A 69,056-nucleotide genomic window follows, 5' to 3' on the forward strand; every position below is an offset into this window, starting at 1 on the left:
AGTAACAGTGAAATTCTCCTCCTGAGATCCTCCCCATTCCGCTTTAGCCTCGCCCACCGTCGCGGGCACTGTCGCCCCCTGTTCCGGACGTCCAGGAGTGGGTCGATCCGCACCACCGGACACAGTAAGGACGTGCAACCCGAATCGGTGGAGAGGTTCTGTCAAAGAATCCTCCAGCCGAGTTCATCTGGAGGATCTGGTGTCTCCGTTCGGATCTGGGCAAGAATGCAGCACCGGAGGATGCGATCGGGAAGAGAGCGATTAAAGCTCCGAGTGCTAAATCAAAACCCACCTCCAGCAGCTTTGGAATTAAGCCTGCCAAATACCCGGGGATTGTCCGTCAAACGCGAGAGCCGCGTGTCCCCCTGGTGCCGCAGCTGTGGGGGGAGACACAGCTGCAGGAACTTTACAGCCAGCACGCACCATACCGGCCTTCCACGTCACAGCCCGGTAACACAAACACCTTTTTAGTTTATCTTTTGTCACAACCCGTTCAGTTAACGTCACCTGCAGGGCCGCGGTGTCACGCCCGCCTCGGCCCTCCGCCGACTCGCCATAAATCTTTAGTGGCGACGCTGTCGAGACGCTGACGTGTTTTTCCTCAGATAGCAAATACCTCCTTTACATGCAGGATATGGGCTTTGCCGTCTATGCCCCCCCCCCCCACACACACACACACACACATGCTTTCCCATGGCCTTGGGAGAGAAAAGCAACTAAGTGTTTACACTGAATCTGTCTAAAATTTAGCCTAAAATTTCAAAAACGGCGGCCGGCGTCGATCTACCGTGCAAGCCAGACAAACCATCGACTCTATATGAGGACTGATTGATGGACATTGGTCTCAGTGGGAGGCATAAATTCACCTCCTTTCCCCACAGCGACAAAGACGCAAGTGCGCACGTGTGTGTGTGTGTGTGTGTGCGTGTGTGAGTTGAAAGGAACCAGATGGGCATTGGCTCCTGGAGGCCTAACCCTCAGCGATGACAGACCCTCTCAGGCAGAGCGCATTACACCAGAGGACAAAGCACCTGTTCCTCCTTCACACCTCCTCTTCCCCACACCCACACACACGCACACACACACACACACACATCTACACACACTCACACACTCACACGAGACTGAGCTTCCTTCAACAGTCCCTGCCTAAAGTGATCATCTGAAATTCTGCCTGCCTCAACCATGCGCTCCCTCCCACGCTGGCGCTCCATATTTACCACATACGCTACACGGAGAACATCTCCACGCACGTGTGTGTGCCGCGATGGCACAGGTGCCTGGCCGGGCGATAAGCTTATCACCGAGGGTCGGGGGGAAGATCAGCTCTGCACAGCTGCTGCGAGTGTGCAGCACGCAGAGGTTGTGTGTGAGTGGAATCCACAGATGTTCCTCACATGTCCGGCCCGGGCCGACCGCCTGCGCCTCCTTCCACGATAGGGCTGCTCAAAGAGCCCGGATGGGGGGGTGGGGCTGGGGCCGGGGGTGGGGGTGGGGGGGCTCCTCAGCTCTTTGTTAGCTGTCACCATATTAACATCATTACCTACTGTTTGTCTGGAAAAGCAGCTTCCTTCTGCTCACAGAAACCCCCCCCCCAAAAAAGTCAAGAAAATGAGGAACGGCAGAACGGCGTCCTGGTTGTGAGCTCACGCAGATGTTGAGCCGGACCAGCTGGACCACCGAATGTGGACGACTTCACAGATCAGAATTTATCATCACAAGAATAGACGAGGCCACAGGCATCAACAGTAAACTCCCACACCACTGCTGAGATGTGGAGCGACTGAGTGCACGTATTTGGTCTGATGTGGAGCAGATTTTCCGTGGGTGGGGGTCACCCTAACCCGAACCCTGGGCGACAACAACGCCACACCGGTCTGGGCAACGATGCACAAGCACAGGACTGAAAATGTGTGTTTACTGTGTGTGTGTGTGTGTGTGTGTGTGTGTGTGTGTGTGTGTGAACTCAGCCGCCAACAGCGCCTCGGTTGTCTCATGTGAAGCTGCTACAGGCGCGTGATGACTGTTACACCGACTTAAGAGTGTCAAATCTATGACGGGATGTTCCCGAGTGTTGAGCGTTGGGTTAAACAAAGAGAACCGGTCCGACTGACAGAGGAACCATTTCTCCTCTTGATGTGATTACAGTCGCAAATGTGCTCTGTGTAGCGCTCAGGCTGTTGAAAGCTTGTTTCAAGTTTGTCAGTGCGCCGAAACCAAAACAAAGGCTTCGGCGCTCGGTGAGACATGCTTGCTCAAATAAACACACACACACACACACACACACGAGTGCTCTTGCGTCACATAAATTGCATTAAAGATGGAAAATCGAGGTAAACATAGATGAGAATCCTTTTGTTCCCCTTTCACAACAAATCCTCAGCATCCTGCCACCATGCGCGTCAGGGTCAGGATGCAGGCGAGGACACGGTCGTGTGAAGACACCTCGGGGTCGTGTCCCATCAGACGATCTTACCTTGTGTCGGGGCGGCGTCGAGGCCGATTCCGGTTCCTTTGCGTCCCCCTCCTGGGCTCCGGGTCTCGCCCTGTCCCTGTCCTGCTGCATGGCTTCTCCCACCTGCACCATTGCCTTACATTCCAAACACGATCCGATGACCAGCTTTCTCCCGTCGTCCACCAGGAGCATGCGTTTATTGCGCGGCGCGTACAGGAAGACGGGCAGCCGGGCCACGGTGACGGCGCACAGCCGGCCTGACCTGCGCTGCTCCTGCCTGCAGAAGAAACACACGAAGGACTCACAGCTGTACTGGCGGGCCCAGGGGGAGCAGGGCGGCTGGGGGTTGGGGCCGGGAAAACCCGAGGTAGATGAGGCCGAAGGAGCGGAGCCCTTGCTCTCATGCTGGGCCCACTGAGTGTGTAAGTCGTGGTAGCAGAGGTTACACGCGGACACCAGGCCTGTGGCGTCCACGGGCTTGGCCCGGGGGGCCGGGGGATGAACGGTGAGAAAGGGGAAAAAGGGCTCCTTCTCCCTGCAGCGTCCCGGTGGGTTGACATGCAGCTGGAACTCCGCACCCGGACGCAGAGCGGCTCCGCACAGGTAGCACACGGACGCAGCGCTGCCGGGCCGGGACGCCGCGGCTGCCTGCGGGTGCACCGCCAGGGAGCCCTCGATGGCCGTGGCGGCGTGGTACCTGACCAGGAAGGAGCTGACGGATGTGATGAGCTCTTCGTCCAAGCTGAGGCGGTACACGCTCCAGATCTCCTCCAGGATGAAATGACACTTGGGGCAACAACGCACGCGTCCATCCCTCAGCGCCTGGGCTTGAGGCGGGCAGGGCAACATGCAGATGAAGGGGAAGTACATCGCGCCGCGAGATTTGCCAACGCCAGCCTGAGCGTGCACGAGCTTCACCTCCCCCCCACACTCCTGACCACAAAGGAAACAGGCCTCCCGGGGAGGCCTGGAGTTGGTTCTGGACTCTGGGGACTTTCCCTCAGGGGGAGTCCTGTGGGAATGCAGGGAACTGGAGTTCTGGTTCAAAGGGACCACATACAGGCGCTGGAGCACCGGAACATCTGCGAGCTGGAAGCTCTGCCACTGCTGCATGAGGGAGGTGTGGCAGTTGCTACACACTGAGGTTGTACCTGCTGGGCTGATGGGCATTGCACCCTGGGGGGGGGAGTGAAGCCACAGAAAGGGGAAAAATGGCTGACCCTGCGCCTTCTCCTGCTTCTGGACACTGACTCTGAAGCGGCTGTCGCGCCTGAGCTCCGCGCCGCAGATGTAGCAAGCGCAGGCATCGCCGCTCCGGCCGCTCGCCCCACCGCCTCCGCTGGGTTTGGGCCTTGCTCTCGGACGGGCTTTGCCATCATACACGTCGTCATCGCTGGTGACGTTAATCTCGTCCCCGTTGCAGTGGTCAGAGTCAAGCTGCGGGACAGCTGTGTTGCATCTGGTGGCAGCGGCGGCGGCGCTGGGCTGAAGCTCGGCCTTTGCTCTGCTCTGAGAGCCTCTGGATGGAGCGCAGCTGCCGTCGGAGGCGCGCACAACCTGACGGGGCTCCGCGTGTCTGTCAGTCCCCTCCTCCAGCCACGGCCTGTTGCGCATAATGACCTCGTTGTCGTGCACAGGTGCGTCAGAGACGGGACTGCCATAGCCCGGCAGAGGGAACCTCTCCTGGGGCTTTAGACTTTCCGATGACTGACAGGCATTATTCATAATTTTAGCACCGCGCCTCAGCGGCAGAGCGCCCTCCGTTTTTGGTGATCCATACACACCCACTGGGTAGCGGACCCCACGCTGGGAATCTGGGCTGTTTTTAACCGCGATGACATTGTTTTTCCTGTTACTGTCCCTTGGCGATTTGCCCGACACTCTCGGGCACTTGTCTTTGCCCGTCACGCTCCTGTTGACCACGTCCATCTCCTGGTCGGAGAGGTTCTCGTTGTCAGAGAAAGACGAGAAGTCAGACTCTGCGCCCCCGTCGTAACTCTGGCCGCCGGCGCCGAGCCTCCTCTCCAGGTCGTAGGAGAGGTTCCACTCCTGCGGGACTCGCCGAGAGTCGCACTGGTAGGGCCGCTTCAGCCAGTACATGCGCTTCTCAATGGGCGTCCTGTTCCGCTCGAAAGAGTTCCACTGCTCCGTCAGGAAGCAGTAACACACGGCGCAGACCAGCGTGTGTCCATCCGGGCTCATTTCACACGCACCCGGCGCTGGCTCCTGGTTTTGCAAAAACGGGAAAAACGGCACATTCTCTCTCTGGTATGTCACTTGCAGCTTAAGTTCCTTCCCCGGCGTTACCCCGCTCCCACAGATGAAACAGTGAAATATCCCCGCTATCCCGTTCCGATCGCTCCTGGACGCGTTAGCGGGCGAAGGGCTGTCCTCGCCGGGCATCGCTGCGGCCATGAGCCGGTGTTTCCGCGACAGCGGCGCCGCTTGCCTTTCGCCGGGCGAGTTCATTGCGTCCGTAACGCCTGGAGCGGGGCTACATGGCACAGTGGGAACGCAGAAGCTGTGGTCCACAGTTGTCAAGTTTAGCCCGAGTTTACTCACTGGACGACGAGACCGCCCGACGGTCCCATTGAGACGCCGGCGGAGACCCTCAACGCTCGCTCGGTGCCAGCGAACAGCGCACAAGTTTTGACGTCCACGCGTTTCCACTAAGAAGAAGAAGAAATCCGTGGATATGATGAGGAGGGGGGGTTTGGGGGGAGAGAGGGGTGGGGGGCCGGTGGGGGGTGTTGTGATGTTCGGTCTCTTCTGCGGCCAACTTTTCTGCCTCCGCTCGAACTTCGGCCGCTAACTCGTGCGCAGCGCCGTGCCCGATTCACGGGACCCCTCCGCCACCCGAGAGGCAACCCCCACCGCTCCTGCCAACACCCCCGCTAATCATTTTACAGATGAACACACACGCGCTCTCTGTCACACGTACACACGCGCGCGTGCAAAGCGTCAGCGTTTTAACCCCGCATGTGCAGCATAACCGCATGCACGGTGGGGGGGAGGGGGGGTTATCTCACCACCAGACTCCCTGGGGCGTCTTTTTTTTTTTGAGTCGCGACACCATTGTTTCACACACTCCTCTGGGGCTCCAACACGAGTGTGCGTGTGTGTGTGTGTGTGTGTGTGTGTGGGGGGGGGGGGGGGGGGTATCTGAACCTTCCTGTCTCGTCACATCTGCCCCATCTTCACCTGGAGGCTCCACCCCCCCACCCCCCCACTTCTACTTCAGGAATGGATTAAACACGCTGCTGGAGCAGTGACGTCCCTCCTAGGTTACAACACTGCCGCGTAGTGTTCGACTGCGGTAGTGCAGCTTCCTTACAGAACAAGGAGATATGATTCCAATCATCGTTTGACTCCTGCTGGGTTTGAGCAGTCACAGACACACAAGTGGGAATGAAAATAACAGAAAATTGCATTTTTGCTACGACTTTTAGGTTCTTGCCAGTCTTCATAATTTGGAAAGAAATCAAAAGCAGACTGTATCGATACTATAGTTGTAAGCTGCAAGAAAGTAGAACAATATCGAATCAAACAAAGCTAGAAAATAAAGTTTAATTTTGGTGGATGCTTTTGAGGGTGGCCTGTATCACGATCGTCCCTGCACGCGTCTACTAGAAAGAAAAATATTGATTTGAGTCAAATCCATAGTGGAGTTTCATAGATCCTTAGAGAGGATTGTGAGTAGGGGGTGTCGACGTGACTACATGTGTTTGTGCTTGTGGCTTGTGATAAACCACAACACGCAATACAGAAAGAATACGTTTTAAAAAAGAACCGCTATACCCTATGGACATTTTAAATAAGTCTAACAGCCCTGTTAAATGTATCTCAGTATTTCTGTATGCATCTGGCCTTTGAAGGCACATCTGGGAGGTATTTTATTGTCACACCATGAGCTTTCTCCAAAGAGACCTCCTGCAACGTGGACGTGTCGGTAAGAGTGTAAGAGAATATTCTGTCGTTAAAGAACGTTCTGCTGCTGCAGAAGGCGACCAAGAGAAAAGATCCCCCATAATCCGGAATCCTTTTCTCCTTTTCCTTTCAGAAAATCACACTTGTGGTGGAGCAATGTAAACACGACCCAGAAGGTGTCTGGAATTACCTGGTCTGCCATCACGGCGCAGAAACCAGACAAATCACTCCAAACGTCTCCCCACACGTGAGCCGACAATCTCCTCGCTCTCTCGGCCGTTCGCACATTCATGACTATATTTGTAAAAAAAAACCCTCCTCGTTCTATCAGAGAGACCGGATACTCGTAAAGAGAGTCCACCCCCACCCCCCCGACGGCCTTTCCAACCTTCCTAATCCTTCCTGAGCAGCTGATTTTGTCACAGCCAAACGGTTCAAGAACACCTAACACAGATGTTTTCTCTCATGTTGCCTGATTAGCCCCCCCCAGGCAGAGAGGAAAAGGGCACGGAGCGCTCACAACTGCCCCTCCTTCGCCCTCACAGTCGCCCGTTTGATCAACACCTTCTGCCGTGTTTTCCTTATAATCCAGAGCTGTTGGGAACGCTGACGTCTTCCTGTTGTTTGCTGTGATTTCCAGACGTGCGTCGATACATCTGGTGCTTGTTGTCCAGGTTAAATCTGGGTTGTGCACGTTAGTGCCAGGAATAATAGCTGCGCTGGGCTGCTCGCCTGGGTTAGCATCCTGTTGCACAGGAAGTCAGGGGTGCACATGCATCACGGGGAGGTGACGCAGGAAGTAAACAAGCACCAGATCATGATGTGACCAACTGGAGCAGAGAACCGGCTCCGTTGGGATCTACATTTAGCACTTTGATTATTTCCTGCTTTTTAGATATCGTTACTTTCTTTTGATAAAAGGAAACTGTTTATCAAAGCAAACCAAAGAGAAAGTGTAAAAGAGAAGAACAGAGAGGGGGGGCTGGACCTTCCCCCTGCTGTTTATTTATTCTTTTATTTCTGCAGGATCTCTCGGCCCTCTCCGGGGTCAGAGGTGTGATGGAGGAATGTGTTTCCTTGGAACATAAAAAAAAAATTACAACATTCAACTCGACCGGGAGACGGTTCATTTAGACTCCAAATAAACATTCCACCAAAATAGGTGTGTGTCCCCCCCACGACGTGGGTGAGGTGCGATGTTCCGTCTTCACCACGTAAAGCTTTTCCACACGTGCGCTGCTGAGGCAGGTCTCCGGGTTTCCAGGGAATATAAAGTGGGAGAAGACGGAGCTGAAACTCCGCTTCTGCTTTTTCCTGCAGCCAACCCATCAAAGCTGGAGTTGACCTTTGTCCTCTTTCCCAGAGTGGCACAGCCTGACTGGAGCCTCCACGTGTGTGTGTGTGTGTGTGTGTGTGCGTGTGTGTGTGTGTGACACGGGTTTGACCTAATCCACTTTCACCTGTACTTGTCAGTCAGTCCTGGAAGTCTCCCCCGCTCCGCCTCGGTTCCGTCTGAGAGCTGGGGAAGTCTGCATCCGATGAATTTCCCTCCCTCCTCGAGTCGCTGAGACCCAGAGGAAGAGGAGGAAACAAGAAGAGGACATTTTGAAAGGGGAGGAAGTGACGAGGAAACAACAAGAAATCAGCTGAGGCTGGAAGAGAGAACTTTCCCTGCAGGATCAGGAGTGAGCCGGAACTGGACATCTGGGATGTTGCTGATTTGTGCGTCTCTCGCTGCCACGACGTGCGATGACACATGCACGTATACGTGCGCACAGCCAGGTGTGATCCTCCTCTCAGGACACTTAATGATAAACATTTGACCTTCAGCTCAGCTATATGGAGCTGAAGAAAGAAACCAGGACGCCCCCACAGTGCTAGGAAAACACAGAAGAGACCTGGGGACAGTGAGACACTCCTGGAATAATGGGAAAGGAATGTAGCGTAAAGACTCCCCCCGGACCCTCCGAGCCTGAGCCCCCGGCTGGGGAACAAGTGGGAACATTGAGAAGCAAAGGGTGCACTCCTGAGGACTTTAGCAGCACCCCTTCCTGACACATAAGCACCACACTAGAGACACACACACACACACACACACACACACACACACACACACACACACACACACATACAGGGACATCCACACAAACACAGTCATACACTCACCCCCCCTCCCCTCCTTCCTGTGCCGACCTACTGGAGTCGGCTGTTTTAGTTGGCTGCCTGCCACCTTGGGAAGAAGCTCACCCTCGGGCTCTCCCTCTCTCCTCCCTCCCTCTCCCTCTCCCTCTCTCTCCCTCTCTCTCCCTCCCTCCTCTCTCTCCCTCCTCTCTCTCCCCTCTCTCTCCTCTCTCTCCCTCCCTCCCTCCTCTCTCTCCCTCCCTCTCTCTCTCTCCCTCTCTCTCTTTCTCTCCCTCCCTCTCTCTCCCTCTTTCTCCCTCTCTCTCCCTTCCTCCCTCTCTCTCCTTCCCTCCCTCTTTCTCCCTCTCTCCCCCTCTCTCCCTCCTCCCTCCCTCTCTCTCCCTCCCCCCGCTCTCTCCCTTCCTCTCTCTCTCTCCCTCTCTCCCTCTCTCCCTCCTCTCTCCCTCTCTCCCTCTCTCTCCCTCCTCTCTCCCTCTCTCCCTCTCCTTCCTCCCTCCCTCTCTCTCCCTCTCTCCTCCCTCCTCCCTCCCTCTCTCTCCCTCCTCCCTCCCTCTTTCTCCCTCTCTCCCCTCTCTCTCCCTCCCTCCCTCTCTCTCCCTCTCTCTCCCTCTCTCTCCCTCTTTCTCCCTCTCTCCCTCTCTCTCCCTTCCTCCCTCTCTCTCCCTCCTCCCTCTCTCTCCCTCCTCCCTCCCTCTCTCTCCCTCTCTCTCCCTCTTTCTCCCTCTCTCCCTCTCTCTCCCTTCCTCCCTCTCTCTCCCCTCCTCCCTCCCTCTCCCTTCCTCCCTCCCTCTCTCTCCCTCCCTCTCTCTTTCTCTCTGCTGCCAGGGAAAGGCTGATGACACAACATGTTTGAGTTCCCTGGAAAAAAGTGCTCACTGCCCTCTTGTCCTGTGAAAGCATCCTCTCCCATCAGTCCATTAGGGTTACCCCCCCCCCCCCCCCCCCTAAACCACACCCCCATAAAGGCAGGTCAACAGAGGTGGATGGATGGAGTCAGGCTGGAGCCATCGTTTCATTCAGGTCTTTGCTCCCGAGAGGAACAAACCGTGAATTCCCGATCACCAGATCACGTCTTGGAAGACAGCGAGGAAACAATTGTGCGTCTTTTAAAACCTCCAAACCTGTGAAACAGTTTTGAAATGTGGGAACGACAGCATCGTGTGTGTGTGTGTGTGTGTGTGTGTGTGTGTGTGTGTGTGTGTTTAGTTCTTAACACAAACGTAGAGTAGTTGTTCATCCCAGTCCTGACTCTGTTCTTCCACTCCTCTCCATGACAACCGCTGTAACACTTTTCCTTCCTGAGCCAGGCCAGAGTGTCGTCTGACTATAAAAACTCTTTCTTCTCTCTCGTTTCACCCAGACACACATTTCTGTCACCCGAGAACCTCATTGATGTTTATGGAAGCAAGAAAACAATCACAGGAATTCTTCACTATTCCTGAGAGAATAGAATCAAGTATTCTTTTTCTTTTTAGATTTACGTATCTAAAATCACTCGGGATCCTTATGTGGTTCCTGGTATCTGATTATGTCACGTTACTCTAATTCTGTCACGCTAATTAGCCCTTTGATTGGTTTGAATGATTTAATTGACGGCTGTTCTTCTTTTCACCACTAGATGTCTCTCACGCGCAAACGTCTCTCACTGTTCTGAGATGAGCTCGTGTCAGAGGTCATTCACAGATCCACTAAACCTGAGGAGTTGACCTTCGCCGCTCCGCGATGGGCTGCTGCTGTGTTTGTGACAGAGCCTGTGTTGGGATTCAGCCACAAGCCAAACAACATCCGGGAATTTCTCTGTTTGAGCGTCTAGTTCTTGTTGCGTCTCTTCATGAATGGATGACTGTGAGACGCGCTCCTCCAGATGTGCAGAGTCGGTGGCTGCGCAGCCTCTGCATCGCTCATGTGCGACCGCGCGTGCGTCACCGAGAACACGACGCCGAGAGAACACGACGTTGCAAACATCCTCTTGTGCGTGAGTCAAGTTTGTCTGCGGGCTCCTGGGCCGCGGAGTGATCCAGCACATGTGCGTTATCGCGACGCCTCACCTCAGCTCTCCCACAGCTTCCACAGATGAAAGCGAGCGGAGCCCCAGACTGGAGGGGCTCCACAGCCAATTAGGATTGTTTATTCAGCCAGCCGAGGCGGCCAAGCAGAACACGAGCGCGCAGCCAGTCGTGCAGGCCTGCGCTGGAGCCTCTGCCCTCCCTCTTTTTCCACTGCTTTGAACCCCTCTGGCTCTCCTACCGCTCTGCCCCCCCCCCCTCCACAGTCAGATAGGACCCTTCCGGGACGTGGCAGGCGGATCAGGCCCATCGATGAATTGCAGTTGCTTTTGCTTTGTTTTCCTCTCTCCTTTCCCTCCAGCTCTGATATCCACCCTGTGCTATCAGGATAATCCAGCTGTGCTGAGGCCCTCCGCGTGCTGCTGCGTTTCCAAGCAGAGCAGCATCACTCCCACCGTCCACTGCTGGTTTCTCCCCGTCTTTCAGGGACTCATCTGAACCTCTAACGGCTGCACACGTTGGTGCGTTGTCGTTGCGTGGGGGGTCCTCGTGATAGTTTGTTTCACACGTTCCCGTGCACACGAAGAATCTGCCTTTTGGGCGCAGCCGTCCACCAGCATCTTCTCCCTCATCCATCACCATAATCGTAGCATTACATCGTCCCCACATCTGTCCCCCTCTTTCTTCGCCCTTTTGCTCTTTTTCCCTCCTCTCATCAGCACAAGCTTCCCATGAAGGATCGACTCACTGACTGATGCCTGGGGCCTGATTTAATGCTGCGTGTGCACAGGGCTGTGTGTTGGGGTTTGTTGGACAGAAGGGGGAAAGCAACAGGATATCCAGAGAGGGCTGTTCTGGGTGGGGGTGGGGGTGGGGTGGGGGGTTATTGTGGAGTCTTGATGCCTTTTTTATGTGCAAACACACACAGGAACCTAACTGGGATGCCGAGGACAGAAAACTGTGAAAAGCTCTGCAGCAGCCAGCTTTGCCAGGATGAGGAAGTCTGTATTCCTGCACACTCAGCAACGGGACGGGTCCAAAAACAGGTCACGGGTCAGAATGCAAACACGTCTTAAGCAGTTCGGTAACACAGGCGGTTCTGGCCGAGCTGGCCATGCTCATATGAAAAGGAGACCTCAGTTTTTAGTGGGTAAATTCTGTCTGAATTTCCCTCACTTACAGATGCACAAACTGTTCTGTGTAATCCTGAATGTAGCAACAATGCTATGTAAAATAATAGCAAATGCATGTGGTCACAGTGGAGAGACTCGGCGTTTTACACTGGCGTTTGGGAATTTTTATTGTTTCAACAGAGCCGAGTGTGGTGAAAGGCTGGCTCACATGAAAGATAAAAAATTCCATCAGCAGCTCCTCCAGCGAAGCAGACGCCCGTAATGCATCATCCCGGGGTTTTTTCGGCATCGGCCCCACAGATAATAATTCAAAATCAATCTCCCCTGTCCTCCATCCTGTGGAGACACCTTTAACTCTGCAGCCTGGTGCAGCTCCGCTCTCCCTCCCTCGGTCCCCGTCTGACTGATTTACCGTCAGGTTGGAGGAGCTGCTGCTGACCTGCAGACTGGGAGGATCCATTGTTTCATTTCCTCTCTGATAAATGCTTTGGGACTCAGGGGAAAAAAGAAGGAGAGCTGAGATGAAGGGTGGGAAAGTATCTCAGGAGGATCTGTTGCTACTAGACAGCTGCTGTCCACAGGGGAAACTTGGCAAGTTGCATTAAAGCCTCGTTCACTGCCCATTTCTACACACACACGCACACACACACACGCACACACACACAATCTCTGCAAGAGTGATTATTAAGAAAGGCTAATTTCAGGTTAAAGGTTGTTATATTCCAGTGAGCTGTTAGCTCTCAACAGTGAGGTCTGCTTTTATGATTGTTCAGGGTTTTGTGTAAATGAATTAAAGTTCCATGTGAATGGCGCCCCGTGTCCATGCCAGCACATTCTTCGGAGGGAGAGCTGAGCTGGCCTCATGTCAACACATCTCCCTCAGTCTCCTTAATGGGGAGCAGTCCTTCCATATCCAAACCCTCCCCTCAAGACAGAGAGAGACGAAGAATGAGGCAGGGAGATTGAGAGGAGGGGGAGCCGAGGGCGAGTGCGTTTAAACTGCAATTTTATCCGGCTCCTCGAAGCCTGAGACGATGAGGTCATTGTATATTTCCATGTTTTACCTCGCATTCGGAGAGGAGCCCAAATCTGTTACTCTGCTGCCCCCGTGAGGCGGATGCGGAGAACTACAGATCCGGGCTGAGCCCCTTCCCCTTCCAACAGAACTCAGCACGCAAAAGTCAAGTTAAAATTAGTATAGAGCGGCTCAAAATTTCCTCATGTCTTTTCTTATTAGATTTTTTGTAAAAACAACAACAACAACTTCTTTTCAATGTTAGATTGAAAGCACATTACAAAGAAACGCAAACTAATATAGACTTTAAAACGAACGTGCAGCTTTGTCGGTCTTCTACATCTGGATGCTGTGATTTCCCTGGAGATTAAGTAAAAATGCTATAAACAGCTTTTGCCCGGTAATGAAAATGCGGATTAGAGTGAGAGTTGTCTGCCACCCTGAGGGATGATGAACCTGAAATGGCGACATGTTGCTGCTGCTGGTACCATTTTAACCTTTAGCGTCTAAAGATTATACTTTTGTGGACACGAGGGGGCAGCAGAGAGTGCTCTAAATCGCAATCCTGTGCGCGTGCGGACTGTGTGCACACATGCATGAAATGCATCAGCTGAGCGCATCACACAGCTGCACCTTCATGTGCTCAAACTGGCGAAGCCTGAAAGTGGCAAGAGGAATAACACTCTTTGCATGATATAAAGTCAATCAATGTATGCTGAATGATAATATTGATCATAATAATAATTTCAGTTCAAGGTATTTGACAAGGTATCTGTGGCTATATGACGTCATTGCAACAACATCATTGTTGATCTGGCTGTGAAAATAATAATTATACATCATTAATCTGTGTGTGTGTTTGTGGGAGTGTGTTGTGCATCACAGAGGCAACATTTGGAGTCACACAGTCGCTCCATGTGACCTGTGGCTGTCTGCGGGGGGGCGAGCGGGAGGCGTGACGGAGCGTGTGCAGATAGATTCCAGACGCCCAGAGAGGCGTGAGAGGGCAGCAGCATCATTATGTCATTAGACCCGGTGAGAGCTCAGCGCCTCAGGGCAGCAGACCTGATAAAAACGGTCCAGCCGGGTGAAACCGGCTCCATCACGGCGTGATGCCTTTAGTTCCAACATGGCGGTGCTCTCGTGCTCGGGCTACAGAACTACAGAAGTACAGAACTACAGCTCCCATCATCAGCGAGGGGACGCCCCCTGACACTTTAATCAACATTTGTTCTGACAGCAGTCACGTTTTGCTGAATCACTCGGGGCTTCTTGTCCAACGCATTCAAACCAAAGAGAAAATGAGGCTGAGGACCAGTCGTGCCACTGTCGCGGAGGCGCCGTGACACCTGGAGGAGATGAAACGGTGAGGAAAGAGCCTGAGAGGAGGAGCTGAATCACCTGACTGAGCACACGAGGGGGCGCAGACGTCTTTGGCTCCTGTTACACACAGACAGACTGGACAAACAGTCTGGTAGAGGTGACCTCACTGAGGTTCACCTCATTGATTCTCTCTTCCAACACACACACACACACACACACACACACACACACACACACATGCGTGCATGGCGCAGGCATGCGCCCTGACATCGTGTGCAGCAGAGCACCATTGATTAAACGCTTGGACCGTGGCCACGGGCGCCGCAGCTTCCGCCTCAACCTCATCTCCTCAACCCGACACGTCTCATCATCGTTGAACCAAACACACTTGTTCATCAACGCTGCAATAACCCCCCTGCATGAACGGACCTGCTGGTTCTAACGCATCACCAGCAACCCCCCCCCCCATCTCCCGCTGGGGTCATCATCAACACCTCACCTGTCTGTGCGTCACTGCCAGGTGAGGTGTTGATGACGAGGACGAGGAGGCACTAAATTCATTAGGTGTGTTTGTCAGACTGATGCTGATCTCACCCGGGTCAGACGGGGGGGGGGGGGGGGGGGGTTAGGGTTAGGGGGGGGGGGGGGGGGGGTGCAGACAGTCCCATATTTATTAGGTCTGTCCAGGTGCCCTGGAAACAAATGCAGTGTATAAAGATGTTTAGAGAAGGATCCCCTTGGAGAGTGATGAGACCCGTCGTGGGTGGTGAAGAGAGGCAGGGATGGAACGACAGAGGGCAGCTTGAGGGGGGGGGGGGGGGGGGGGGCAGGAAGAGAAAGGAAGGAGGGTCCGTTTATGATGCAGAGGCTTCTGCACCCTCGCTTTTTTTACAGTCCAATATCATCTGGTGCAATAAATCCCGCCGCGCTCATATGAAACAGAACTTTCTTTCATTACATAAGGTCCGGGAGCCCCACCAGGACATCTGCTGCATACTAACAAGCTGGTGGAGATGGCGGGGGGGGCTTCTGCTCCTGCATTCCTGCCCGGGCGGTGACTGTTCACCATACTTTCAGATTAAACTCCGTCCATCAGCGTCAGACATTTTCCATTTGCTGCGCCTGGCAAAATAGGTCCTGATGTGTAAACACACCAGAGCAGGAAGTAGAATTATCCTGATGTCAACGTCCACCATTGCAGCGATAAATGTTCCGCAGTTTGCTGCTGCTCTAAACAAACGTGTGTTGTTTGTTTGGGCTGTTGTGTGCAGGTTGTGTGTCTGCTCTCAGCCTCGCTTGTGTTTCCCTGCTCTCATTCTGGTGGGAAACGAGACAACCAGAAGTTTTTTACCTTCTCCCAGCGTCTGTGTGGGTTCTGTGTCTGTGTGTGTGTGTGTGTGTGTGTGTGTGTGTGTGTGTGATGGACAGGCGGCCGCTCCAGGTGTGACACACCCGGTTTGACTGATCCAGTCACATGGAGTGAGGAAGCTTTTCTTTTCCAGAGCCGCTCGGTTCGTCTTCCATCAATTATTCATCTGAGTCCCGTCTCCTATAAATGATTTAAAATGAAATCCAGCGCTGATACGAATGTGTTTGGTCACGTTGTCGGAGCCGAGGGGCAGGTGGAGGGGAGAGGCGGGATGATGCTGCCGCCAGGGTGCGGTGTCAAAGCAGGCCGCCGTGGGGGGAGGGGCCAATCAAAGCAGGCCGCCGTGGGGGGAGGGGCCAAAGGGTCACCACAGAGTTAACGCAGCAATTATATGAGCTGTTGTCACACACACACACACACACACAATCTGCTTTCATCTCCCTCTGCCCCCCCCCCATTAAATGAAGATGTAATTTGACGGCGCGTGTTTATCGCCAACCTGGATTCGGCCATTATTCTAAGGTTTAACCCAGTTTTAGCTTCCCTCTTCCTTCTGCCCTCCCCAACACTGATCAGTTTAATGAGCAATTTCACAACATAAAAATTAAAACTGGAATAAATCAGGTTGATGGAAAATGGTGTAAAATAATTTACGCCACCAGGATGTTTACAAAGCAGAGTAATGGGATGATGAGTCCAGCCACCAGGAGGCGTTTCGTTGCTCTTCGGAGGGGACGTTTATGCTGCAGTAGTTTTCTAACTTCCTGTCAGCTGCAGAGCAGCGTTTCTGCTCCCAGGTCAACAGAGTGAAACGTCTCTGAAATGTCTCGGCGTCCACGTGCGCTCGTCAATGGAGCCACAGCCCAGATATCAGATATCTCTTTGGCCGTGCACAGAAAAGTCATGTGACTTTACGTGTGCTTTCAAAGTGCAAATGCTCGTTTCATTCAGGCAAATGTGGATAAATGTGAATAACTGGACCGGACACTTCCGATAGTTTATCAGGGCGGCTCCGCTAACGATGAGACAACACTTCAGGAAGATCCGTGGGGGGGGGGGGAGCGTTCCCGTTTGTTTCGGTCCTGTTTTTCGTTTCCGGGGTCACGACTGGCGACCTCTCGCTGTTGTCCCCACTCACGCTGACATGCGCATCTCAATCAGACCAAACGTCTGAATAATTTAAGCAACCAGACTTTCTGTCTTCAGCAGTTTGTAATCAGATTACGGGTGGAGTAACGCCCCCCCCCCCCCCCCCCCCCCCAGGTGGTGATTTGCATTGTTTAACCACAGGGGGTGACCTCTGCCCCCCACCCCCCAACATCCATAAAGAACCCAGCAAGGTAACAGCCGCAGCTAAACCAGCAGCAGCGATGGGTGAGATTACGTGTCCATGAATCAGCATCGCGGCGTCTCGCCATCGACCCAAAGACCTTTGCCTCGGCCGGCTCGCCGACCACGTGCTCGACTCCCCGCCGAACTCTCTGGGGGCGTTGGTCCCACATGCTTTTTGGTAATCGACCTAATGCAGCAATTTGGTTTCCTTGCACTTACTATTTATAACTGTTTGGTTAAAAACCCCAATTTGTTGATTTTAGTGTTTTATTTAGTGTCTGAAGGAAAATGCCACCAAGAAACAGCCATATATTTTGTTAATAACACGAGAGCAGAGTTAATATAAAAGTAATGACACAGCAGCAGAAGCGGATGGACAGAACATCGTATCTGAAGCACACACACACACACACGCGCTGCTGTACCTACACAGGTCTCTTCAAATATATACACCACACACTCCGGTATCCTAGCAACCCTCCGTCTTCTAAACAGACGCCGAGGCTCACTTGGAATGAACTTTGACCCAACAGTCAATGCAGCAGCCGCCATTCAGACGCTGACGGTTTTATCTCGTGGTTGTCGTATGAAGAATGACAATATTCTGTGTGGCGTTCTTTCTTCATCTTTACTTCATTTCTTATTGTTTTAACACTCGGGGTTACAGTTGAATATAGATGAGGGGTTTTCCACTTTTTCTAGGCTACAAACTTTTTTTCATCCATCAACAGCGTGAACCTGGAATTACTTCTAACCTGTTTTACTTCTTTTTTGACCCAAAAAATGAAATGTTCGTTAAAACAAATGCTCGCGGGATTTCTTTCCTGTTTGACCAAGCAGTTACTCGACATGGAAATGAATATAGAAGTTGGCCAGCACAAACGTGTGTGTGTGTGTGTGTGTGTGTGTGTGTGTGTGTGTGTGTGTGTGTGTGTGTCGCCAAACGAAGAGCCGAGTCTTGCGTCGCGTCCTGGAGACGCTCTGAAACGGAACCTTCCCCATTTTTTATTTTTCTACAAACGCAACACATAAAAACAAATAAGTAAAAAACACAAATATTCGGAAATTGAACTCGATGTTTCAAGTTTCGGGACTGAAAATAGAATTGATAAGGTTACACGGACCCCCTCCGCAGTAATGGAAGCAGGGACGTGTCTGCAGCCGTTCCTCTAATGGCGCCGCCTACCGCGGGGGTGTGTGTGCGTGTTTGTGCGTGTTTGTGCGTGTCTTCACAGCTGAGACTCAGCTGAAAGAAGCACGTGATTATTTGTAAGAGCGATGTCTAAATCATTCACACCTGAGGAGTTTGATCACAAATGCCTTTATTAGCCATTTATTAGCTTTATTAGCCACTCATTAACAAACACAGGTGACATTAGGAACCAGATGTGAAGGAAGGCTTCAGCTTTACATGCAGATGGCAACACTAAAACAGGAGGAGGGCAGTACGCGAGCATCCAGCAGATGTTCTAACAGAAGAGGGACACAAATCCAGTGAGTGTAAAACAATTGCTATAAGTTCCCAGGGAGAGAACAGAGGGGTCAGAGAGGGGAAATGAAGCTCTTCCAAACAAAGAGCTTTGCTGTCTGTCAGGAATTACAACTCTGCCCTCTTCCCCCGCTCTTCCTCAAAGTGCATCAGGACCTGCTTCTTCTAGGTCTGCTACATTCATTAGTCGTTCCTGACGAGAATGCCAACGAGCATCAGTCGTCGTCCGTCCGCTCCAGCTGTGAGCCGCCGTCGCCCTCCACACCCGACGCTCATTCTTGCACATCGTGCGTCCTGCCATGAACTCACATTTAGGAAAAGCAGCATCCATCTAACAGCAGGCTTTCACATTCAGGGAAGACTCCATTGTTCACGGTCGGTTGAACCGGTTTGGAGCAAAACTGTCCCAAATACAGGTGCGACCAGTTCGAGCAAGTGTGCTTCTGCAACCAGTAAAGCTTGGGCGCATGTTGCACCTTTAAACTCCGCAGGGTCGCCAGCTAGCTCGTATTTCACTGTCCACATCCCTTCGAGATTCTCTTAAACTACTTCAAAATACAGCAAACAGTGACAAGACAGTGGACATAAAACACCAACAGGTTTACACACACATCAACACACAAGTGAGTTCTGAAGCCAAACTGTCGCGAGTTCATTCGATGCACCAATAACAACAGCAGTTACAAACAAGCGCGGCTGCAGATCTGTGCACGTGAAGATAACTGACGGCAAAGCCCGAAACAGTGTGTTTGGTTAAAGGTGCGACCAGCAGAAGAGGCCCGTTGGTATTGATGCATCCCTCTGATCAAACGTGGCGTTAAGGCTGAAGGGACACGGGCAGATAAGAGAGCACTCATCTGACCACGTCACACTGGGCTCCGACCTCCCAGAGGAATGCTGCTCCGTGCACGGCACGGCCTCGACTCGGGCTCATCCACTCCGACAACCTCGGGTGCTGTGGGAGCAACGAGGTCGAGGACGCTGATGGAGCCGCTCCAACGTGTAAGTGGTTACAGGAATTGTCTTTATCCGGGTCTCTCCCATTAAAACCGATGATGTAAACACAGGAAAGTGGCGGTCGGATTACAGTCAGAGCGGCGGAATGCAAAACATCCTGCGCCTTGGTCCTTGATGTTCCTCAACATCGGGAGCACGTGGGACTCAATAAAAAGATCAACAGCACTGACTTCAACACCTTCGCTCAAGGCTGATTACGGGAAACAAAAGAGGTGCTCGGGCTGCTGCTGCTGAGGGATAAAAATAGGAACCGTGCGGTCGGAGCCGCGTGGTCACGTGGGGATGGAGGGAACGGCACTATCGTTGCACAGTGTGGATGCAGAAGACACTGACTGCATAGACAACAGCACACAGCTGCATTAGAGAGCACTGGAAGGTGTGTGTGGAGCTTCTGTGGGAAACAACATCAACATCTGACATCGACCTGAAGGAAACCGAGGTAAATCTGAACAGAAGGAAAATACCAACATTACCACGGAGCGTGTATTCAAGCAGATTCTCTAGAAAATAAATATATGTTATCTTCTCGTAGCCCCTGTTCTAAGAACCCTGCGGGACGACAGTCGATCATCTTTGGGTTCCGGCGTCGCCTTCTTACTTTTGCAAAAATATATTTTACGTTAATACAGCAATATATAAAGTTAAAAAGCAGGATTAGGAATATATTTGAGTCACCTGGTCTAGAAGTCTACATTACAGCTATGATGGTGCCTTCAGGCCTTTCTTAGAGATACAACTGCAACATTAATCCTCTGATGCATCTGCGGCTTATTCGAGTTCAGTGAAAATCCGTTACAATTAAATGGAAGACTTCCCAAATCATAGCTTCAAATAAGGCATTTTTGATGGAGACAGCGGGAAATCTGGAATCCGAACTATCTATCACACGGGTTTCCCTCAGCGGAGACGTGATGGAGACGTCCTGCGACGTGATTGCACAGCGAACCGATCCTTCCTAAAACCCCAGCGTCATCACCCCCCCCCCCCCCCCCCCCCCCCCCCCCCCCCCGGTTCCCGGCACGTTTCCCGTGGAACGTGAATGTTACATAACGCGAACGTGTCCTCCCAAAGGGCACCGGGCTGCACGGAGCCCCGACATCAAGGCAATGTGTCCAACAGCATCCCGCCAGGCGCCCGCAAAGGGCACCGACCGTGTTCCGACGCTCAGTCTGACCCCATTTGGAGATAAAATGTGGAGGATTTTTTTTTTCTTTTGCCAAACGACAGAACAGAAACGAACAGGCTACTGTCATAGTTGAGGTACACCGGGGTTTGGTTGAGCACGCACGCGCACCACCGTCTCAGATGAAGTGAATCCATCCGTTCTCCCACTCCCGCGGCGGGGACAACTTGAACCGGTGACGTCGCACCTTGTAGTTGTTCCCGTTATTGTTGTCCCAGAACTCCACACCGCCGACACAGTATCTGATGGCGAACTGCAGGGTGCCCCCGCTGTCCAGGTAGGTGGGCGTGACGATCTTAAATCGGAACCTGTCCGTCACCCCGTCGCTGGAGCAGGGCACGTAGGAAGCCAAGCTGTCCATGAACGTTATCCAGTTGTTTAGGGAATAGCGCAAAAACACGCTCTTTTCGAAGGCCAGGTTCAAGACGCGGACGATCCCGGAGAGGCTGAACTCGTCCGTCTCGACGCTCTCCAGCAGCACTTTCACCTCCCTCACACTCTGCTCGAACCCGGGGAGCGTCCCCGGGTTCGTGAACTGCAGCTCCATGAACATGGTCTGCGCGGGGGCGCGGGGGAACTTGGTGTCCATGGTGTTCAGGTGCAGGGGTCCGTTGGAGAGTTTGGCCAGAATGCGCTCCGGTACCTCCGGCTCCTCCGTGTCATCAAAGTGCTTGATCGTGATCAGCTCCAGACCCAAGGAATCGGCGAAGCGGACCTTCTTCTGACTGGTCGGGCTTCTGGTCCTGGAGATCTCCAACTTTGCCCTCTCCGTGGGGGTTGGCAGCGACTTGCACCTCCGGCGCAGGTTGGGACTCTGTGGGGGCTTCAGGAAGGTCTCTCTGCCCCGCGGTCTCTCGTCCACCACCGGCATCTCGATGGGCTCGCAGGTTCCGTTCATCTTTTCGCAGTCATCACCGTCCTCCAGACGCGGGTTGGCCGCCGCCAGGCTGCCGAACAGCCCGGCTATGCAGCTGTAGTTCCTGGGCAGGCAGCTCTTCGGAGGCAGCATGGTGGCGGATGTGCGCGGGGACTCTGCTTCCATCCAACGCCGCACTGCAGAACGAGTGGTCGTGATGGCAAAAGACCGGCGTGAGGAGAAGGAGCGCGGTGTCAGGTGTCCGCGAGCCCCTCCGCCGATAGGCGCTGCGCTTGCGTCACGGAGCTGACACCCTGCTGCTCTGGACCAATAAACCGAGGCGAGGACGTCTGCCAGCAAAAACGCCACTTTTCTCCACGCAGATCTTTACCTTTTTATTCAAGTGTATTCACGGGATCCAGAGCAAGGCGGACCTGCTCCCAGACGCGGGTGATCCTGTGCGGGATCCAGAGCGCGCCTGTAGGGGCGCCTCATGTCTACGTGCAGATCCGAACGTCGCACCTCCGTGAGATGGTTCCCTCGTTTGGACGCGACTGACGCGCTGGTTTCCGCGTCGGACTGTTTGGACGCACTTACACAGCAAACGCAACGATTATTAAAGACATTTATAATGGAAATGTTGCAAATACAAATCAGTCAAACACGAGCCACAGTTCCACTTTATTTAAATATTTATTAAATTATGAAGGAATTGCTGCTTATGCTTTTCTTTTCTATGTAGTCTTTTTTTTTTTTTTAAAGAAACATTTCGAAATATTTCGTCAATAAAGTTTGTCCGGCCTCTCATTTCTACGTCACCGTTTCCGGTGCGGCCTCTAGCGGTTGCCATGGCGACCGAGTATATACTCTGAAGACGTTCGGCGCTTCTACAACGAGAAGGTAAACTATGGCAACTAAAGGAGGCAAAAACTCCAACACAGCTAAAGCCAGCTCACGGGAAACTGCAGGATTAAGAAAATTCCTCTAGTTTTTTCCTCTAGACTTTTCAGCAAAAAGCTTCTTCAGTTCTGAATAAACAGGCAGGAATTTTTAAAGGGATCCTCCGGGTCATCATGTGATGCTGCATCTTTCTGGGGAGGGACCATCATTAGAAGCGAAATAATGAGGACATCTTTTTGTGGTAAAACTATTATAAACCAACAACGAGAGCATGATTTAATAGTCTAAGAGAAAAGGTCCCATGGCGGCGGTGGAAGCGGGTGAGACCACTGTGAGGGGGTCAGAAGAACTTCCAGCTGCTGAGGAGGAGGCAGAGCAGCTGTATGAGAGTCCAGGCAGGAGACACGTGGACGCTCTGCTGGATATCAGTGAGGAGGAGTTGTTGAGGGACCTGGAGCCGCTGGAATATTGTTGCTCCAGCAGCTGGGACGAAGCCGTGAGTATTTAACATGGTAGTGCCCGTGTTCTGGTCAATATCCCGACCAGTATTTATGAGGATCCTCCACTGCCACCCTTTACTTTTGCTGGTGACTTCCCACTACTCTCCCGGCAGGTCCGAGGATGGGCCCGAGCCGCCCCGCTGAGCTGCGTCCTTGTGACCCAGAACTGCAAGAAACCGAAACAAAAGGAATGTGCTGAGCCACCGCTTCCTAACGCAGAGGGTTCGGCTTCCAATAACACACCGGACCAGTTAAACCAGCACGCAGGGTGCCGCCGCCGCGCCTCCAGCACGGGCCCTGTCCAGAGCGAGGCCTCGCCGCCGCCCGTCATCAGGGCGGTCCAGAAGAGCCCAGCTGACCTCGGCCAGGCTCCAGTAAAGACCAGGCCCGCTAAGATCCAAAGACCCAGCCACACCACCAACACGGTGGTTCCCATTAGACACTTTACATTTTTGCCTCCGATTGTCTACCCACACCTGCGTCGTCCGATACCTGGCAGCGGCGCCAAGGCCCCAGACGACCGGGTCGCAGAAGACGCCAGTTTAATATTCGACAGGAAAAGCAGGATGCGCGGAAGAGCGGGTGCTCTCCACCCAGAACCGCCCGCAGGCGTGCGTCAGAACAGCCCCTGCTTGTTCCGTGCCATCAGTGGCTCCGCCCACAACAGGTACCTGATGGCTGGAGGCTCAACACCTTCCCAGCGCAGGAGACTCCCGGGGAAGAACGACCTGCCCTTCGGAGGAGCGGCGGCCCGGGAGAATCCCAGCAAGACTGTGTGTGCTGTGAACCTTTGAGCCTAAAGAAATCCATGGCGATTAAAAATGAGCGGCGAACACACGTTCCAGTAGTTTATTAATGACATGTATCATGTTTCACCCAAAGGTCAAGGCAGCCATGAACGCTACACACAGGCAGCAACTCAAATGATCCTAAAACAGATATTTAGTGCTGGAGAAACACCTGCATGCAGTTACAGAAGAGAAAATAAAGCACGGCACTAAAAAGGCTTTACAAGGTTCTGGTCGGAGCTCCTTCCCCTCCACGGGCTCGCCACGGCCGGGAGGAGGGGTCGCACCTTTTCTGAAATGAATTAGTGTCAACGTCAACAACTGAAGCAAGCGATCCATTAATGGTTCGGGAATTGTGCAAGACAGTCGAGCATGTTGTTCTGTACATTCTTCAGTTTTTTACAACATATTCCAACGGGCGTTTTAGCATCTGTCTGTTAAAAAGATAAATATGACAAACAGATTCTCTTCCATGTATTAAAGTGAGTAAATCCTGTCTAGAGGGACTGAAGAAGGATTCAAATAAATACACATCAGACGTGCGACGGAACGGGAAGATCTCAAGACACTATTATTCTGCAAATAATTAGAAAGCAGCAAACGGGAACTGAAGCCAATACTCGGATTAAGGCAACAACATGGAACCAACGAGCGAAGGTTCTTCAGTGAAAAGGGGGTGTCGTGTGCACGTGGAGCCTTTGCTCGGTGAGGTAACTCAGTGCAAGGGAACTCAGACGAGAACAAAAACTTCAGTCAGCTGAGAAAACAATACTGGCTCTGGTGGACTGGAGAAGCCGACCGGAATCCTGCAGTCGGAGTTCGTTTCTATACAGTAACACTGGCTTCAGGAGGGCGAATAAATAAACCAGACGGGGAGGGAAGAGTCCGTGCTGAGACTAAACTGGACGGGGCGGAACGTCAGACACACCACCGTCTCCTTCAGCCGAGGCTAAAACCTCACGCGTCTCCCTGCTGATCCACATCACGACTTCCAAGGGTTCGAGTTGTTATTGGGAGACGATCGCCGTGATGCTGCTGACAAGGCAACAGTAACGGAGGCAACGCTGGCTGCACCGGCTAACGGGAGCGTCGAGCCGTCCCAGCTGCCGCCGACGCACTCCTGCGCTAATCAGGGTCTAATCAGGGGGATGAAGGGGTCGTCAACCGTTTAGAGACAGTTGTGCAAATCTAACGGTGGCGTCCCTTTTCCTTCAAGAACGAAAACGTAAGACTAAACAGTGAAAACAAGTCCCGGTGGTTCCACACCGGAATATCGGAGTAAACCGGCGTTTCAGACACGACACAGACAACATTTCATGTGCAAATAAATATGTAAACTGTCACAATAAGTAAGAGATCTTGCCCACGGAGCTAATAAAGTGCGACGGAGCCAACACGCGGAGAGGCTCTGGACTTGTACTTTGATTGGAATGTTCATTGAAATGTTCAGACGTTCCCACCACGCCGGTTCTGTCCTGCCAGGTAGACGGAAAAGTCCTGGGATCCCACTCTTATGTGTGAAAGGGATTTCTGCCTGGTAGGACAGCAAGCGCGGCTGGACTGTGGCCCTCTGGGACGGGGCCCAACAGGCACCCGGGGAGACTCCACTGTGAGCTCTCTCGACGCGTCTTTAGCGGTTCGGTTTCTCCGGGTGCTGAAAGAGGGCGCAAAGCTCCTCGCACGTTTGGGTCTCCACGGAGCTGAAATGGGACACGACATTCCAGGCCAGGTCTGCGGACAGGAAGTCGTCCACCGCGGTTTGCGTTTCGTTGCTGGTCAGGAAGAGGTGTCCCAGTCCCTCCGCGTGGCTGGTCACGGTCTGCGTCTCGGCGCTGCTCGACGGCCGCGCGGGCTCGCCCTGACCCGGGGCCGCCTGAGCCGGGAGGCCGGCGGCGAAGGACGGGAGATCCGTCTGCGTTTCAGTGTGCGAGGACTCGGCGCTGATGGAAAAGCTCGTGTGACGCAGGATGCTGCTCAGGGGCACGTGTGTCCCAGGGCTCAGCAGGAAATTAAGATCCGTCTGAGTTTGGATGTCGAACAGCTCCAGATCGCTGGCTTGCGTGCGACTCTGGCTGACATCATCCATCAGGAGGAAATCTGTTTGGGTTTGGATGTCCAGAGATTCCAGCGGCGCGTCGCCACTAAGTCCTGCCAGCTCGCTCTCCTCCGTCTGCGTGTGGATGTGCACGGCATTGAGGAAGTCCTCAAAGTCAAAGTCAATGCCCTGGGGCTGCTCCGGCTCGGAGGCGAGGCCCGAGGCGGCCTGAGCGAGCACCTGGTGGCCCGACATGCTGTCGGAGAGGATGTTCTCAAGGTCATTCAACAAGGTCATCGTCTTGGTCTGGTTGTCTGCCGCGTTGTTGGAGTTGAGCTCGTCCGTCCTCACCCCGAAGCACATGTCCCCCGTCGTCTTGGAGTCCTCGTACATACCTGCGGTGGACTCGAGGGCCACGCCCACCTCCAACGCAGTCTGGGTGGAGACGCTGAGGGTGTCCCCGCCGAACAAGTCGGAACACATGATAGGCTGATCTTGAGCGCTCGCCTCCGTCTTGGGAGTGACGACGGCCGTCTGCGTTTGCCGTGTTTGGTGGGGGGGTGTTGGGGAAGCGGAACAGGGAATCTGGCTCATGTGCCGGTCGGTCTGGGCCCCAATAGAGGACATGGCTTTGAGCTGGGAGGACCAGGTCTGGGTTTCCACACTGACCGGCAGAAGGATCTGGGCACTCACGCTGATGTCCGTCTGGGAGCACGACGACACCGAGGACTCGCCAACTGAACACAGGCTTAGCCCCTCCCCCGCGCCTGCCCCGGCGGGCATTTTCGACAGGTAGGACTTGTCCGTCTGAATGGTGGCCGAGGTGCTTCTTCCACGCTGCAGTGGCGGGTTGCCTGCATCATCTAATCCTGCGGGGTCCAGGTTGGCCTGCACCCCTGTGCTAACGGGCCTCAGGTTGGGGTGGGAGGTAGGCGAGATGGCCTTGGCGTCCAGCTGTGTTCCGACCGCTCCCGTTTGTGGGAGCAGGTGAAGTGTGCCGACGGAGCCGTGGGGGTCCACCGCTAACAGCACAGAGCTCAGAGCGCCCCTGTCCATCGAGGGGAGCAGGACGGGCAGGTGGGCCAGCTGCATCACAGGGACACTGACCAGAGCAATTTTAGGCTTGGGGAGGAGCAACTTCTGAAAGGCTTTACTCGTGTTGGAGTTGGGATTGACCGCGTCCGAGACCTGAATCGCTGCTTCCGAGGCAAAAGCAGCGTCTGCCGCCTCTTTGCTGGTCGTGTTGTGTCCGGTCGGCTCGTCGGCCCTTTGGGAAGCACTCAGCATTTGCTCCATCTTTCTCTTTTTGACTGGAGGGAACCTGTGCAGAAACACAAGAGTCCACCCTCAAAATTCGAATCTTTCCGGTTTTAAATAAAAAAAACAACAGTCGTCACTTCTCGGAGCCGTGCACGTGCGCATACCTGTGTTCCGTGGGGATCTCGTGACCTGTCCTGTAGATGTGCGACAGCAGGGCGGCTCTGCTGGCGTAGGGGCAGCCACAGGTGCACTGGTAGGTCTTCCCACAGTTTTCTACGTGTCTCCTCAGGTCCCACTCGGTGCTGTAGCCGTTGCTGCACTTGAAACATTTGTGTTTCTTCTCTGCGTGCATCTTCATGAAATGCTTCAAGGGAACAGATGGAGAGAATAAAGTTAAACCTCCTGAAATGCCAGACAGGAAGAGATCTGTATACTCAGCTAAGTATCATTTTTGGCTCTTTGAGTTTTACATCTTCCCCAACAACGAGTTTCAGATGTACCAGAAGGCTGCAGGCGGTGGGACGGGATAACTGGTATTGATTCACTGGAAACCTAACACTACATAAACAGGTGAAAACCATTCCAATGCTTACTTGTTTAACCAGGGAGAATTGGGAGAAGGGTCTATTAGGTCCCCTTGGACAACCCTCGATGGGACAGCAGTAAAGCTTCTGTGATCCTTTCATGACCTTCCGGACTGTGGGATTTACTATTCCGTCCTGAAGATGACAGAAAAGCTCAGAAAAGGACCCAGCGGACATGTTAGCCACACTCATGCACCGCTGACTACTGGTATGATGAGAATTTCCAGTTGACCATAAACATTGTGGTTTCAAGGACCTTTGCTACCCGGAGAGGAGGACGGGACAGGAAGACGGCTACAAAAGCCCCGTTCACTTACTCAGAAAAAGACTGAGAAAACAAAACACAGTGAACCGACCGTTACGATGGGAAAAGCACATCAACAAAATGCTGTACATCCAACCCACATTCACATTCCTGAATAAGCAGATGAAGCAGGGGAGAAAGAGGTGTTCTTACATACCCCAAGTGTACATTAATTCTATGCATAACCACAGTTTCCTACAGTCAGAATCAGCCCTTCAATGCATCATTTGTGATGGCTGCAGTAGGGAAGGCCTTGGACCTCTAAGATCTTTACATTTATTGATATTTTTAGCTGTAATAAAAAGTACATACTGGCTGAGAAACACTCCAAATGAATATAATAGCCTATGCTTAGTGATAAGCCCTTAAAGTTGGTTGCTTCAAAGAACTTCACACATTTAACAATGTTAAAAAAGGAGCTTCTTCTACAACATCACAAAGGACAGAATTTTCTTTATTCAAAAGGATAAAACGGTGATTCGGGCCCTGCAGTTGATCTCGGACCGTAACTTAGATGCAGCTGCCATCAAACATCTCAAATATTCCCGATGTGACGTGAACGCGGATGCTACGTTAGCTCCGCCGAATTCGGTGGAAACGGACTCACTACTTGAGGACCACGTGATAACTGATCACCTTTTTTTTACCTTAATTCTGTGTGACTTCACAAGATGCATGTTGAGCGCGGGCGTGTTGGGGAGAATCTTGCCGCATCCTTCCACGGTGCAGAGGATGTTGGTCCTCACTTCTTTGGTCAGCTCGGTGATGGAGGGCTTTATTATTTCCCGTGACTGCGACACTTCGCGACACTTGGCGCCGCCGGGGGCCGCCTTGCCCCGGTTGTTCGCCTTGCCCCCCGCAGAGGACGCCGTGTTTCTCTGTTGACAGGCCATCCTACGTTGGACAGCAGCAGCACTGAATTAGCGATAGCGAAACATTCCCAAGTGTCACGCCAAGCTCGCCTAAAAGGCTGCTCTGCTGCCCTCCGACAACGCCACTTCCGCCCAAGGTGCGTAATATCCGGTAAAACGTGTTTCCGTTTTTCAAAATAATGTACTTCAGATAAGAAGTATTTCAAGAATCCTTGCTGTCTAACAAGCCTTAATAGATATTTTTGGGTTATACTGTTTTTACCTCTGCCACGTGACAGTCGGCGTTTATTTTCTTATTGCTGACTTAGCAAAATAACTATAAAAGGTTTTGAATGGAATTTAACGAACTTTTCAAGAACATCACTTCACAAAGTGAAGGCATTCGAAGTCATTGGGGTCAGGGAAATTATCTGTTCTATTATTGTAACCATTGGGTTCAAGAAACATAATTTTTGATGAATAATGGTTTCAAACAAATTAGTTGCTTGATTTTTTTATTTTTTAAATGGCCCTAAAATTATTCTCAAAATGAAATCACTCGATAATGAAAAGACTTAACCTAAAACAAATGACTGGCTTTTAAAAAAAATGTTACTATTATTGTCATTTTCTTTGAAGAAAACATGGTTGAACTGAGTTTTGTTTTAATAAATGTTAAAAGTGATTCTGGCTTTATTGTGTTAAGCAGTAGTGATTTTTAACCCTCCCAGAGGTTGGGAACATCTGGGGTCATGAGGTGAAAGACACTAGATGTTGTGTGCAGCTTAAAGACTTGGTCAAGTTCAGTGGAAACATGAGAGGAAAACCACCAGAATATCTGTCCTAATAATCTGTATAATCGAAAATTTAATCAATCTACAGTATAAAATTGAAAAGTTACAAAACGCAAGACATTTAAAAACTGTAACTAGTAAGATCTGTAAAAAAACAGAAAAATTAGATCACACTAAGCTTTGGCTAAATACACATAGTATAAATAGTACAAATAGAAGCACAGAGAAACATAACAAACCAAATTAAAGAGGAACTGTTCCCTTTCAAAAGGAAGTGAATAAAGAATAAAATCATTAAAACAAAACAGGGAGGTTGTTTGTTAAGAAGCAGCAACACATCAGGGGCCATTATCAGTGATGACAAAATTATTTCTTCCTTTCTGGAGGATCGAGGAGAGCAGAGGTGTGACAGGTGTGGAGGCAATTCCTGCAAAGATAAAAAGAATATGGATGTAATTAGTTAATAAAAGGTCATTTCGTTTTAGTGCACGATGCGCCCTCTTGTGGTGGTTTAGAACATTCCCACATTTACCGACAGGAATCTTCCTGAAAAGGTTCTTTTGTATCTGTGGCTCAGAAATGAGTCAAACCTGAGGAAGCACAGTGCCTGAAGGACTCCAGGAGGTTGCTGCTGGAAAATTTCACAAAACATCTGAAAGGCTCCTCACATTCCATCATGGATTTGTTGGCATTGTCTTTGAATTTTGTCTCCAGCTGAGGAAAAACACAAAGACTTGAATTTCTTTCTGCAATATCCCAACATAAATGTTTAGGAAGACAAAAGCGGGCACCTTGTAAACGGCAGACTGAAGCTCGGGCAACGCACCACAGCCAAAGGCCTCAGAGGCCATGTGCACTCGAGCGGCTGCAAGTTGCGACTGTTCTCTGTCGATACGCACATCTGTAAATGCAGGAGAATTAATTCCAACAAGAAATCCAGTTAAATAAAGTTAAGATGATTAGAAATAATATTACTCGAGACAGGTTGCTGCACCGCGGCAAGTGTGCAGGGGAACGCCGTCGGAAACGCCTGAGAAATAATAAAGACAATACAATAAAGAGTATATGCAGCACTTCAAACTTTATGTATCTCACTCATTCAGTAAACAAAAACATAATCTAGGAAGTGGATATGTGAAATGTATAGCTGAATTACAGTAGCTCCTTTCATCCGAAAATCGCTTTATTGGACACGACATTATCAGACTCAGAGACTCAAGTTCAAATAGTGAACTAGTGATACCGATACGGTGCGAAGGTTATGGGCATTTCACTGATTTCCATTGTGTTCCGTTATCTATATGTATAATACTACAGTTAATAACCTTTAAAGCACAAGAGGCTCAGAATGACCGACCTGCTGATACTGCCTCATTAGCACATCCCTCAGGGCGTCGAGGTTCCGTCCATGGAGGTTAGCATCCTTGATCGCCTGATATCTCGTGGCCAGAACCAAGGCCTGAAATGATCAAGAACATTATTGAGATATGAAGACAACAACTGGGTAGGTGTAGGAACAGCAAAGAAACAAATCACCTGACACAGCAGTTTTTTCTTCTTTAAATTCAGCCCAGTGATGAAAACATAAGGGGTTTGAAGATGGTGCACCACGTATGCTGGTTTGAAATGGTTGGGCTCGGAGAAGTGGTCTCCCCATGCAATTCGGATCCAAATCGCTTCATCTGAGTGCTTCTTTATTTTGACGGACACCTAATAATGAGTGGTTGGTGACATAAGGAGCGTTCTGAATGATGCGTCCATTGGGTTTATACAAGTACATAAGTTGAACTTACCGGTTTGACCAGCTCCCGGAGATGAGCTTTAAATTGCTCTTTGAACTGAGTCAGCTCTACAAAATGCACGTCATCTTTAAGACAGAGAAACACAAAGATGTACAAGAGAAATAACCTGCATGGGTTAATCAAATTCTCCAAAATTAGCAAATACACCAGCTGTTTTGTAATTTAAGAATCCGAAATTTAATAAACCTTCAGGCTCCAGGAGCTGGTAGGCATTCCATATCCCCAGGCTTGGATTGTCAATGACATCTTTAAAAAAATAAACGAGATAAAGGGACACAAGAACCACTTATTATCGCAATTCTTAGTAATGTGAAAAGAATAAGAACTTACGTGTCATCTCCAGTTCTGTGATATGTTTAACAGTCCAGCCATTTTCCTGAAAAACAACACCAAAGAAAGCTAAATCAGAAATACAGGGTTCACCACGACAAAAATAATATATTTTATATATGTTGAGCTGCACTGAAGTTGTATTTTCATTCGATTCAACTACATCTGCAGAGACAGGAGACGGGCTTTTACTCAACAATAGCGACCGCTCACCACAAAGAACAAACTGCATTAACATATCTTCTGCTTTAAAACAACACATACCTCAAAAATAGCCACTAATTTTTCTGTTAAAGCCAATTTCGGATGCGTAAAATCCAGGGACTGCCGCTGTGGCGCAGTTAAGCGGCCCCATTTTTCGAGCGTCGTTCTCAGCATTCGAGCTGGTATCCGTCTTATGACTCGCTGTAATAAACGTCTTTTGGAGCTGTCCATTCTTTTTAAAATAATAATAAAACAACCTCGTTTAAAACTAAACTTATTTAAAATATGTTTCGTACACGTTCCGCCCACATTCACACTAGAAACGGTGTCCAGAAAATCCAAACAAACCGCCCGTGACGAGGCGCTCAAACCAACCAATCATGATGAGAGGAGAAGCAGCTAAAATGTCGCATCGCGCCCCCTCTCGTCCCGGAGTGGAATTACACCCGTAATATCGCTCCCGCTGCACTTTTGAGATAAGTAGAACAATATAAAAAATATTAATTCATTCACATAGGTTGTACACATGTTTTATAAAATCACACAAAATAGCATCTGTCAAAATCAGAGCTTTTGTAGTAGATTCACATAACTCAGATATTTCCATTTGAACTTATGTAAATTCATGGAAAAATGAGCATCAAAATTTACGCATCCTAAAAAGAAGTGTTGGTATTAGGAATTAAAGGCAGACTGGTAAAGTTTTAAACTAAGGGTTACGCTACACAACAAGAAGTAAACTTTAAAAACTAGCTTCTATTAGTCCTGAATAACCTTCGCTTAATTCCCGCCCCAGTGTCCAAAAACACGCAACCGATTGGTGGATCGAGAACAAGGCAACGCCCATTCTCTGCGGAAACACTCAAACACTTCCGGTTTGTATTAGCAAACACGGCATGTCCTTATATGTTTACACCGGTTTTTGGTAATTCACATCTCCACATGGTCAATTTTATATGTTTTTATTTTTAGGTTATTCGGAAAAGGCTTTAAAGTTTTGAGGGGCTCCACTTGATTTCGTTTCCATTTAAATCAGCTCGCAGAAGCCTAGCATTTAGCTAAATGGGACATTTCATCAAAGGTTTTGCTGGAAATCTTCTCATATGACACAAGTTCTCCACAGGTGAGAATGTTCCATCTGCTTACAGCGGGAATACACATTGTTGCATTGTATGCAGGTGCCTCTTTGTGTTAACAATCAGCCACAATTAGCTGTGACATGCATGTGTTGTATATAAACCAAGGTGACTCAATATTGTCAAATCTTTCCATTGCAGTGATACAAGATTCAGGGTAAATGTTCGTAGTTTCTTGGCTGTTATGTTACATTTGTCTCAGTGTTCCTATTCCTCGACATGCACCTGTTTATTTTTGCAGGTAAGTGACAACTGGAAAGAATAAATCCATCCTCAAAATGACAGCACAGGAAGGAGAGGGGTGGGGAGGCATTAGTATCCTTACAAACACGTTTAGAATGAGCGTTTATTAATATTGATTTTTAAATATGAAATATGATTGTTCTTTGACTTTTGATGTCAAACTCAGTTCATAGCAGTCACCTTGGTTTGTGAGAGCCTGATGAGCGTCTTTAGACATTAGATGGTACATTCTTTGGTGTCAATCTGCTCCTCTTGTTTGTGGGTTTCAGTATTGCCGCAGTTCTTTTCTAAGTCCTTAACTCAGCATGCACCCTGACCTTTCACCTCACCTGCACACGGACGAGTGTAATGAACTGATTAGCCGTCTGAGGCAGTGCCACGCAGAGGTAAGACGCTCTCTGAACGTTCCTCCGGCTTCATCCACACAGGAAACCAAACCTTGTCAATCTTTTCACCCCTCAGCACAGTTTCCTGAAGTTCTTCGGCACGTGCAATGACTTGGACCGGGATATGCGCGCATGCCTTAAGAAAGAGGTGTGATTTTGAGCAGTGACGTCCTCTGAGGAGACAAAGACAACAATGTCTAATAATCTCTTTGTTTTGGCGCCGTCCTAACAGAGGCTGGAGAAACGGGAGCGCAGCAAGCAGCATGCACAAGAGATGAAAAAGCGGATAAAAGAAGGACCCAAGCAGCAGCTCTGATAACATTTCACGGCAATGTTCTCCGGCAACGGGTTACTTTAAATTACTGTAAGCATCACGTTATGTAACGAGACTGCTGTTTTATATCAAGGCTAAGAGGTTTCCATCATTTTATTCATTTGGACTCAGTGTTGGCTCCCAGCATCACCCACTTTTTCTCTGCCTTTCTTCTAACCATGATTTGAACTCAGGATTTATTCATGACAGCAGGGAGATTCCATTTCAGCTGGTCCGAAATTTAGGAACAAAGACGGAAGAAGGATGGCCGACGGCTGTGTTGCGTTCACTGCTCATTACTGCTGCTGTGAGAAGGTTATTTGAATGTGGAATCATAACGACTCTCTACGAGTTGAACTTCTTTTAAATAGAATAAAATTTTAAATGAGAAATAGGTTTTAAAAGCACCGTTAATGTAATAACAGTGGCCTTCCCACAGTAATGTTATATAATTAGAGCGAAATTTTGATTTTTTTTCTTCAGGAAACACAATAGACAAATGATTATTTTAACATGCACATCAAATATTGGCAAATACATTTGCTTTTGGTTGACATGATGTGATTGAATTACCAAACACACCTGAAAGATTTAGATGTGTTGCTGGTTTTCCTTTCTAATTTTAGATATTCTAAGAATGAGGCAGTGATTTCCAGGGTTTCCTGTCCCAGCTGTGGCCCTCGAGGAGCGGCTCTGGACACCCCTGTGTTGGACAGTAAAAGGAAATTGCATAAATAATATAAAAGTAAATGAAAACAGCAAGTGGGAAATGTGCCAGTCAACATCGTCTTTAATGTCAGCAGACGAAATGTTTCCTTTTTATGCCAAATAAAAGTATGTAGCAATCACTAATGTATTAAGTTATTACCTAATTACACGTCAAATTAAATGTCAAAAGTGACTTATACATTGGTTGCTACAATTGTACCGAAGATTTACGTCGGTATGAATGTTCATTTTTAATGAAAATAAGCTTGAGCAACAAGACTTTCCCCGCAGCTTTTCTTCTGTATCTGTAAAATCGAGTAAAAGATTCAGATGAAACTAGCAGACATTCCTTTAATGTTTGACAGCAAAACTCTTAACCTGATGGCGCCAAGAGAAAATGTGCAAACGCAGAAAATAAATCCCATTTTCAATATTCAAAGATCATTTACAAAGTCGTGGTGCTTCCGGAGCAGCGAGGACACATGGCACTGCACATCCAAATAAATATAAAAATAAACCACCCCATTTCTAACGATACATACATCATTGGTACAAAATATAGCTCAGAATACAAACGACTGGCAAACAGTCATATGTACAGTATACTCCATGCTTTAGATCATCTATATATTAATCTCTATTGCGTGTGTACAAATGCAGAAATGGACAAATATCCAAGTTTTACAAACCAGCTTTCACAGAATGATGTTGGGGAAGTGACTAATGATCTACGTATAGAGGACAACGGCGACTGGATACAAGACGGACACTTCCACCACATTATCAATCACCAACAATTAGTGTTGCTACAACGCCATTAGATGAGGACCGAGCTGTGGGATCTAAAAATACACGCTTCAAAACGAGCCGTCATGTGAACCAAGAGCAGCTCCGAGAACAAAACCTGTAGCTCATTTTATGTCTGTGACATATATCACCCATTTAATCAAGTCCAGTCCTGGTTTGCTTGTTCACAATCAACATGTTGACTTCATTTAACTGAATAAATAGATGTAAATAAAGTAAAAGGGGGCGTTACTGATGACAGTTCCACACATTCTAACTGGGATTTACTTCATCTTCAACCTTAAATGACTCTTCAGCTGGCGGTACACACACACACACACAGACACACACACACACACACACACACGGTGTGATCTGCTGTGTTCCGACCACAGAAAGATGGAGGGAGATGAGATGCGAACACTCACAACAACGTAAAACATAAATGCTGATTTTCTTTTTTCATAGATGTTCGAAATAAATATATTTTTATATCTTATTCATAATTTTCCCTGTGCTAGGAGAGATAACCCCCTCCCTACTGTACATCCTGATTGTTTCCTGCCCGACTCTGCTCCTCACCTTCATCCGTTCACATTTCGAATCCCAAAACTAAAACAGCTGGACACATGTGAGTCAAATAAAAAGGGTTTCACACGTGCACACAAGAGTTGACAGGCGGGAGCGGAGGGAACTCCAGCCTGCTGATGGACGGAAGCGCAGTCTGCTCGCTTCCCTCCCTGATCACTTGTCACATGACTTGTGCAGATAACTGTAGAGCGCTTCAAGTCCTTTGGTTGAACACCAGAGCTGCTTCAGCATCTGACACTCCTTCTCGTTGACGTCCTCCAGGACCGACATGACGATGCTCCTCACCAGGTATTTGGATTCTTCCAGAACCTTTTAAACACAGAGGTAGCGAAGGCTCAGGTGGGTGGACTCAGGAGGGCTCCTCCTTCTCTAGACTGGTACCTACCACCGCGCTGCATGATGCCATTTCCTTCACGCGCAGCATCACTTCCTGGTTAAATGTGGTTGGCCAGAAGACTTGTGACACCAGGCCTCGACTGCACGCTTCCTGCGCCGTGAGTTTTCTTCCACAGAACAGCATCTCGTTGGCCTGCCAGTGGGAACAATCACGAAGCAGCGATGAAGCAAGTCCATTTCAGTTTAGGGTCAAAGAGGCAGAAATGGTATCGTTAATACCCACCAGAGCTACACCGAGGATCTGGGGGAACATGTAGGAGGAGCAGCCCGATGGGGTCAGATGGAGGGCTGCACACGGGGTTTGGAACCAGGCCTTCTCACTGGCCCACACCACGTCACACAGAGGCAGGATGGAGGCTCCTAAGCCCAGAGCGGGTCCGTTTATGGCCACCACGATGGGCTTCTTGAAGTGGATGAACGCCGACACAAAGTCTCTGAGGAACCACAGTGACGATGTCACGACGCGGCGAGAAGATCAGGGCGCGTTCGGGGGTCAGAGGTCAGACTTCGCATTACCTGACTGCGTCCGCGATGCGGCTGCTCTCTTTCCTGCGGTCGGTCGTCAGGCGGCCCATCAGGTACGACGGCTCCAGGCCGCTGCAGAAAACCGTCCCCACGGAGCTGAACAGCAGCAGCTTGCTGTCATCAGCTGCTGCGTTACCCAGCGCCCGGCACACTTCCTTCATGATCTGTAGAGACGGGGCGATGGGTCATCGTCTGTGGCTGTCGCCTCATCGCACACGCACATGCCAGAACCCCCCTAACGGACCCCTTAACCCAAACCCAGTTCTGATCTCAACCATGAAGCTCTGTGTTAACCTTCAAACTGTACTTTGAAGTTGTGAAGAAAAGGCCCTGCTTTGCAAGTACAATGAGGACTGTAGTTCTCAACATGGAGTAAATGTGAGGACACATGTGCAGTATAAACACACACAGAAACACACACATGCACGCACAAAGGGGACGAATGTTAAGCTTGGAGAAATGTCCAGAATTGTTTTCTTTGAGGTTGCCTGGTTACTATGGGTCAGGGGTAATAATCTGACTAAAATGGGGCAGCGGTATATGTGTGTGTGTGTGTGTGTGTGTGTGTGTGTGTGGGGGGGGGGGGGGGGTAGACAGTGATAGAGGACGAAACTACTGTAAATGTAGCAAGTGAAGCTTTAATGCTCTTCCTAAATACGACCTATGAGACGTTGCCTCCTCCATTATGAACACAAGCTTTCTCACATGTGTTAAAGCCTCACTGGAGGCGTCAGGAAAAGCATCAACACACAGCAAAGTCCTGTCAGGGTGGCAACGAGGACACCATTAAAGCTGCAGTCGGCACTTAATGTCTACAGAGAGACATAAAGGAATCTTTTACCGAGAAGAAAACAGATAATTCCATTGTATAAAATAATGTGTTGTTTGATGTTGTTTCGTTGCCAGATGCAGTGAGATGTCACAGCACAGAGTGTCATGCACATCACATCAGGCCCCCGGCTGTATGCTAGCTGTGGAGCATATAAGGCACAGCGGTTATTTATGTGACCATTCATCTTGTTTGTTTGTCTCCACTTGATGCATCACAGCCATCAGAGCAGAAAAGAAGTGAGAAGAAATTTCAGTGATGAATTTATCATTAATGTATGCAGTGCTACATACATTTATGGTTAAATAACAGGAAAATGGGCCATATTAGCAAGAGCACTGCAGCTATCAAAGACACACACACACACACACACACACACACACACACACACACACACACACACACACACACACACACACACACACACACACGCACAGCACAAAGCTGAAACGGATCCAAATTATTCAGGATTCAGGCATTAAGGGTTTAAATGGAAAAAGGAAATGGAATATGGGGAATGATTTTCCCCCACAAAAGATATTCAGAAGGCAAATCCACCAAAGCTCTTGTCCCTGTGAGAGACTAAGTTGAAGCTATCACAGTTATTTTATAAGCTGGCAGCTTACAGGCTTACAGTCGTACGCTCAAAGTGCGCTCTCAGCATCAGGTGACCTCAGCGTGAGTGTGAACGCAACACTACACGTGAGAAGCACCCTCAGACTCACTCTGCAGTTAAAGAGGAGGAAAATCCTCTGGAAGCTTGTGTGTTAATGTCGTTAGGACATCTAACGGGACCATCAGCGCAGCTTAGCCCCAGTTTAACCCCATTTTACCACATACCTCCATTCATGAGCGATGAGGAACCTTTGCCCGCTCACAGTGGAGAGCGCCAAGGCTGTGTCCTGGGGACCCTTCTTTTTAGCTTATGCCATGTTCATGCTACATGACTTTCTGGGTCATCGGGTCACCGTATTGTTTACACTACACAATTGTGCCATCTGGTCAGGAGTCCTGAGGTCTGTTCACACCACACAGTTCCTCATCATCAGGCGCGGCCGACTGCTTTATTCTAAACCAACACTTTGTATCAAAACTCAGGAAATACCGGTAACACAGGAAATGACACGGGCGGAAAAGAGCCCTCCGGGTTGTTTGCCTGTGACTGCTGCTGCTGCTCCAGGTCACCTCCACATCTCACGGCGACCACCGCGTCTGCTCTCATTGAGCGTCGCTCTCTTTACGTTATCCTCAACCATATTTAGCACGCTACAGATTCGGTTTACTCAGGAACCTTCCCAAAGGGCCATTTGATGGAACCTTTCTGAGGTCCGCGTAACTCCTGGAGGGGGGTGTTTATTTGGTGCCGAGTGGGAGAAGAATGTGACGCCATTAGAAATCACCAAAACAAGCTTTCACATTCAAACACACAAACCAGACTCCTCCTCCATCTTTGCTTGGTTGGCGGCTTCCTCGGTTGATGAAACTGTGATTATGTGGCGACCGAAACTCATGATGGCGCCAAGTGAGAAGAACGGTCCCTCTGAAGTTCCTGGCCCAGTTCCGGCCCTACCAGGAACTTTGGCAGTGGAGATGCATCTATTTTTCTCTTCAGGGAATTCACTTCCACGGCTACGCAGACGTCTTCCAGACCTACCACATCCCTTCTTTCACAGTTGATTCTCAACGTGGATGCTAACGTCTTTATACACAATTTGCATAAAACTAACAACTAACTGACAAAAAGGGAGCTTTTACAAAGCTACAATGAGCTTGTTGTCCATCACAGCAAAAACACAGTGTCCACTCACTGTTGACCTTGGGGCAATTTAGGGTCTCCAGTGAACCTCCTGTCCATGTTTCTGGAGCCTGGAATACCTGGATATCCACATCCAGCCACAAACGCTGCAGAGCCAGAGTGAGTGTTAATATGATGGCTGGTGAACAGCCAGGTTTTCACAGGTTGCCGTGATTGTAAAAGCTTTCTCACCTCTGTCTGAGCCTCAGCTTGTTGTTGATTAGAGTGAATAAATGAGCAATCAGTGGCACGTAGCGCACGAGTCGACTGCGTTCGTGCCACCAGGATCATCTCATGTAAAGCAGAATCAAGGCATGAACAATTATGTCAGCCTCTTCTGTCCTGATTATGTTGGGACGTGGGGTTCTGCCAGCAGATGTTAGTGGGAATGTGATTGGGAAGGAGATAGGAGCTTATCACCAGGGCTAAATGTGCTTGAGATGCTCCTGACAAAAGGTTTCTCTCCGTTTAACTGTGCAACAAGCTCTTTTTTAATGGCATCCTAAATTTGACAATAATCCTCCCGCTCCCTTATCGATGTGAGCGGATCAAACAAGACCATTTGTGATACGCTGGTTTGAACAGGAAGACGTGTCATCAGAATAAAGTGCATTTTTACAGTAATTACTGCAGAATCTGTTTCATCTGTGAGATTTATATGCAGGAAACAGCAGCAAACATGAAGCTCCTCCAGGTCTGTTAAAGATAAACATCCAACCAGTCTGAAGGCCCTGCAGCCGAGCATCGAACCCCCGACTGCTCTCATAGGCCACGCACGTGCCTGTGCACGTATGCAGCTGGGACAAACCCCAGCACCCTCGCAGAGATCCTGAAGGTGGTCAAGAGAGAAGAAGAACAATAGGAAAGAGGACAGATGCAAAATTCCCTCTTTCAGTGACAAATAATTCAATGTTTTAAACTACCAGAGTCAGATAACGACCTGTTTGCATCTCCTCAAGGCTCTTACGGGACAGTCCGGATACCTCCAGCATGTGGATACCTCCAGCATGTGGATACCTCAGCATGTGGATACCTCCAGCATGTGGATACCTCCAGCATGTGGATACCTCCAGCATGTGGATACCTCCATCATGTGGATACCTCCAGCATGTGGATACCTCCATCATGTGGATACCTCCATCATGTGGATACCTCCATCATGTGGATACCTCCAGCATGTGGATACCTCCATCATGTGGATACCTCCATCATGTGGATACCTCCAGCATGTGGATACCTCCAGCATGTGGATACCTCCATCATGTGGATACCTCCAGCATGTGGATACCTCCATCATGTGGATACCTCCAGCATGTGGATACCTCAGCATGTGGATACCTCCAGCATGTGGATACCTCCAGCATGTGGATACCTCCAGCATGTGGATACCTCCAGCATGTGGATACCTCAGCATGTGGATACCTCCATCATGTGGATACCTCCAGCATGTGGATACCTCCAGCATGTGGATACCTCCAGCATGTGGATACCTCCAGCATGTGGATACCTCCAGCATGTGGATACCTCAGCATGTGGATACCTCCATCATGTGGATACCTCCAGCATGTGGATACCTCCATCATGTGGATACCTCCAGCATGTGGATACCTCCATCATGTGGATACCTCCAGCATGTGGATACCTCCATCATGTGGATACCTCCAGCATGTGGATACCTCAGCATGTGGATACCTCCAGCATGTGGATACCTCAGCATGTGGATACCTCCAGCATGTGGATACCTCCATCATGTGGATACCTCCAGCATGTGGATACCTCCAGCATGTGGATATCTCCAGCATGTGGATACCTCCAGCATGTGGATACCTCCAGCATGTGGATACCTCAGCATGTGGATACCTCCAGCATGTGGATACCTCCATCATGTGGATACCTCCATCATGTGGATACCTCCAGCATGTGGATACCTCAGCATGTGGATACCTCCAGCATGTGGATACCTCCATCATGTGGATACCTCCAGCATGTGGATACCTCCAGCATGTGGATATCTCCAGCATGTGGATACCTCCAGCATGTGGATACCTCCAGCATGTGGATATCTCCATCATGTGGATACCTCCATCATGTGGATACCTCCAGCATGTGGATACCTCCAGCATGTGGATACCTCCAGCATGTGGATACCTCCATCATGTGGATACCTCCATCATGTAGATACCTCCAGCATGTGGATACCTCCAGCATGTGGATATCTCCAGCATGTGGATACCTCCAGCATGTGGATACCTCCATCATGTGGATATCTCCATCATGTGGATATCTCCATCATGTGCTCTCATCTCCCAGCAGCGGCTCTCTGAAGGCCCAGAGGCAGCAGTTTCCAGGCCCCTCTGGTTTTCACAACAGTGTTTCCAGTTCTGATGGAACTTTGTTGAACAAGTATTGTGTCAAAAATGTGAGTATTTCTGTGTTATGTATCTGTTAGTTTAGGATAGCAAGAAGGGAAAAAAACCCTAAAATATCCTAAATAACATCTAGGTGTGTTTACTTGGTGGCCATGATAAAGCTGGCTAGCATATTCATCAATTGTTATGCATGGTTATGCATTTTAAAGAGTCTATTGTTATTAGAATTATGGCTCATTAATAATTGATCAAAGAAGTGGCTCCTTCCACCTGATCAACGGAGAACAACCCTACCAGAAGAGGCTCAAATGTGTATGTCTGCAGTACAGCGGCATGTATTCCATCATCCTTCTGAGGGTATGTAGACCATATGATGCCATGTGTCAAACCAAGCCAGAAGTAGAATTAAACTAATCATGTAAATGAGCCATATTTCCTGCCTCCTGCTGGTCGTTCATCTCACAATAATAATATGAAATTCACCTTAACATATCTTATCTCTGAATAATGCGATACTCAGCACCCACTGGTTCTGTACACGTGGCAGTTATACGCTTCTGTACAATAAACCATTTCAAATGAATCACAGTTCTTTTGCCGTTTGGCCCAATTTGGCCTCCGTGGCCATGGTATGAAAAGCGTAGTGGCTGAGAACCGTCGTCTCTGGGGACTGCAGACGGATGCTACTGGCTCAGAGCAGAGCTGTGAAACACCCATGTAGAATCAGACTCTGCTCAATTCTTTCGTTTTTCACCCAAATCACATGACTAATATTTCATTTTGACATGAAGGAACCATGTGACCTTACAGAAAAGGAGCACAACTCTTCAATAGTTGTGATTTAAAAGCTCCCCAATCCTGCATAATGAACAGCTCTGAACATGACAGCAGGAGGGAGAACCTCTCTCTCCACAGGTTTCACCAGAGCAGCTCACTACCAGGAACCCTTTGGTGGAATCACTGAGATTCAATAGAAAAGTAGGAAATGTTGTAGAAATCCGGTAATGAAAGCAGCGCTGAATAGGGCCCGTGTGTGTGAAGTGTGTGAGGCTCTCCATCACAGGAAGCGACCACTGAAGCCTCACTTCCTGTGTCAATTACATAACACCACACAAAATGAATCACACAGCGTGTTCCAGTAAATAAAACCCAGACATTGTTCATTGTTTTGGAACTCCTGACGAGAAATAGCAAAATAAAGCGAATTAATGCCCCCCCCCCCCCCCGTAACAGCTCAGCTGTCTGATGACTGAAACGTGCGTGTGCATTTTACCTCCGGCGTCAGTGCATTGTTCTCGGTCGTCTGTGTGGACAACAGGACATGCGTGAAGCCTTCCTCCTTCCTCACCACGATGTCTCGGAATCGACAGTTGCTCTCATTCTGTCGCACGTTGTGTCGGAGTCGCTTGTCGAACACGTAGCCTTTCTCCTCGGCCAGTTTGCGCTTGATTGAGCTGTGCAAATGCAGCTTGCCGTTGGCCAGGGCGGAACCTAAGAGGAGAGGGGTGTCAGCAGGACCAAGAAATGGTGACAGGACAAGTGGACAAAGGTTTACGCAGTGTAACAAAGACAAGGTCCCTGTTGGGGCTGGGGCCTATCCCAGGTGGTAGACCCCGGACAAGACTTAAGCTAGTCAAAGGATGAACATATAGAACAACCAACCAATCACACTAACAAGTCACCAGATCTACCAGCTAGATCTGCTCCTCCTGTGGTAGGAAGCTGAGGTCCTTGGAGGGGACCCACGTAGCAGGGGGAGAAAAACTTCACACAGAAACGCCCCTGACCTCCGGGGGGGAGGAAACCCGGACTTTCTTGCTGTAACCACCAAGACCCCATAATTCCAACAATGAAACTACTGTCAAAAATTCTCTTAAAAGAGAAATTAACCGGAGAAGCAAAGCAACAGAACAAGAGGCTAAAGAAACGTAATGTAAATTCAATCTAAAGGTGGAGCTGCTCTTCAGAATCAGCATCATCTACAATGAAATTGATCAATTCCAGAATGTGGTTCAAATGAAGAAAGAGTTCTGATATTTCTTCTAATCAAAAACAAACTCCGCATAGATTTGACCTTTGCACTCTGAAAAGCGCCTGCTATTCATGCACCTCGGAATATTCCTCCAAACCGAGCGCATCACTTGCAACAACACGTCTGCACATTAAGGGGCTGTGCAGATGTGCAGCTCACAGCTGTGCCAGATACCACAGGACACCTCGTGCACGTGGTGCTCGGATGTTACTGCGGTGGTAGAAATGGCACCTTCATACTGTGGCGTCATCAGTGGTGCGGCACACGCTCCTACAGCATAGAGATGCAACACACACATGCCCCCCCGCCCAGGAGGTCATGTGACGGCTCTCCCAGTGCTTTTTTCTGGGTTTCATCAATTTTGCAACATCTTTCCTCACCCCTGCGGCGAGCTGGTGGAGGCCCACAGGCTCCCCGGTGCTCCCGTCACCTCCACAGGTGAAACGATGGCGTCAGTGGAAAATAAAGGAAAACGTGCATGTCGAGGGTTGGGATGTTGAAGCAACATTGGAAGATGTCCAGACTATATTTATCACAGGTGACGGGTGACAGGAGAGAGGGATCGCTAACTTTATTTTTTTACATTATTTTGCTCACGTTATTAAAAAGTCAGTCATGTTACATTTCAAACTGCATGAGACATGCAGACGGAAGCAGCCAGAACAAGGTTCCCAAGGTTTGAACCCTCGGTCCCTCTCAGGAGTCACTTCCACATCTGAGGGGTTTGCAACAACCCCCCCCCCCCGTTGATCGGACCGAAGCTCGTGCACAAATAGAAACAAAGTGTCCAAATTTCAGAACGGACCTCTGATGTACAGAAAATATTTATTTACACTGTTAAACGGGCAAACTTGTCCAAAAAGCTTCTGAATGGCTCCGTTTTTATAGCAGCACACTCTGACCTCAGCAAGTCGAAGTGGAATCAGGTCAGTTAACGTGGAACAGATTGGTTCTGTTATCTGGACATTCTCGATTACACGTCAGGACAAGGAAAAGATGTGTAATGATTAACTGTTGCTGGGCAGCACCGGACTGTGACCCACAAGTATCATTCAGAGCTCTTATCGGCTTTTAGGTTGTATCCAAGTCACATCTGGTTAAACGGTCCAGCGTCTGTTTCCTTCTCTGTGGTTCTATCTTACCTCGCTTTTTGAACTGCTGTCCAGTCGGGTCCATGTCTCCCAGTTCTCCGTCCCCCCTGTCCAATGGCAGCCGATGTGACCTTGCTGCAGTTCTGTAAATGAGAGGCTCCAACTCTCCGTTTTGGAGTCCGTTATGAGGAACTGGTGCTGCAGGAGAGAAGTGAGACCCCCCATGTGAGGAGGCCTTGTAGATCATGGCTTTGTCAAGCCCTAAATCATGTCTTCCAGGTCCTACTCCAACTTTCCTCTGCTTCTGCATAGGTCCTGATCCCCCACTTCCCATCCCAAGAACATCTCCTGCTCTTACCCCCACCGCTGGGTCACAAGTCCTTTTCTTTTTCCGAGACTCTGAACGAGCTCTGGAGGTTTCGGCTGCCGTTGGGTATCGGGGGATCAGGGACTCCTGACGACTTTTGGGAAATTTGGCTTTATGAAGTCCCAAGCTGTTGAACTGCTCAATGAATTCCTCACAGTGCAGAAGGTGATGCTCTGGTTCCCACGTGTCCTCCTTACTTCCATAACCTTTCCACCTTATCAGGTACTCCCACTTACCCTTCTTGTTGCGCCTTTTGTCCACAATTCGTTCCACCTACATGGACAAGGAAGTGTAATTTAGTTATGAACAGTCGATGTGGTCTTCGTCAAAAAGTCTCCTTCAGCAACAACCTTTGTAGAGACAATTTGTGAAATTGGTGGATCTTCTTTTTAAGACTTTTTTCATTTTAAAGACTTTTTTTCATTTTAAGACTTTCTATATAGCCAACAAAGCAAAACTCCGCATGCCAAGTGAAACCTGGCCAGATCGAACCCTTAAACCATTAAAACTTTCAATTCCTCATCTCAGTTTTTGTTTTTTTCTTTTGTTTTCTAGAAGAAACTATTTCCAGACGGCACGTCCGCTTCAGGACCTGCCCATATGGTTTTATTAATGAAAAGATGACTTTAATGTGATCTTAAATAAATGAAAATGCTATTTAGCTATGTGAGAACCAGATCTAATGAACTAAAATTACAGTTTGATGTTTCAGGCTACGATTTCGTCTTTGTGGCGTCCATCACAAATGTTTGACCCACTGCTGAACCGGAGACGTTCACGACAGAAAAGCTCAACACTCAAAGGTTTTGTTATCGCTCATCTGGAACCGTCCAGAATCTCGCAGGGTGTAGAAAACATGATACAGAATTCGGTAAGACACACCACCCCGGGGCAATTAGGGAGCTAGACACGACTGCTGAACAAGGGGGGGGGTTCTGTCCCACAGTGTCGGGTCACATTTAAGATAATGTGCAGAATAAAGATAAGAAACCAAGAGAGGGGAACGGTTGGAGACGTTACAGGTCAGCTTTGTGAGGTCAGAGAAACGATAAAAGATGAAATATTGAATATTTATTTAAGTTATTATGTGCTGTTTTTGTGCTTATAGGTGTTTCAGAAGGGAGACTCCCCTCTCAGGATGTAGCACTTTCTAAAGGTTGATCAAAAGAGGAAAAATGAGGTGGAGCCTGGAGGGGAGAATTCTTCTGATGGCAGCAATGTTGGTTATTTATTTTCCTTTTGGAGTTCAAGCTGGGAAGTTCGGCGGGACGCATCAGAGAACTTTGGAGCGATGCACGGACGCCTCGCTAAGCCACCACACAAAGATGAGCAAAGATGAGCAAAGAAGGACGCGTTGAAGTTTAAAGGACATTTTCTCAACGTTTCAACCTGTTGTCACACAACAAGCCATCAACCTTTGACCCCTTACTTTGGCATTAGTTTTGGTTTGTGACATCATGTAGATGGAGGCCGGCGTCTTTAGTTCCCTTAGAGTATCAAACTACTAAATGTTGCTGCTAAATGGAAATGAAGAAGAAGCCAAATCAGGTCACGCAGCAATTGTGCCACTTTAACCGACTGTATCGTTTAAAAAACAGTCCATCTTCTCTTTACTGGTTTGCACTCAGCTGCTGGGAGTCCCGTCCACATCACGGTGGCCACCACGACCATCACGGTGGCCACCACGACCATCACGACCTCTCAGGCAAAATAAACAATCATGCTTTAACATTTGTAAAGAGGCCCAGATGGAACCGGCTGCCTTTGTACCAATACAATGACAACTAGCACCTGAGCCACCCAACTGGGAATGTGTGTGTGTTTATGGGCGTTATTTAAAGGAGCCAAACCAACGTGGCCACATGAGCACGTTAGACTGGTTAAAGTGGCACCACGACAGACAAACAAATATTCTTCCATGCTGGAGGAAATGAAGGCGTAGAGTTACATCGCTGCTCCTTATGGCCATGAAATACAGCAAAGTTATTCAGACTGTGTTTGTTTTCCTGCCATTTTGTCCCCTGTGATTAATGTGTGTGTGTGTGTGTGTGTGTGTGTGTGCGTGTGTGTGGGGGGGGGGGGTGTTAAAGTCATAATTTAAAGCAGATCTTAACTGGTTAGGATAAAGGATTTGGGTGAGGTTGTACGAAAGAATGTAAAATAAATGGATTACAATGTAAAACAGCACCTGTGTGTGAGCGCACACTCAGGAGGAAAATAAGAGCTTTGAAGCGACGTTTTCATCCCAATGAAGGTTGGATGAGCCAATCAAAAGGCTCTGATTAGACTCAAGGAGAAATCAGCAGCTCCGTTGTTCCGACGCGCTCCCATTGTGAGACCATATAGTTGAATTAAGGGACAGACGCTGCTGTTCCGACGTTACCTCATCATGTTTGTGAGGTCGCCGGTGATCAAGTGATCACATTTTAATGTTGAAAACTTCTACACCCTGAATTTGAAATGACTTGAAAGCAGTAGGATGTGTTTGATGTTGGAGAAAGATCTGTTAAAGTTGCAACAGCAACCGTTCAGCTCACCTTTTCTGAAAACAAGGTCAAAATCGCCCGTTACGAACAGACACAGCGGCTGAATTTTTAAATATGAGTATTTCTAACTGAAACCAGGACGTGTAAGATTTTAGCCTGATGATGTCACGGTCAAGCAAGAGAAAAGCATTGACCCTTGGAAAATGTAAATACAGGACGCACAAGAGTACACCCCCATCTTCTGAGGTTTCTGTTTTATTTCTGGAATAATAACGGAACATAAAGCAGCAAATGGCTGCCATTGCAATTCAGGCAGCTGCCTGACCTTGAATTCCTGTTTTTGTGGATCCCATTTCATTAAAAGGGGGAAATTGCACAATCAGGACATTTGTGGCAACAGAGTTTTTGTTTTTAAGTTGATTAACACAAAGTTCCTCCGTTGACTCAAGTGTCTTGTGACGTAGACGAAGAACTGTCTGCCAACACTCGTGAAAAAGAAATAAAAATGATTTTTTTGGGTAGATCAGCTGGAATTAACTCGGAATTACTAAATTGTTGAGTTAACAGGCTGGAGAGAACATGATGAAAACATGAATGAGGGTTAACAGGAAGAATTAGACACTTAAAGTCAATTGGTACTAATGATGCAAAATTTGCACCAAGTTGGCTAACTCAACACACACACACACACACACACACACACACACACACACACACCCACACACACACACAGAGTCATATTACACTTGTGAGCAGCAAGTGTGGTTTTTAAATGTGTTTTCATGCTCCTCCAACCCACAAAGTGCCGACACACACCCTGAATGTGTGGAACCACACGTGCCACTGGGTGAGACACCCTGGACAGGTCACGGTCCATCGCGGGACACACACCACTCCCTAACACACTCGCACCAGCATCTCCAGTTAGACTGATGGGAAGCAGCCAACTGTCGGGGCTGTGCAGAGCAAAAGCAAATCAACGGGGAAATAAAATGTGTTCATTCTATAAAAACTCCGTAGGTTTCGCCGTAGAGCTCATTTGTAAATGTTCAAAAGCTTTTTTCCCCACTTTTGAGACAGGTTTAATAACAGCGACACTTTAAATGGCGATGCTATTATCAAGAAGAGGCTAGCCGCAGTTAGCAGCTATCTTAAAGGAAGTCATTAGAACAGCAGCTTTCTCCACGTCGGAGCCTCAACATCGAGAAGCTGCTGATGTCAGAGCCGCTGATCCCAGGTCAGCAGAGCTGCCTTCACATACTGTTATCTCCCTCCAGCACTCGTGTTGCGCCTCCTTATTTAAATATATAAAGTGACACCTGTAAGATGCAAATATTGCAGATATTTGTCTGCCTCCATCAGCACCGGATACCTGAAACAGACCCATTTGAATCGGGCAGATCAGATTCGGACATTCCAGAGTTGCGCAGCAGCTTCTTGGGATTCTCCGGCATTTCATTTGAGCAACTTTTTGGGGGGTGGGGGGCCGCTGGGGGCTTCCGCTTATCGCGCACGGAGCGCGGAGCGCGGCAGCCGGAGTTTCCAACCGCGCTCGTCCTCGTCTCGGCTGGTGCGTGTGCGCCGAACGGTCCCACCGCCCCAAAACACGGTGATGACTTCATATCAGCCAGCACGTACGCGCACTCTTCGTGACCCGTGCGCGCGAGCGCGTGTGGGGTGTGTGAGAGCGCGTGCGCGCGTGCGTGCGCGTGCAGACGTTCACCATGTCCGCCGCTGTCACTTTGCCACCACTTTAAACTCGGCCGCTGACTGAGGAGTTGGTCCGTAAATGACGCCTCGCCAGGCGGCCGTTCCACCAAAGTGAGCCGGGAGCCGAGTCAAAGTGTCGGCGTGGACGAGGCAACCTGCCCCGTCAGCTCGGCCGGTTAGTTTCGCCTGCTTAAAGGGCTTAGTCCGCCGCTCTCGCTCGCATACGCGACGCCCTCCCCTCTACTTCCTAATTCCATTATCCGCCAGTATTACGGGTGGTTTCAGCCGGACTCCGGCGTGATCTTACCTCGTAAAGGTCTCCTGAAGCCATTCTGGGCTGCGGGCTCCGGCGCCGCGGCGGTCTTGCCTGCCTGCTCGGCTGTTTTTCGGACCGGACTCCGGCGGTGCTTCGCGGATGGACGCGAATTAGCGAGCAGCCTTGTTATTCTGAGCGATCCGCAGCAGATCAGCAGACAGTGTCAATCGAGCCCGGCGCTCCGCGATGGATCGTTCCACACTTTGAGCAAACAAGCATCGGGGCGGTGCTGTTGACTCCAAACCCAAGTGGCCGACTGGAAACCAGTCCCTGGGTGAAACGGCGTGCGTGCGCTCTGCCCCGCGGTGGAGAACATAGATGTGCTGCGGTGGAGGCAGCAGCTGAGGGGCTGTGACCTGGAACCAACCTGTCCACCCTCCTGTCCGCGGAACACCCGCTTTCTGCTTCAATTAGCGTCCACGCAAAACGCGCACACCAGTTGGAACTGGGGCTGTGTTGAAGGATGACCAGTGGAAGCTGGAAAATGTGCCTAAAGGTCGAAAGTGCGCGATGGCAGCGCCACATAAGAAAGATATTTAAGCACGTTTGAATTTCATCAGCATGACCTGCTAATAAAAGGAATTCACCCACTCCCCGAATTAATACTCATTATTTAAAAAATAAACAAAACAACTTTTGTTAGAATTAACAAAAGTTAGCTGGTGATCCATAGTTACACATGGAAATAGGAACAAACCGTGTGACTAAAGGACCCGTCTCTGCTGGACGAGGCAGATGGTCGACCACGATTCCGATTAATGTGCTCCGGAAGACAGATCTGAATTATTAACAAAGAAAAATCCAATAGGATTTGAATGAAACCACATGTGTGAGGTTGGACCATAGTCTGAAGGCTAGGCTTAATTGATCCGGGCGGTATAGCCTACAGCACCACAGGGGGCAGCAGTGATGCCCTCTATAGAACCCCGGGGTGGAAGCACCATGACCTTGGAGGATCGAGGGTCAAAGTTCATCAGAGTCTTTGGTTGTCATATTTGCTGTTTGAGTCTGTTTGGGGAGTCTGGCCCCGGCTTGTTCAGGTGCTCTTTTCGACTGCAGTTCTCTGCACCAGTAGGTGGCGCTATTGGGCCTTAACCTGCTGCTCTTTCTCACACAGCCGTCCCCAAATGTCTCTCTTGAGACCGTCCCAGAGTCTCCTGGTGTCATCCACTGCTCTTGAGTCTTGTCCTTAACCTTGCCAGACTGATGCGTCTGTCCGCTCCAGCGCCAGAGAGCTCGTGGGACTTGTGGATCAACTATCAGAACCACCTGGCCCACACAAAACTGGTCTCCCTCGGTCTGCCATTTTGTTCTCCCCTGAAGACTTGGCATCGGGCAAAGGTTGAAGACCAGTTGTCTGACTATGTTCTGTGACCCTCAGCCACATGTGGACACTTGGAAATGAATCCTAAAAGTCCCCAAACCTCCACAAATTGGTGAATCTGAATGTGAAGCTGAATGTGAGAGGAATGAAGCCTTTACAGATGTGGGTTTATGGACGAGCCTGTCGTCCTCGACTGAAATCCACCATTAATTCAGCTAATTTCCGGTTTTAGAGGCTCTGAGAAGATGGTTTCTTTGGTCTTGGTGACTGTGGGGCCACCAGAAAACCTCACTGACCCAGCAAAGCATTGGTACACAGGAGTGGGGACAGGACACGGCCCTGTGGTGTCCCAGTGATGGTGGGGGGAGTTCAACAAGTCTCGAGGCAACAGAATTTTATTTCAGAGCAAAACACTTGAAACAAATAAAATCCACAAGGAGGAAGCTCCGCGGGGGTCCTGTCTAATTTACCACGTCTAAAAATCTGGCTCAACTAGTTAAAAAGCGAATGACATCACCAGGAAGAGTCTCACAACGGATTACTTAACTGGTCCTTTTTTGGCCCATTTATCCCTTTTTTCAGAAGAGCTGGGATCTCCAGGGGCGCTCTCCTTTTGGCTAATTAGCGCTGGCTAACAAGGGAGGAATTGTAGATGAAAACGAGACGTGAGGAGGAATAGAATCTACTCAGTATGAAACAGACAGGAAATGACAGCAGAATCAAGACACACGAGCACCAGTACTAACGCAGCGCTAATCTTTCACTGGTCTTTAGCGACCAGGCTAATCTTCCTGAGGGAACGGGCCAAAGCTGGCGTAACAGGACCGACCGGTTCGATCTTACTCAGCAGGCAGCAGCTGCTCGCCTGTGACATTTCATATGGCGGCAACATGGACTCGCTACACATTACGCCGTTAAATCAAAAACGACGGGCGGTTCGACGCCGAGCACCACCTGAACCCTTTGAATCGGGGTGGCGCTGGACCACATGAAGACCTGCTAAAGCGCAACAGAATCACAATCAGTTCACCCCAAAAACCCAAAACGGTTCTGCGGAAACATCTCCCAAGGCTTCAGCGAGACCAGGAAGGTCTTGAGGAGAAAGAGGATCCAGCCCTGAATAATTCAGCACCTGACCCGACATCCATGTGAAGCAGGCGGCCTCCGGAACAAACCAGGCGGCACCTCTGCATCATTTGGAAGAGGGAAGAATGTTCTGCCAGTTTGGGCCCGACCCGCTTGGAAGGCGTCATCACCTGGTAGCGGCAAAGCAGCGACAGGAAAGACAACGTCTAACAGTCCGGCGTCCATTTTTAAATAAACATAGTGGATCCCAGCGCCGCCGTGACATCACGCTGCTCCGCCCGAGTCGTGGTAGTGGACACACCGACAAAAAGAGGAATATGATAACAGCGAATTTTATCCCCAATAACCAACCTCTGGACCGGAACTTGTAACCTAGCAACCAGCGCAGGTCCAAAACCTGAGCAGCACAGGAGGTTCCTCTGCTGCTCCCTCTTCATGTTCAGGTCCAGATCGCCTGTCATTAGCCTGTTATAACAACATTGTTATAACAACATTGTTACACCAACGTTGTCCAACGCCGACCTGCCTTTGCTCACCTCTTGGTAACCACCAGCTGACCTTGGCCTCCTGGTCTTCAGCCAGCTGCTCCTCTGCCTGCTGGCCTCCTAACTGGCCCCACTGGTTCCCCAGCTGTCCCGGCCTGCAGAGAGGAACCTCTGCTGGATCTCCTCCGGCTGGTTCAGCCTCCCGTCCGCGGCTGCCTCTCAGGACCTGCTGGAGAACAGAACACTCCCGTCTCTCCTCTAGTTATTTAGCTAGCCCCCATCTATCCTAGTTTACCTTCTGCTGTTTTTTCCCCCTAACTGGGAATCGCAGCACCTGCTGCTCCTTGTGCTCCCAGTTTCCATCCTGGCTGAGCTGCTCTGTCAGCGCCTCAGGTGACTCCAGCCCCTCGTGTTGGACCATCCAGCCAATCCGGTGCCGGTAGAGCAGCCGGACCCCCGATAGCCTAAAGCTCCTGGAAAAGACCAGTCAGACCCTCCAGTACGGCCAGTTCGTGCAGCTCCTCCCACTGGGCCCCAGCACTGGGAGGGTGGATGAGCTTGGATCTTTCTTTATCAATTTTTATCAGGCTGTGCGGGACTAGACTGAGGAGCAGAGGGGCCTCGGTTCACGTCCCAGTGTAGACGAACCATGGAAGGTGTTGTGGTGCAACGGGAAGGCCGCTGAGGTGCCCTTGAGCAAGACACCAGAAGGTCACATGGATTCCTGCCATCACCCTGTCGTGGTCAAAAAAGAGAAGAAAACACCTCAGTAGAGGACTCTTGAATAAGGTTTAATGGACACTGTGAAATATCCAACTCATCCCATAAATATCAACTTTAAAACACTCAATCTGTTTACATATGTTATTCATAGAATTATTACTGAACTACTGTGGTCTTGAACCAATAAATGTTTATCTTTATTTGAATGTTTCCCTTCTCCGCACAGCTCAGCCATGTTACACAGTTGCTCACTAGGTGGCAACATTGCTTTACATTACAGAGAAGCTTTCATGCTACAGACTTTTAGCACGTTTCAAGATGAATCCTCTTTCATTTAGCTCTCTTTGGATGAACCATCGGTTATTAATTTAGTTATCAATGATCTACTATTAATGAATGCACAATAGGATCAATTATGCTGATAGGAGATCATAAAATGCCAACAACTATAGATTATCAATGTAAATCACATGGCTGAGGTCAAAGGTTAAATCAACCCTCTCTGCTGTAGATTAATGAAGGAACAGTTGTGTCCTATTAAAACTATTAAACCTGTTCTCAGGATTTATAAGACGCCAGGATGAAAAGCATATATTTTTAGGAACATTTACTTTTTATAAATAAGGTTATTTAGACTGTTTTCCCTCATGAATATGATGAAATTAGAGCCCCACTTGACTCTCCTTGAGTCTTTTCATATTATCATTTTAATATTAAAACCAAAGGATCAATGATGAAATATGCACATTTTATTCATGTTTTGGGGTAAAATTTGGCATTTTTGTTTTAATTGAAGTCAACATCTGATAAAGTTTCTACTGAGAGTTCGATGCTCACTAATAGTTAAATAAATAAATAAATAAATAAATAAATAAATAAATAAATGCGTTGCTCCTAATTAGAGTTTGTGAATGAAACAAAGTTTCTAACCTAGAAAAGGCGCCTTCTCTGCCTCTCGTCTCTGCCAGCAGGGGGCAGACAAGTCCAACAAATGTCAAACTAAAACCCAGATTATTTCTTGAATTTAATGCAAACTAAAAGTATCATGAATAATTTGTCATTAGAGCTTCACTTTTACTTGAAGGAGTCCACCATTTGAAACTTTATTCTAAGAAATAAAGCACAATTTAGGCGCTTTGTTGCCTTTTGCTGAGCGGTTCTGCCTGCTGACGTCACTATATATGTCAGATAAAAATACAGAATTCAAAAGACATTTTAATCAATATTCAACTGCTGATGTGTTGAAGATAATCTGAATTCTAAGATCTAGAGGACTCCACGTGCTGTGCACATACGTGTGCATGTATATGATATATGTTGTCCCCCCAGAACCCCCTCCATCCCGTGTTCTGGTCTGGTGCCCAGTACGCAGGCGTTATCTGGCACGCCTCGGCCCCCCTCAATATTTCACTTCTGGTTCTACTTTCTTTTTTTGATAGCTTTATCACCACCGAGGGGTCAGATGCTGACACCAGCATAAGGGCCGCTTAAATCGCTCTAAACAACATCTATCACCCAACCCTATGAAATAAGCTCCACGCCACGCACGACAGCGTGGCCTCCCGCTCCGAAACGCTCGTCTATCACACGGCTGCTTGACTCCCGGCACCCTTTTCTTTTTGATGATATGCTCAAGATTCAGGAAGGAAAAGTTCTGATTTAGCAGTAATCAGTCTTTATGAGTAATCTTGGATGCTAGTCTGCATGCTTGTATCGGTCTTCTGGAGACCGGCAGCTTGTTTCAGAGATGACAAATGTTGCTATAACCTGCAGTTATTCGTATTGATCAGGAGGAAGCCGGATATCAAATCCTTTTTCGGAGCTAGAAGTGAAGCCGCAGACGTTTGTTTTAAGGTTACAAAGAGGAGGAACGACAGGGTCTGACAACGGAGCTAACGCTAGCATCTGTCTAGCATCAATGCTAGGAGATTTTAATTAAGTGTAAAAAGTGGAAGGAAGTTGGTCCATTAATGTGACTTGTGTCTTTATACGGTTGATGAGAAGAGAGGATTTACATTTATTCATCATTGACCTTTGATCTTTCTACATATCTGTGGCGTTCGAGTCAAATGAGTAGAAAAGTCAAACCTTCCTCAGTGAAACAAAGATATCCACCTTTCCTAAATTACATAATCAAAACTCTAGTTTTGCCTATTTGTTACAGCGAAAAGTTTCAGATTATCAATACAATATTTTCATTGATAACCTGCAGTGGTTGCTACGGTAACCTCCCCCTTTTATGCTCCCCCGTCCTGACAGCTTGATTTACGGGTCCCTGAACACACCGTTCACACAGAGAAACCAAATGGACCTGAAAGTGCCACAAAAAGAACTATTAACGACCCGGAAAAGAGAAATCAGGGGCTGCTCCTCGCCCCATCATTTCATTTCTTTAGAAGCCTGTTGGGGAGTCTGAAAGGGTTAGCGTGCACCCACAAGTTCACGCTCCTGATAAACCGCTGTTTAATTATTAAGGCCAGACTGATTCACGCACGGTCAAGTGTTCCATGGACCCGTTTATGAGCCTGCATTTGCTTCCCCGCCCCAGAATCTCTGCACATTGGTCAGTAATCACTGAACTGCACAAATATAATTTAGATATTTAACCGAGGAAGGGATTCCTGCTAATTAAGAGTGTGTGCGTGTGAGCATTTGGGCTGGCTGTTCATGAGGAACCATGTGATGATTAGCCCTCACGGTGCTGCTTATCTGATGAAAAGAGTAAAATTCATCACAAATGGATCTTTTAGCGCGTATAATGTGCTATAAGGACGTTTACACAGGAACCAAGAAGCTTCTTCCTCTTCAGAATATAAGTGAAGATAAAGGAAACACCCACGTTTTGGAGGCCAACAGACCTGCTGGTGTTTTGGGCAGATGACGGATCACAAAAGGCGTTTTAAATGATGTAAACTGTCTGTGGGGCGAAGAGCAGCAGGCGAGCGTGACCCACCTGTGTAACACCTGACCTGTTCAGCCTCTGTCGTTCGGCCGCGTTGTTATCATCAAGGAACATGAAAAAGTGCGCGAGTTGTCACACTCCTAGCCAAAATTGAGATGTGTAACGGCACAGCCCATTGATCCAGAGTAGCCGTTTATGATTGGAAATGATGAAACACTTGAGAGTTTCCTGTGAAATAGCCCCGAGGCCATCGCCTGAGGGGCCGTCTCTCCCCGGCACACAGACATTCAGCCCTGTGCTCCAGCCTCATTAGACATGGCTGCTGCCCCGGCTGCTCTGCCTAAAGCACTTTCTCCTAACAGAATATGGGGGGGACACTTGTGTCTTTATGCACTTTGCTTTGATAATTAATTTATATGGAGAACGTGGTGGTCCGGTCTGTTTATCCACACTGGAGGTGAGGAGAGCCACCAGCAGGAGGAGTTTGCTGCTGCACCGATGTGGAGAAGATGAGGGATGGAGCTGAAAATACCAGCTCTGCTGGGCTAATCCACGCTGAGGGGGCAGGGGAACCCCCAGTGCTTCAGCTCCACCACATTCCCAGCCGTTCTCCACTGGCCTTTAAAGAACGCGCGGGTCCATATCATTCCGAAATACAAATGGCAACACCGGCCAGCATCCATTTGTCCTCATGACCAGCTGGAGACGCTGTCTTCCCTCCGCCACGGCCTGATTGATGGATGTGATTTGCTTTGTGCAGAATGATATGCTGCCGTGAGTGAATGCTCGAGCGGCCGCGGCGCTGATAAATAGCCTCGGTTTTACTGAGCTTCATCTGTTAAAATGAGCCAAAGCACACTTTTCCTTTCAGCTTAAGGGTCCCTGAGAGAATCTGGTGCTGGAGCAGGTGGGGTCGGTCTAACCTCTCCCTTTTGGAGCAACGCTCGTCTCCGTTAGCCGACCAGCTAATTATCCTGCCAGCATCTGGAGGTGGGAGAGGAAGCATCGGAGAAAGCACAGGTTCCTCCTTCCTTCTGCCGTTTGGTTTGTTCTATTTCCTGTTTTTTCCACAACTTTCGTGATATCTGTCTCACCCTTCTCAGATTATTGCCAAAAGTGACCAAATGTGTTCATTTACATCTTCTGGGATTGAGAATTTTTGCCAGAAAAGTGCAACCAAATCTGAGCAACTGTGAACAAATATTCATCAAAGTTTTGGGTGACAGGAGACATGGGTCAGGGCCCAGAAGGATCCAGGAGGATGGGGACACATCTGCCCTCTGATCGTGATGATAGGAATACAAGATCCTTCCTTTGGAAAGAGCTAAAACCTTTTCAATAACGTCATTTAGGACCGTAATGCTACTCAAGCCTGTGTAATACACCCTTATCTCTACCACTCCTTACTTTGATATGCATAAAGAATGCAAATGAGCCACTTAGCAAGCGCATCAATTACCTGCGCGGCCTCTTATCAGCCCCTGTGTTATTTGGAGAAGAGTCGTTACGGTCCTGTGGTGATGAAGGTGGACGTTTGTTGGTCGGAGTCTGCTACAGTTCACTCTGGAACCAATTAGCGGCGAACGCACGCTGTCCTCAGACGGGCGGGACACAGCCGGGGTCCAGGGCTTAACGTGATGGTGTGCAAACAGGCCACACCTGCAGAACATCTGTATAGCACGAGTAGATGGCTGAGATAAGATCACAACTCTAAATGGAGCCAACAGACCCGAGGATCAGAAGATAGACGGTATTCCCGAGAACAAAGCCAGATTCCAGCTGTATTTTTAGACGTCTACTCACTTTCCCACCCTCGTGTCTCCTGGTGTCTCTGAGGACACACAGGAATCGTTGTTTCCGGCCCACCGCTCACCCCGGCGGGGGAGATTGGCTGGCGCTGATCCGGTTGGGCACAAAGATAGACCCGGGAGTGGGTCCTGAGCAGAGCGAGCAAAGAAGAGCAGGAGAAGATGGAAGTGATGGGAAACCGATCCGTCTCTTTCCACGTCCTCTGTCAGGAAACATCTCAGACCTGGGCAGTCTCTAAAACCCTGATTTAGATCCACTTCCATTAGAGTTCACTGGCTAAAGGAAACTGAAGATTTATGGGTGTATTAGACACAGAAACGTCTGTGTGTGTGTGACTGTAAAAAAGTGTTCATCTGCAAGACCGTTTCCTCTCTTTTATTCTTTTTAGTGTCTTCGAGAAACAATAAAACAAAACCTATTTAATGATAAAGAGGAAACAGATTTATCCAAAGCAAAATGCCAGTTAAATCAAGGCTCAGAATCTCTGCTGCTCTCAGTTCTGTTGCACAGATTGGAAACGTTATGGGGGGAGACCCGATAGCCACCGGTACCACTGCTGTACCTCAGGCATCTGCCTCCTCTTCCTCCTCTTCCTCCTCTTCCTCCTCCTCTTCCTCCTCCTCTTTGTTCTCCTCTTCCTCCTCTTCCTCCTCCTCTTCCTCCTCCTCCTCCCCCTCCTCTTCCTCCTCCTCTTTGTCCTCCTCCTCCCCCTCCTCCTCTTCCTCCTCCTCCTCCTCCCCCTCCTCTTCCTCCTCCTCTTTGTCCTCCTCCTCCCCCTCCTCTTCCTCCTCCTCCCCTTCCTCCTCCTCCCCCTCCTCTTCCTCCTCTCTTCCTCCTCCCCCTCCTCCTCTTCCTCCTCCTCCTCTTCCTCCTCCCCCTCCTCTTCCTCCTCCCCCTCCTCTTCCTCCTCCTCTTCCTCCTCCTCTTCCTCCTCCTCCTGCCTCTTCCTCCTCCTCCTCCCCCTCCTCTTCCCCCTCCTCTTCCTCCTCCTCCTCTTCCTCCTCCTCCTCTTCCTCCTCCCCTTCCTCCTCCTCTTCCTCCTCCTCCCCCTCCTCTTCCTCCTCATCTTCCTCTTCCTCCTCCTCCTCCTCTTCCTCCTCCCCCTCCTCTTCCTCCCCTCCTCTTCCTCCTCCTCCTCCTGCCTCTTCAACATCCTCACTCACATGTGCGCACGGTGCCTCGTTCCCCAAAGCTGACCCCTAAAAACTGGAAGCTAATTAGCTAATTACTGAGAGGACAGATAGGTGGCTGTAGTGCTAATTCACTTGGCTGGAGAAGAGTAACAGCCACATCAATCTTTCAGACTTTATCACATCTTTGTTTGGTCCAAGAATTGGGTTTAACCCCCCTAAATTTAGGAGCCTTCCAGTCCATCAAGGAGCAACGACAACCTCTAAATCAGAAGGGAACCAAAACTATATCTAAATAGAGAGATTTGTGGGCCACTGAAGGACGGAAGGATTGTCACCAGACGGACAAGTAAAGCTCATCTTCATAGCTATTTTTGTCTGGAACTTTATTTCGTGCTCATTAGCATGTGTGTATTGACTTCCTCCCAACTTTACTCCAACATTTCACTGCTGAGATGGTGAAACCGCAGCTGAGAACAGTCTTAAATTCATCTTAGCATTGAAAGAATACAGCCAACAGTTTCCCAGCTTACCAAATTGGTTTTTAATGGACACAGTTTTGGCAAGAAATCATTTTTCATGCTCACTCTTGGCTTGTTATAAAGGGGAATTGGTGACCTGCTACTGTAATTTCCCTCTTTCTTTCCTCTAACTTTGTTAGCTGCACCTGTACATTAGAAGTCACTTCATTCAGCCTCCTTTAATGTTTTCCGCTTATGCTTCAAATGCGGCGCCGTTTCAAAGACGGCACCATATGTGTGTTTTCCACATACCCCGATCGGTAATATACGTAGTTTGGTGGTAATCACTTACACATTTGGACAACAGAGACAAAGTACCGACAGAGGGAGCGAGGCTGGAGCGAGGAGAGCTGCTGGTTTTTAAAGCATGTATGGATGATTAATTACCTGGCGCTGCAGAAGGGAAGCACTGGTTTTAAAGAACACAGGCAGAAACTGCCACCAAACGAGCGTTTCCCCTCCTCTTTCGGAATAATTGAAACTTGATTCAAAGGGAAATCGGAAGCCTCCTTTTGCCTGGTAAGCAGATTATCTACAGAGAGAAGCAGAAGTTTCCTCTCCTTCAACCTGGATTCGCGTCCGTCCCAGTCTGCACGGGGTCATTTGCCAGGACAGGAAAGGAAGTCATTACCGGGGTTCTTCTTACCCGTAACCTCCAACGGACGCATATTACACCGAGTGTGACACCGTCAATCAAGTGGGAGGACGCGATTACAGTGGGTCAACAAGGCTGCCGGGCTGAGCGGATCCCCAGGCTGGAGTTGGTAATGATGGGTTCAAACGCCTGAATGGGGCCTTTAAAGTCTCTGCCACTCACACACACACACACACACACACACGTGCATTTGCAGGTGTGTGTGTGTGAGTGTGTGTTGACTGGTGCCTGATTTGCTGGTCTGGATGGGCAGAAATGGGGGGGGGGGGGGGCAGGGGGGTCTTGACCTGCGCTGTAATTATTCCCTTTTAACGTTCCTGTTGATTTGAACTCATAATTCTGAATAAACATGGAAATAATTGTGTTAAAGATGTAAAATAAGGCAGTTCACAGGTTCTACAGATCCAAACTGTCCACCGCTTATAACGATGTTATACACGTAGGTAATAATTAAGGATTGGTGCCCCCCCAATTTTTATCTGCCCCTGCTGGTGTGGAACCAGTAGATAATTAGATGCCATCATTTAAACTATGAGCTGCCTTAAAGTCGCATCCGTTTAAAACCTTGTTGAAACCTCAGTTATTTCCGCGCCTCTAAAACTGTCACTTCACATAATAACAGCAAAGATTTCTAATTCATGAACACGGAAATATGAATTGTCCATATTGAACATTCAGAAGAGCCCTAATTTCATCTTTATGTGGTTTATCTTTGGGTTCTCTGAATATTTGCCTTTCAGTCTCTCTGAGGCAGAGCCCCCAGGCCCCCCTCCCGGTACCAGCTGTGGATGTGGACTTCCAGGATGTTTCAAGGGTGGAGGTGGAACGTTTCTGATGCTGGAATAACAGCACCCCGCCTCACACTGGCATGTCTTAAAGGGAATTCACTCTGTAAATCTTTGTTTCCTGTCCCAAAACCACGAGGCCATATCAAACCCACCACCATTAACCTACACCTGAAAGTCCAAATGAGTTTTTGCACATACCGAAACGGCACACGATACCGACGCTAAATAAATATGAGCCTGTTCTGGGTGATTGGACAACGAGCGGCTTCAGGAAATAGTTTGCATTGGGTTCTGAGTGTTTCCAGGTTGTCCGTGATGGATCAGGGTGTCGCTGGAAACCCAAGCGGTGATCTGAAGTCAGGTTTCAGATTCAGCAATAATGACGGGGCATTAGTGGACCCAGGCGTAACCATGGCCACATGCTCCTAATCACCAGAGCTGAGGGAATGATATGGAAAAGCTCTGGACCCACCTGTAGATCCAACACAGCCAAAAACACCCACAATAGATTAACTGGAGTGGGAATGTATGATTCCATGATAAACGGATGGATGGATGGATGGGTGGATGGATGATGGATGGATGGATGGATGGATGGATGATGGATGGATGGGTGGATGGGTGATGGATGGATGGATGGGTGGATGGATGATGGATGATGGATGATGGATGGATGGGTGGATGGATGATGGATGGATGGATGGATGGGTGGATGGATGGATGATGGATGGATGGATGGATGGATGGGTGGATGGATGATGGATGGATGGATGATGGATGGATGGATGATGGAGGGGTGGATGGATGGATGATGGATGGATGGATGGATGGATGGATGGATGGACGGACAGATGGAGGGACGGACTGTGAAGCTCATCCATACGCTCCATACGTTCCACATGCTCCATACGTTCCATACGTTCCATACGCTCCACACGCTCCATACGCTCCATATGCTCCATACGCTCCATACGCTCCGTACTCTGGCTTCTCCAAACATCCCGTGGGCCTCAGGCAAAGTCAGGGTGGGATGTTTGTGTGTGAGCACACGTGAGCGGCTCCTCTGTAATATCTGCAGGTGTTCTAAGCCTCCTGAACGGCTGTATTAGCATACATATTTACTGTTGCGCAAGAATCCCGGCTGAAGGGGAAGGAAAAACAAACCTCCACGTATCATCTAGTTTACAAGTTAATCCACAATTTATTATGGCGACTGAGCCGGCGAAGGGTAGATTAAAAACATGTTCTGGAGTCTGAACATCAAGTATATTAAAGCAGAGATTAGTGGAAGGGATTGGACCCAGCACAGATTAAATCTGGGCCTGGAGATTATGTGTATCTGCTAATATGGGCCTGACACCAGCAGATGTGTCAGAACTGCTGCAGCGGCGCCACAGCCGTGGACTTTGTTGTGGTGTGTTATCATCATGTTGCTGTTCCAACACTCACTCGTGCACGAGTCGTGTCGTCTTCCTCCCCTCAGGATGGAAGAACACGTAAGAACCTCGAGCCGGCGTGGCGCCGCCACCCCTGCTACGTCTGTTGAACAGTGGTCACCAATCCAGTCCGACAAGAAGAATCCAGCCGGGTTTTCTGTCCTACCAATCGGACACCTGCTTCCACCCAGATCGTAGTTTTCACACACACACACACACACACACACACACACACACACACACACACACACACACACACACACACACACACACACAGCCCCCTCCCTCCGTGCCATGAACAGTGGTGGATAATTTCTTATCCGAACAGACGGGTCTCTCCTGACCCGTATCGTGTGGACTCTACAGAACCCCACAGGAGTGTTTGCAGACTGACTCCGCCCATGTGGCGAGGACGCGCTCTTCCTACCTGAGTTCCTGTCGTCCTTGAGAAATAATAGTGGGCGCATTAGCTTAGAAAAATTACAACGCTGTCCATGAGAAAAGGATATCAAATAGACTTCATGGAGGAAAAGTCCAACTGCTCCCCCATCAAGGATAAAACCCACGTGCACTGTAGACCCCCCCCATCCCGACCCGTTCTCCCAGACCGACAGAACACAAACCTGCACTAACACCTCTCTGGGGGACTTGTCTTTTGGCAGCTTATAGACCACACACACACACACACACACACACACACACACACACACACACACACACACGCACACACACTCTAATTTAATATCCATAGCAACATAACCTTGAAGGATAAAATGCAGGACTCATTTAAATGCTAATTTGTTTGTTAACATAACATCAAGATTCCGCGTGGGACAGGTTACGCAGCTCGGCTGTCACTTGATATGTATATTTTATTCTACTTTGTTATTTTTATTGGAACTTTGATTATGATAATACAAAACACTAAATAAAACATTAATATAAACAGGAAGGACTCCAGAATAATCTTTTATGTATTCAGGTGCTTATTACCGGGGCAGGAAATGGGATGGCGGGAAAAGCGAACGCGCTCTGTGGATGTGCCAATATTGAGAGTGATGGACTGAAATCAGATTTAGCTGCTCGCCGTCTCATATCAACACCTCTTAACCTGTGAACCTGCGAACAATCACATGTTCTGTTATATAAACTGGGAGGATGATGACTATGATGACGACTGCTGTGATGAAGGTGGATCAGGACGCTCCAACGTGAGATCGACAGCGAGTTTTCTCCACAAAAGAGCTGAATATTAAAATATGTTGCGATTGTTCCGTCCTCATTAGTACGCGTCATTCCTGATAAATCTACCGCCGGTGCACCATGGCTCTTATCCCCACAACCAGCGGTTCTGAGCTGGTTAGCTGTAATATCCCACTCATTACTTTATACATTACTCCCTGTCTAAGGTGGCATGTTAAATAACTCATTACTTTCCTGTTTCACTTAATTAATCAGGTTAATTAGACTGACCGTCCACAGACAAATTAGCCTAAAGCATATGCGGCGTTCCCCCCCCAGTTTACTGCAGGCACACCGGGCTTAACGTGCCCCCCCCACGAGTCCAAGCCTGCCTTCTGACTCATCTTCCGGCTGCTGCTGGTCCCGGGCTCCACGTTTTAGGAACTTTTACAAGAGTCGCTTCGCATTTCACCAAGAACCAGGAAGCAGGAAGGAGACGTGAGCCGAGAAGCTACGACGGCGCTTTTCCTTGGAAGCCCCCCCCGCGTGCTCTCAGCTGAGATGGATCACCTTGGTCGGCACTGGTGTAAACTCCAGCCGGCGTTCGTGAACACAGTCGAGGGTGTGGAACGTCAACAGGAGCAGCGCTAATAAAGAGCTGCTCTCTGGGCTGGGGGAGGCGGTTGGTCTGGCGGGGCCTGCCTCCTCATTACCGCTCTCTGCCTTTAGAAATTGAATCTGTTTATTTGGCCGCTCCCCTGAGGGCACCGGGCCGGCCGGGCTGCAGGGGCCAGTGTTTTGGCAACGCAGCGGCGCTGTGATTATTATATCACTTACTGCTCTTCATCAAGAGAGCGTTTAACTCCTGGAAAACCTGGGAGCTCGTTTGCTCCCGCCGTCGCTGGAAAGGCATCAGGCAAGAGTTTGATCCTGTGTCTTGGCTGTCCTTTAATGTTTGGGTGATAAAATTGAGTGCCTGCTTGTGTGTTTTTGGTAGTAAGTGCGTACCTGTGTTTGTGCGGCACGATTATTTTTGTGCGTGCATGTGTGTGGTCTGAGTGAGACACATTAGCCACCCTTCTGCTCCAAGGACGCAGGAGGCTTTCTCTGTTTTCATTTTCGGACTGAATGGGCCCTCTCTAGGAGCAGGTACGGCCTCGGAAGCGTCTCTGATGTATAGAGGAGGTGGTTGGGACCAGCCTGCTCCTGATGTGCGCACCACTGCAGCTGTGATCCGTCAGCCTCGTGCTCTCTTATGGCTCTCCTATGAGAGCGCGTCTCCATGTCTCATTCTGTACCGGGAAGGCAGAGGGGACATGTGGTGCACCTCAAGGTTGTAGGTTCATGCCTGCACAGGTCTGAATTTGGGGATCATTTGAGGGAAAGGTGCAAAAAAATGGACAGACGACCATGCAGAAGTCACCACAGCTGCCAATGCAGTCTGGAATAACATAACTCTTGATCGTGAGCATCTGACCAGGTCACCTGTACTTGGCTCTGTTTCAATATACTTAAAATGAACTCTGACCTTTGTATCTGTCCTAGAAAATGGTTGTAATAGACTGTGAACATTTGGTCTTTTGGAGAAAATATTTTATTTCTCATCACGGAAAGTGAATTGAATGAGGAAAGACTCAGACATTAAAGACTAGATGCATAGATGGACTTATTGGAGTGGAACCTTCTGCCTTTGGACTCCTTGACTTGGTCCATCTTGTCTCTCTGTTTCCATCCCTCATCTTGCTGCTGAGCTTTGTCTGCAAGAGGAACATCAAATGTGCCCATGGTGGGGTTGGGGGGGTTGGGGGGGGCTTTCTCTGCACGCCACTGCAGAGCTCAGGGAATCTTCTGTCCAAGGGACGGCCGTCATGAGATTGTCCAGGCTTTAATTCATCCGTTGGTGGATCACGTCGATGGTGCTTGAGAACAGTAGCTCTGGAATCTCCATTAGACTCTAACGGTGGTCGTTGATGCTCTTAAGTGCAGTCAAGAGGTCGCCCGACACATCATGGCAGATGAGAAAACAAACATAATGACACACGTGTGAAAGTGTTACATTTATTACAGTCTGGTGTCGAACATTCAGACTGCGGTTTGGGTTTTTTACGGACTGTTTGCCGATTTAAATGTTCCTGGTGGTGGGGAAAGATCAAGATTGTGTGCGAGGCCGTAAAAAGGCAGGAAGCGCGTTTGGTGCCAGTGCCAACATTGTTCGTGTTTATGCACGGTCACAGCCAAGCGCACGGTAGAATAACCTTGGCATGCACGTTTCGAGGCATCTACGTGTGAAGCGCACGAACACACGTCCATATGTTTTCAATGAAGCGGACATGAAGGAGGGTAATGGTAAGTGGCAGGACTGGGGTTAGGTTTCCCAAAGGTCCCGCTGCACGGTGGTGGGCGCGGAGGTTAGCAGTGGGTACGGGAGTGTGTGTGTGTGTGTGTGTGGGTGTATTTACATGTGGGTAAGCTGGAGAGAGAGTGTGTTTGAGGCCGGGTTGTTTTCACAGTAATGCGGTTGGAAGGAATGGGACCCACCCCAAGTCAGAAACAGAGGAAGGATTGTGAAGACGGAGTGGGCTGGAGGGTCCAGGGTGGCTCTGGGGAGGAGAATGTTTTCCCAAAAGCTGCACAGTGACAGGTGGCAGAGAGACTGCTGTCATATTAGATCCCTCCCAGCATCTGAAACTGTAGCTGTCAAAGATAAAAGTGCCGTAAAAAACACACTTTCCCCCTTTAAATGAACATAAAACCGCTTGCCTCGGTTATTGATGCCTCCAGGTGCACCCTGTTGTGAAACTGTCGTGAAAACCAGAAAGTTTACGCCAGCCCCGTGATTTCGGCGATCCCAACTGCCATCGCTCACCCCCCCCCCCTCCCGAAATCACAACCCCTCTCCGCTTACCTCCTTGGCCCGGAGTGTAATTTCCCAGCTCTAAATCCAGAAGTGCTATCTGGGGACACATTGGCTAGATTACAAGGTTAAGGCTTCATTTTGTCCCCGAGCTGTGAAGAAAACGAAAAGCAACAAACTCGTATGTGACCTGCGCTGTTATGTGGTTCCAGGGAGAGCCCGGCGCGGTCCTTAAGGCCCCGAGGTGTCTAAACCACCTCCACTCACACCCTCAAACTGTTATTGAGCTGGGGGCCTGGAACGGCAGTCTGCCTGGAAATATTGTCCAATGATTTTGAGCAGGGAAGTTGTGCAGCACCGCTCAGACTACAGGATACATTTCGTACGTTACTCAGGTTGCACAACGACAAAGCTGTTTGACTGGACTGGTGTCGTTATGCTGGTGCACGGGAGCGTCACCGTTTTAGCGTTGAAGTTGCGTTGACCATCGGTGTCATCTCAGTCGAGCTAACATGAGTAGGAGCCCCGTTTGAATTGGATAAAACCCCATTTTTAAGAGTCATGCACACTCCCCTCATTGTGATGTGGCCCCGTAAGTGCTTAAGAAAGTTGGATAAAAGAAACATTGTTCATTTCTTCTTTAAAATGTACCTTTGCAAAGAGTTGACAAAGAAGCACAAGTTACTGCAAGACATGACGAGAATATGAACAAAAATGGTCTGTGAGGAATGTTTAAGGAATTCTTTTCCACGTCAGAGGTTAGACACAGAATTTTTGTCGTACCTCAGGTCCAGATACAAGTCGGTCCTTAACAGCAAATCTAAGTGTGCTGACAAAATTGGTCCCCTTTGACCCCCCAGGCGAGTGTTAACCCTATAATTCCTGTCTGTGTTCACATGATCAAGTGTAATTACGGAGCTCGCCCGCGGCACTAAATCTTGCCGCCGATACTTTCAGCAGCCGCCACCGTTTAGTTCCACAAACACCAAATGAACTCCGAGAGCCCGACTGAATTATTTCTGCTGCTAACGGTGTTTTTTTCACGGCGTTACAGAGAAACTGGTACTGACAGCAGGACATTAGGCACCGATTTCCGCCTTCTCCCACTAGCCTTGCCCCGCATTCATAAATATCCCCTCGCCTGCTTCCCCTAATTACCGAGCATGAGCATTGCCGTTTCCACTTCTCTCTCACATAATAGAAACTGCTTTTTAATATCCAGGCATCATAAAATGTCATGCTGACTTAACAGACACGGGGAGCAGAAGGAGCAATAACAGGAGTGGAAGCGCAGCTGGGGGGGCAAGTGGGACGGAGCCCTCCGCGTTATCGCCCTGCTCTTTTACTGGCAGTTAGTTGGACGCCCAAAGGACAGTTAAGCGTTGAAGCTTTGACAATGGTTGATTTTCTTCAAATGTCAAAAAAGGTTTCAAATTCTTTCTTTTTTTTTTATTGGCAATGCATTCGTTTTTTTTATTGGATTTAAAATGAAATGATATTTTTGTGTCTGATATAATTCTCTTACAAGCAGGAAAATAAGGGGGGCGAGACTGAACCCAAAAAGCAGGGCTCAGACGAGTTGTCTTTAGAGTTAGTTTAGTTGTTAAACCGTGTCATTACTCAGAAATGTGCGGCGTTCCAGCAGGACCATTAGTCAACCTGTAGCCGCAACCACCCACTGGGACAACAGAAATGGATGACCTGCCAGTTTCTGCTGCATTGTTCACCGTTGGAAAGGACAGCGATGCCTTTGAGGACTGAAAAAAAAAGAAGTTGTATCCAAATTAAACCCAAGTTTCAGCCTAAATAAGATGAAGCCAGAACTGATATGACTCTTCAGTCACATTTTGGGTCAGTTATTCACGCTCCCTCTACTTGGTTTACCTGAGAAGCTTCATGTATTTTAAAATTTTAAATAAAGTCTAATAATTCCCACTCCCCGGCCGGGCCCAGGCTCCTCCCTGCCTCTGTGGGCCTTCAGTAATTTTTCTCTGGTCGGTGCGTGATGGATAGGTTGTATTTCTACGCTGCTGGGTGTCTGCTGCGTGAATATGACTCATTCTCGGCCATTACGTATTCATGGCTTGGGATAGGCCGCATACAGGAAGTTATAATTAATGTGTCACAGTGGGAGGTGTTTGCTTTGACAGAGGGCGTTGTGGAACATAATGTGAGCTACAGTACAAACAACAACTGGGAGGATGTTTCTGCGCCGGCCCAAACTTGAAAGGCAGAGCTCTCCGCTTCCTTTTAATGGCTCGTCCAATCCGGTGTCCTGCAGATCTCCTTTGTGAATTTCAATTAGACATCGAGTGTGTGTCATTTTTCAGACCATTGCTGCAAGGACGTGGACTCAACTGCACCTGGAAGGTGAGTCGGAACGCTCTCACACCACTATCGTCGCATTTTAAACATTCACACAACTACCGAAACACAAATGTCTGAATACAGGTTTTAAATATAAGGCCGAATTTCTTCATATT

The 69,056-nt window shown here is 49.1% G+C and overlaps 7 protein-coding genes across 12 annotated transcripts in view; 2 read left to right on the top strand and 5 right to left on the bottom strand.

Annotated features, from left to right (window-relative positions):
- Window positions 1-5,137, bottom strand: part of gse1b (Gse1 coiled-coil protein b) — a 114,684-nt gene extending 109,547 nt beyond the window's left edge. For both annotated transcript variants that reach the window (XM_011610343.2, XM_029845765.1), the window contains exon 1: window positions 2,477-5,137. In XM_011610343.2, the coding sequence (XP_011608645.2) occupies window positions 2,477-4,924 (2,448 nt within the window). In that variant the 5' untranslated portion in view covers window positions 4,925-5,137. The remainder of the gene's footprint in view (window positions 1-2,476) is intronic.
- Window positions 5,138-20,408: 15,271 nt separating this feature from the next.
- Window positions 20,409-21,765, bottom strand: LOC101061580 (protein phosphatase 1 regulatory subunit 3E). Its single transcript, XM_003970072.2, has one exon. The coding sequence runs from the start codon at window positions 21,431-21,433 to the stop codon at window positions 20,510-20,512; it is 924 nt and encodes a 307-aa protein (XP_003970121.2). The 5' UTR covers window positions 21,434-21,765; the 3' UTR covers window positions 20,409-20,509.
- Window positions 21,766-21,786: 21 nt separating this feature from the next.
- Window positions 21,787-23,474, top strand: c13h16orf46 (chromosome 13 C16orf46 homolog). 2 transcript variants are annotated; one of them, XM_029846739.1, is made up of 3 exons: window positions 21,787-22,643; window positions 22,761-23,174; window positions 23,232-23,474. In XM_029846739.1, the coding sequence occupies exons 1-3, from the start codon at window positions 22,449-22,451 to the stop codon at window positions 23,439-23,441; spliced, it is 819 nt and encodes a 272-aa protein (XP_029702599.1). In that variant the 5' UTR covers window positions 21,787-22,448; the 3' UTR covers window positions 23,442-23,474. The 2 variants fall into 2 exon arrangements, with proteins under 2 accessions (XP_029702599.1, XP_029702598.1); XM_029846738.1 differs by having other exon boundaries at window positions 22,761-23,474.
- Window positions 23,475-23,482: 8 nt separating this feature from the next.
- Window positions 23,483-28,627, bottom strand: atmin (ATM interactor). The gene is made up of 4 exons (XM_003970073.3): window positions 28,266-28,627; window positions 27,324-27,449; window positions 26,895-27,094; window positions 23,483-26,791 (listed from the first exon to the last, which is right to left on the bottom strand). Exons 1-4 carry the CDS (start codon window positions 28,509-28,511, stop codon window positions 25,066-25,068), a joined length of 2,298 nt encoding a protein of 765 aa, XP_003970122.2. The 5' UTR covers window positions 28,512-28,627; the 3' UTR covers window positions 23,483-25,065.
- On the top strand, window positions 28,613-34,525 carry cmc2 (C-x(9)-C motif containing 2). Of its 4 annotated transcripts, XR_003890619.1 has the most exons (6): window positions 28,613-28,627; window positions 32,396-32,474; window positions 32,572-32,722; window positions 33,248-33,364; window positions 33,441-33,512; window positions 33,597-34,523. XR_003890619.1 is itself a non-coding variant. In XM_029846740.1 (5 exons), exons 3-5 carry the CDS (start codon window positions 33,284-33,286, stop codon window positions 33,678-33,680), a joined length of 237 nt encoding a protein of 78 aa, XP_029702600.1. In that variant the 5' UTR covers window positions 32,481-32,722; window positions 32,877-32,892; window positions 33,248-33,283; the 3' UTR covers window positions 33,681-34,523. The 4 variants fall into 4 exon arrangements, 2 of the variants coding, with proteins under 2 accessions (XP_029702600.1, XP_003970047.1); XR_003890620.1 differs by lacking the exons at window positions 28,613-28,627; window positions 32,396-32,474 and having other exon boundaries at window positions 32,481-32,722; window positions 33,597-33,728; window positions 34,304-34,525; XM_029846740.1 differs by lacking the exons at window positions 28,613-28,627; window positions 32,396-32,474 and adding an exon at window positions 32,877-32,892 and having other exon boundaries at window positions 32,481-32,722.
- cenpn (centromere protein N) lies at window positions 29,317-32,004 on the bottom strand. Its single transcript, XM_011610348.2, has 10 exons — window positions 31,660-32,004; window positions 31,396-31,441; window positions 31,252-31,311; window positions 31,057-31,130; window positions 30,800-30,973; window positions 30,621-30,722; window positions 30,239-30,293; window positions 30,055-30,164; window positions 29,854-29,977; window positions 29,317-29,690 (listed from the first exon to the last, which is right to left on the bottom strand). Exons 1-10 carry the CDS (start codon window positions 31,828-31,830, stop codon window positions 29,602-29,604), a joined length of 1,005 nt encoding a protein of 334 aa, XP_011608650.2. The 5' UTR covers window positions 31,831-32,004; the 3' UTR covers window positions 29,317-29,601.
- A 191-nt stretch (window positions 34,526-34,716) lies between the features above and the next one.
- LOC101062257 (chromodomain Y-like protein 2) lies at window positions 34,717-49,988 on the bottom strand. Its single transcript, XM_011610349.2, has 7 exons — window positions 49,670-49,988; window positions 44,851-45,439; window positions 42,950-43,167; window positions 36,675-36,847; window positions 36,382-36,592; window positions 36,148-36,291; window positions 34,717-36,071 (listed from the first exon to the last, which is right to left on the bottom strand). Exons 1-7 carry the CDS (start codon window positions 49,691-49,693, stop codon window positions 35,916-35,918), a joined length of 1,515 nt encoding a protein of 504 aa, XP_011608651.1. The 5' UTR covers window positions 49,694-49,988; the 3' UTR covers window positions 34,717-35,915.
- Window positions 49,989-69,056: the final 19,068 nt, after the last annotated feature.

The sequence above is a fragment of the Takifugu rubripes genome, chromosome 13 (genome assembly GCF_901000725.2).
Source record: "Takifugu rubripes chromosome 13, fTakRub1.2, whole genome shotgun sequence".
Taxonomy (NCBI): domain Eukaryota; kingdom Metazoa; phylum Chordata; class Actinopteri; order Tetraodontiformes; family Tetraodontidae; genus Takifugu; species Takifugu rubripes.

Bases quoted from the DNA above. Each gene is read 5' to 3' on its own strand.
- c13h16orf46 (XM_029846738.1), top strand. From the start codon at position 22,449: ATGGCGGCGGTGGAAGCGGGTGAGACCACTGTGAGGGGGTCAGAAGAA. The intron at 22,644-22,760 runs GTGAGTATTTAA...CTCTCCCGGCAG, and splicing joins CCAGCAGCTGGGACGAAGCC to GTCCGAGGATGGGCCCGAGC.
- atmin (XM_003970073.3), bottom strand. From the start codon at position 28,511: ATGGCCTGTCAACAGAGAAACACGGCGTCCTCTGCGGGGGGCAAGGCG. The intron at 27,450-28,265 runs GTAAAAAAAAGG...TGTCATCTTCAG, and splicing joins TGAAGTCACACAGAATTAAG to GACGGAATAGTAAATCCCAC. The intron at 27,095-27,323 runs GTAAGCATTGGA...GTTCCCTTGAAG, and splicing joins AATTCTCCCTGGTTAAACAA to CATTTCATGAAGATGCACGC.
- LOC101062257 (XM_011610349.2), bottom strand. From the start codon at position 49,693: ATGGCTTCAGGAGACCTTTACGAG. The intron at 45,440-49,669 runs GTAAGATCACGC...TTGTCCATGTAG, and splicing joins CTTCAGGAGACCTTTACGAG to GTGGAACGAATTGTGGACAA. The intron at 36,072-36,147 runs GTAGGTACCAGT...TGTGTTTAAAAG, and splicing joins TGGCATCATGCAGCGCGGTG to GTTCTGGAAGAATCCAAATA.
- cmc2 (XM_029846740.1), top strand. From the start codon at position 33,284: ATGCACCCTGACCTTTCACCTCACCTGCACACGGACGAGTGTAATGAA. The intron at 33,365-33,440 runs GTAAGACGCTCT...TTCACCCCTCAG, and splicing joins TGAGGCAGTGCCACGCAGAG to CACAGTTTCCTGAAGTTCTT. The intron at 33,513-33,596 runs GTGTGATTTTGA...CCGTCCTAACAG, and splicing joins GCGCATGCCTTAAGAAAGAG to AGGCTGGAGAAACGGGAGCG.
- cenpn (XM_011610348.2), bottom strand. From the start codon at position 31,830: ATGGACAGCTCCAAAAGACGTTTATTACAGCGAGTCATAAGACGGATA. The intron at 31,442-31,659 runs GTATGTGTTGTT...GTTGTTTTTCAG, and splicing joins AATTAGTGGCTATTTTTGAG to GAAAATGGCTGGACTGTTAA. The intron at 31,131-31,251 runs GTTTATTAAATT...TCTGTCTTAAAG, and splicing joins CCAGCTCCTGGAGCCTGAAG to ATGACGTGCATTTTGTAGAG.
- LOC101061580 (XM_003970072.2), bottom strand. From the start codon at position 21,433: ATGGAAGCAGAGTCCCCGCGCACATCCGCCACCATGCTGCCTCCGAAG.